At 37.5% G+C, this 64207-nt stretch overlaps 1 protein-coding gene across 1 annotated transcript; it reads left to right on the forward strand.

Annotated features, from left to right (window-relative positions):
- The first annotated feature begins 41917 nt into the window (after nucleotides 1-41917).
- Nucleotides 41918-60527, forward strand: nags (N-acetylglutamate synthase). Its single transcript, XM_061973742.2, has 8 exons — nucleotides 41918-42319; nucleotides 47391-47635; nucleotides 48550-48763; nucleotides 53218-53398; nucleotides 53500-53539; nucleotides 58088-58219; nucleotides 60052-60228; nucleotides 60289-60527. Exons 1-8 carry the CDS (start codon nucleotides 41996-41998, stop codon nucleotides 60455-60457), a joined length of 1482 nt encoding a protein of 493 aa, XP_061829726.2. The 5' UTR covers nucleotides 41918-41995; the 3' UTR covers nucleotides 60458-60527.
- The last annotated feature ends 3680 nt before the right edge of the window (nucleotides 60528-64207 follow it).

Consider the following 64207-nt stretch of genomic DNA (forward strand, 5'->3'; position numbering starts at 1 on the left):
ATACCCTCATCCGCGCTCTTTTCCTGAAAGCTGATCCGTCCAGTTTTGGAGTTGATGTCAGCATCTGCTTTGAGTGTCGCAGGATATCCACACATTCTTGCTATCTCTGTCGTAGCATAGCTTTCGTCGGTAAAGTGTGCGGAACAAACGACTGACCATTTTGTCGGCTTTCCCCACACCCTCGTATTTTGAACAAATTTCGTCCAATTTCTTGCCACTTTCGCATCTTTGGGCCACTGGTGCAACTTGAATCCGTCCCTGTTCGTGTTGTTACACCCTCCAACAACACACCAACGAAAGTGAGAAAATGGCGGATTGCTTCCCGATGTGACGTAACGTTGTGACGTCATCGCTCCGAGAGCGAATAATAGAAAGGCGTTTAATTCGCCAAAATTCACCCATTTAGAGTTCGGATATCGGTTAAAAAAATATATGGTCTTTGTTCTGCAACATCAAGGTATATATTGACGCTTACATAGGTCTGGTGATAACGTTTCCCTTTAAAAAATGTGCTGCTTTGAAAAGCAAGACTCACTTCTGCTGAATTGAGGCTGGAGCAATCGATCCTGTCTCAGAACCAGCCAATGAGGTGTCAAGTTTAAAGTCACGTGACACAGGTTTCGCAAAACAGCATAAAAAAGGCAGTTAATTGGGTTACCTGGGCATAATATAACATAATAAACACTTCAATGCGGCCCGTGGATATGGAAATGCTTCTAATTGTTGAATCTGCAATTTTTTACAATTCAGTTTTATTTTATAGTTATCCATCCATCCATTTTCCTCCGCTTATCCGAGGTCGGGTCGCGGGGGCAGCAGCCTATGCAGAGAAGCCCAGACTTCCCTCTCCCCAGCCACTTCGTCAAGCTCCTCCCTGGGGATCCCGAGGAGTTCCCAGGCCATCCGGGAGACATAGTCTTCCCAACGTGTTCTGGATCTTCCCCGTGGCCTCCTACCGGTCGGACGTGCCCCAAACACCTCCCTAGGGAGGCGTTCGAGTGGCATCCTGACCAGATGCCCGAACCACCTCATCTGGCTCCTCTCCATGTGGAGGAGCAGCGGCTTTACTTTGAGCTCCCCCCGGATGACAGAGCTTCTCACCCTATCTCTAAGGGAGAGCCCCGCCACTCGGCGGAGGAAACTCATTTCGGCCGCTTGTACCCGTGATCTTGTCCTTTCGGTCATAACCCAAAGCTCATGACCATAGGTGAGGATGGGAACGTAGATCGACCGGTAAATTGAGAGCTTTGCCTTCCGGCTCAGCTCCTTCTTCACCACAACGGATCGATACAGCGTCCGCATTACTGAAGACGCCGCACCGATCCGCCTGTCGATCTCACGATCCACTCTTCCCTCACTCGTGAACAAGACTCCTAGGTACTTGAACTCCTCCACTTGGGACAGGGTCTCGTCCCCAACTTGGAGATGGCACTGCACCCTTTTCCGGGCGAGAACCATGGACTCGGACTTGGAGGTGCTGATTCTCATCCCAGTCGCTTCACACTCGGCTGCGAACCGATCCAGTGAGAGCTGAAGATCCTGGCCAGATGAAGCCATCAGGACCACATCATCTGCAAAAAGCAGAGACCTAATCCTGCAGCCACCAAACCAGATCCCCTCAACGCCTTGACTGCGCCTAGAAATTCTGTCCATAAAAGTTATGAACAGAATCGGTGACAAAGGGCAGCCTTGGCGGAGTCCAACCCTCACTGGAAACGGGTCCGACTTACTGCCGGCAATAAATTATAATAATTTGTCAAATACATTTATAGCATAATTCGATGTAAAAAAAAATTCAGATACATAAATTCAGTGTAAAAAAAAAAATGCTTTCATAATATAGGCACAAATTAACCTTAATTGTGTTCGTGATCGGGGCTTCACGGTGGCAGAGGGGTTAGTGCATCTGCCTCACAATACGAAGGTCCTGAGTAGTCTTGGGTTCAATCCCGGGCTCGGGATCTTTCTGTGTGGAGTTTACATGTCCTCCCCGTGACTGCGTGGGTTCCCTCCGGGTACTCCGGCTTCCTCCCACCTCCAAAGACATGCACCTGGGGATAAGTTGATTGGCAACACTAAATTGGCCCTAGTGTGTGGATGTGAGTGTGAATGTTGTCTGTCTATCTGTGTTGGCCCTGCGATGAGGTGGCAACTTGTCCAGGGTGTACCCTGCCTTCCGCCCGATTGTAGCTGAGATAGGCTCCAGCGCCCCCCGCGACCCCGAAGGGAATAAGCGGTAGAAAATGGATGGATGGATGGTGTTCGTGATCCTACAATGCGGAGACAAGAGGCAGCGTGCAGGCAAAATTAGTTTGAATCCCCAAACAACTCAAAATACAAATGAGCCGTGCCACGGGGAAGAGCACGTGATTAGCATAGCGTGATTAGCGTTAAGGCTAATCCATGAATCCAGCTCCCTCCCCCCGTTCTCAGCACATTCTACAGAGGCACTATAGAGAGGCTACTGACCAACAGCATCTCTGTCTGGACTGGAGCCTGCAGTGCCTCAGACTGGAAGTCTCTCCAGAGAGTGGTGAGGATGGCGGAAAAGATCATCAGGACTCCTCTTCCTCCTATCCAGGAGATCGCAAAAAGCCGCTGCCTGACCAGGGCTCAGAAAGTCTGCAGGGACTCCTCCCACCCCCACCAAGGACTGTTTTCACTGCTGGAATCTAGAAAGAGGTTCCGCAGCCTCCGTAGCAGAACCTCCAGGTTCTGTAACAGCTTCTTCCCTCAGGCCGTAAGACTCTTGAACGCATCATAATTATCCCCTCAATCCCCCCCCCCCCCCCCCCCCCCCCAAAATGGATTAACTGGCTGTAATACAAATATAATATACATCATACTTGCCAACCCTCCCGAATTTTCCAGGAGACTCCCGAATTTCAATGCCTCTCCCGAAAATCTCCCGGGACAACCATTCTCCCGAATTTCTCCCGATTTCCAGCCGGACTTAAGGCACGCCCCCTCCAGGTCCGTGCGGACCTGAGTGAGGACAGCCTGTCGTCACGTCTGCTTGGCCAACCAAAAAGTAACCACAGAACACTATACCGTATAGTGTTCTGTGGTTACTTTTTGGTTGGCCAACGGTTTATGTTGTATTGCGCACCCTGACGGGAAGTGTGGGGGTCTTTTTTGTATTTTTTGTATTTTATTTTTTTTATAAACCTTTATTTTTATTTATTTTTATTTATATTTATACATTTCAACATTTACAAAACAGTTGAAAATAATAATCAAAGTAAATACAAAAACAGTACAAAGCATCGCCAGTAAATTCAAAGTAACTAAAATAGAATACAAAATATATATACATATAATAAACAAAGTGCAAAGCCATAGGCTCACTCAATTTCAGTAAATAACTTAAATTTGAAACACAGCATCATCGTTTTCACAGCTTTTTGGTTGTTAGAGGTAGAAAGTGTTTTAATGTAGAGTTCTAAATATTTTTTAAAGGCACAAAAAACTGGTCGGGTATTGAGAAACTTACATTTATGAATATAAAACTTAGCCAATAGTATAATGAGGTTGCAAAGGTAAAATTCATTTTCACATTTTTTTTCATACAGTGTAAATCCAAATAGCACATCTTTAATGCAAGTGTGGGAGTCGGTTCTGAAGTATGAAGTAAAGAGACGTAACTTTGTCACCTCGCCTGGTTATTGACTCCAACCCAGAATATTACACTGCCCATACCTACGCTCCTTCAAAGGCTGTGCTACTGGCTGCAAAGCATTGCACTTTCAAATACAACAATGAGTAGAGGAGTGTTATGTGTGTATATGTGCAAATAAATGAACACTGAAATTCAAGTATTTATTTTATTTATATATATATATATATATATATATATATATATATATATATATATATATATATATATATATATATATATATATACATATATATATACCGTGTATATATATATATATATATATATATATATATATATATATATATATATATATATATATATATATATATATATAGCTAGAATTCACTGAAAGTCAAGTATTTATTTTATTTATATATATATATATATACTGTATAAGAATACTTCAATTTCAGTGAATTCTAGCTATAAATATACTGTGGGGAGTGCTCAGAGAGTATGGGGTATCGGACTGTCTGATTGTGGCAGTCCGCTCCCTGTATGATCAGTGCCAGAGCTTGGTCCGCATTGCCGGTAGTAAGTCGGACACGTTTCCAGTGAGGGTTGGACTCCGCCAAGGCTGCCCTTTGTCACCGATTCTGTTCATAACTTTTATGGACAGAATTTCTAGGCGCAGTCAGGGCGTTGAGGGGATCTGGTTTGGTGGCTGCAGGATTAGGTCTCTGCTTTTTGCAGATGATGTGGTCCTGATGGCTTCATCTGGCCAGGATCTTCAGCTCTCACTGGATCGGTTCGCAGCCGAGTGTGAAGCGACTGGGATGAGAATCAGCACCTCCAAGTCAGAGTCCATGGTTCTCGCCCGGAAAAGGGTGGAGTGCCATCTCCGGGTTGGGGAGGAGATCTTGCCCCAAGTGGAGGAGTTCAAGTACCTCGGAGTCTTGTTCACGAGTGAGGGAAGAGTGAATGGTGAGATCGACAGGCGGATCGGTGCGGCGTCTTCAGTAATGCGGACGCTGTAACGGTACGTTGTGGTGAAGAAGGAGCTGAGCCGGAAGGCAAAGCTCTCAATTTACCGGTCGATCTACGTTCCCATCCTCACCTATGGTCATGAGCTTTGGGTTGTGACCGAAAGGACAAGATCACGGGTACAAGCGGCCGAAATGAGTTTCCTCCGCCGGGTGGTGGGTCTCTCCCTTAGAGATAGGGTGAGAAGCTCTGTCATCCGGGAGGAACTCAAAGTAAAGCCGCTGCTCCTCCACATCGAGAGGAGCCAGATGAGGTGGTTCGGGCATCTGGTCAGGATGCCACCCGAACGCCTCCCTAGGGAGGTGTTTAGGGCACGTCCGACCGGTAGGAGGCCGCGAGGAAGACCCAGGACACGTTGGGAAGACTATGTCTCCCGGCTGGCCTGGGAACGCCTCGGGGTCCCACAGGAAGAGCTGGACGAAGTGGCTGGGGAGAGGGAAGTCTGGGCTTCCCTGCTTAAGCTGCTGCCCCCGCGACCCGACCTCGGATAAGCGGAAGAAGATGGATGGATGGATGGAATATACTCCTCCCCCTTAACCCCACCCCCCGGACCCGCCCACCCCGACCCTGCCCACCTCAACCCCTCCCCCCACCCCAATCTCCCGAATTTGAAGGTCTCAAGGTTGGCAAGTATGACATACATCCATAAACCTGGATGCATATGCAAAAGTGCAATATATTTATCTGTACAGTAATCTATTCATTTATATCTGCACCTTATTGCTTTTTTATCCTGCACTACCGTGAGCTAATGCAACAACATTTCGTTCTTATCTGTACTGTAAAGTTCAAATTTGAATGACAATAAAAAGGAAGTCTAAGTCTAAGTCTAAGTCTAAACCTGAGCTGTAGCGTAAAGCAAACACGTGAAACGTTAACAGTAGCATAAGCCTAGCAATGCTACCATGCCGACTGGCATATAAAGGTGCTTGAGTGGGATTGGCCGCAGGTGCGTGTCCGAATCACCAAACAGAGGCAGGTGTGCACAATCAGCGCTCCTAGCAACAAGAGGTAACTAAGGGAGGAAAGGAGCGCAATAGAAACACAGGAGAACTAGAACAATTCCACTTTTGCCGGGTGGGAAACCTCAAATGATCATAACAGAAGTTTGGAATTATCATATTTTGATGAGAATGATCGTACGGACCCTAATTGGCGTTGCTCATCTGCAACAGTGACATGTACACAGCCATTGTACAGCATATCTTGATATGCACTTGTACCTTTTAAAAAGTTGGAATAAGGCTGGCGCTGGCAGAACGGACAATGCACAACATCAGGATGTCTGTGTATGCTACTAGCAATATGTCAACATTATTATACATTTTTTATCATAGAGAGGGTACAATGATTGTACAAATTGCTATATGTCTGGCAACGTTGATCAACACACACGACAGGAGACACAGCTCGTTAGCATTAAAGACACCTACACACAAAACTTTCAATCCAATCCAATCCACTTTATTTGTATAGCACATTTAAACAACAAAAATGTTTCCAAAGTGCTGCACAACAATATTAAAAACAATATTCAAATATTAAACTTAGCTCATACTTGCCAACCTTGAGACCTCCGATTTCGGGAGGTGGGGGGTGGGGGCGTGGTCGGGGGTGGGGTGGGGCGTGGCTGGGGGCGTGGTTAAGAGGGGCGGAGTATATTGACAGCTAGAATTCACCAAGTCAAGTATTTCATACATATATATATATATATATATAGATATAGATATAGATATCTACATCCTGAAAATATGCAAACAAAACTGTTTAGATAATTTATACTTCAAACTTGCATAAATAAATATTAAGGAATATAACATAACTTGGCTTCTGAGAGTTTCAAAATGTAATGAATAAAATGCTAAAGTTGTTGATAAACAAGCAATTATTTTAATAATTAAATATGGTCATTTTAAATGAATTATTATGATCATTTAAAATCAATTATTTCAAATATGTTTATTTTAATGTATAATTCTATGGCTGGATGTAATAAGGAGTCACAAAAAAATAAAAATAAAAATAAAATAAATGTTGATGTTTTTAGCAAAATATAGTAAACATATATTTAGTTTTTGTTTTTTTAAATTAATAAATATATTTATTTTTAGGTAAAATAAACATAATAATACAATTTATCTCTAGTCTGGATGATTTAGTTCTTGTCACCCTGTTGTCCTCCCGTCGTGAAAAAAGGCTGTCCTCACTCAGGTCCGCATGGAGCTGGAGGGGGCGTGGCTTCCAGCTCCGGCTGAAAATCGGGAGATTTTCGGGAGAATATTTGTCCCGGGAGGTTTTCGGGAGAGGCGCTGAATTTCGGGAGTCTCCCGGGAAATTCGGGAGGGTTGGCAAGTATGCCTTAGCTCCTCCACCAATGACTGAAAAAAATGAATGAAACCAATATAAAAATAAATGTGATTAAAAACGATTTTAAAGGGTAAAACCAATTAAAACAATAAATAGAAATCAACATTTAAAAACACAGAGGACCACACAACTCACGTAGTGTTAAAAGCCAAAGAATAAAAGTGGGTCTTAAGACTAGAGATGTCCGATAATGGCTTTTTTTTACCGATATCCCGATATTGTCCAACTCTTAATTACCGATACCGATATATACAGTTGTGGAATTAACACATTATTATGCCTAATTTTGTTGTGATGCCCTGCTGGATGCATTAAACAATGTAACAAGGTTTTCCAAAATAAATCAACTCAAGTTATGGAAAAAAAAAGTGCCAACATGGCACTGCCATATTTATTATTGAAGTCACAAAGTGCATTATTTGTTTTAACATGCCTCAAAACAGCAGCTTGGAATTTGAGACATGCTCTCCCTGAGAGAGCATGAGGAGGTTGAGGTAGGCGGGGTTGAGGTGGGAAAAATCATTGAAAAAATCCAAAGGCACACCACTAGCAGAAATCATTAAAAAATGTAACTCGATATTGACAATAAGAAGTCGTTGTTGCAATTGTTGAATATGAATTCAAGCCATAACCAACCGTGCTTCACTATACTCAAAGTACTGTCACCACCTGTCACATCACACCGTGACTTATTTTGAGTTTTGTGGGGTTTTCCTGTGTGTAGTGTTTTAGTTCTTGTCTTGCGCTCCTATTTTGGTGGATTTTCCTGTTTTGTTGGTATATTCCTGTAGCAGTTTCATGTCTTCCTTTGAGCAATATTCCCCGCACCTACTTTGTTTTAGCAATCAAGACTATTTCAGTTGTTGCTATCCTTCTTTGTGTGGACATTGTTGTCATGTACGGAAGTACTTTGTGGACGCCATCTCTGCTCCACACGCTGTAAGTCTTTGCTGTCGTCCAGCATTCTGTTTTTCTTTATTTTGTAGCCAGTTCAGTTGTAGTTTCGTTCTGCATAGCCTTCCCTAAGCTTCAATGCCTGTTTTTAGGGGCACTCACCTTTTGTTTCTTTTTGGTTTAAGCATTAGACACCTTTTTACCTGCACGCTGCCTCCCGCTGTTTCCGACATCTACAAAGCAATTAGCTACCGGCTGCCACCTACTGATATGGAAGAGTATTACACGGTTACTCAACACACTCAACAACAACACGTCATTTGCAGATTATAATTACTGGTTTGCAAAAAATATTTTTAACCCAAATAGGTGAAATTAGATAATCTCCCACGGCACACCAGACTGTATTTTACGGCACACTAGTGTGCCGCGGCACAGTGGTTGAAAAACACTGGGTTAGGGTATAGCGGGAGTTGTATATTGTAGCGTCCCAGAAGAGTTGGTGTTGCAAGGGGTTCTGGGTATTTGTTCTGTTGTGTTTATGTTGTGTTACGGTGCGGATGTTCTCCCGAAATGTGTTTGTCATTCTTGTTTGGTGTGGGTTCACAGTGTGGCGTATATTTGTAACAGTGTTAAAGTTTTGTATACGGCCACCCTCAGTGTGACCTGTATGGCTGTTGAACAAGTATGAATTGCATTCACTTGTGAATGTGAAAAGCCATAGATATTGTGTGACTGGGCCGCCACGCAAAGGCAATGCCTTTAAGGTTTATTGGCGCTCTATGAGGTGGGCGGGGTTGAGGTGGGTAGGGGGTAGCGGGGGGTGTATATTATAGCGTCCCGGAAGAGTTAGTGCTGCAAGGGGTTCTGGGTATTTGTTCTGTTGTGTTTATGTTGTGTTACGGTGCGGATGTTCTCCCGAAATGTGTTTGTCATTCTTGTTTGGTGTGGGTTCACAGCGTGGCGCATATTTGTAACAGTGTTAAAGTTGTTTATACGGCCACCCTCAGTGTGACCTGTATGGCTGTTGACTAAGTATGAATTGCATTCACTTGTGAATGTGAAAAGTCGTAGATATTATGTGACTGGGCCAACATGCAAAGGCAATGCCTTTAAGGTTTATTGGCGCTCTATGAGGTGGGCGGGGTTGAAGTGGGTAGGGGGTAGCGGGGGGTGTATATTGTAGCGTCCCGGAAGAGTTAGTGCTGCAAGGGGTTCTGGGTATTTGTTCTGTTGTGTTTATGTTGTGTTACGGTGCGGATGTTCTCCCGAAATGTGTTTGTCATTCTTGTTTGGTGTGGGTTCACAGCGTGGCGCATATTTGTAACAGTGTTAAAGTTGTTTATACGGCCACTCTCAGTGTGACCTGTATGGCTGTTGACTAAGTATGCATGGCATTCACTTGTGAATGTGAAAAGTCGTAGATATTATGTGACTGGGCCGCCACGCAAAGGCAATGCCTTTAAGGTTTATTGGCGCTCTATGAGGTGGGCGGGGTTGAGGTGGGTAGGGGGTAGCGGGGGGTGTATATTGTAGCGTCCCAGAAGAGTTAGTGCTGCAAGGGGTTCTGGGTATTTGTTCTGTTGTGTTTATATTGTGTTACGGTGCGGATGTTCTCCCGAAATGTGTTTGTCATTCTTGTTTGGTGTGGGTTCACAGTGTGGCGCATATTTGTAACAGTGTTAAAGTTTTGTATACGGCCACCCTCAGTGTGACCTGTATGGCTATTGACTATTCACTTGTGAATGTGAAAAGTCGTAGATATTATGTGACTGGGCCGACATGCAAAAGCAGTGCCTTTAAGGTTTATTGGCACTCTGTACTTCTCCCTACGTCCGTGTACACAGCGGCGTTTTAAAAAGTCATACATTTTACTTTTTGAAACCGATACTGATAATTTCCGATATTTCATTTTAAAGCATTTATCGGCCGATAATATCGGCAGTCCTACTTAAGGCGAGACTTAAAACACTCCACTGTGGGAGCAGTTGGAACATGGAGGGGCAGATCCTGGTTTTAAGTTTGGTCTTGGGCACCACGAGCTAGAGCTGGCTCTCGGACCTCGGACCGCGCGCAGGAGTGTACTTTTGGATGAGGTCCGAGATATAATGAGGTGTCAGTCCATGTAAAGCTTTAAAAGCAAACAGCCAAATTTTAAAATCAATTGTAAAATGAACAGGGAGCCAATGCAAAGTCTGAAGAATTGGGGTTATATGCTCGCGCTTCCTGGCTCCTGTTAAAAGTTCTGGACTGACTGCAACCGGGAGAGAGCTTTTTGGCTAAGGCCAGCATAAAGTGCATTGCAGTAGTCCAGGTCACTTGAAACAAAAGCATGCACGACTTGTTCAAAAAGGTTAAAAGATAAAAAACGGTTTTACCTTTGCTAAAAGACAAACTTTGAAACATTCTAAATTCCAGCATCACAGTTTGGCTTTGGACAACACTTTCAGCATTTTGGGGCCTCAGATGTGAAACGACGAGCATACAAATGCCTTTAGAGTGGTGAAAAAGTACGTGATTCTTAATATTAGACTCATGTCAGCGATCTTGCTCAACACAACCTTTCTTTGTGACTTTTGCTTTCTTTTTCAGTCGGACGGAACTTCACATCCGGCCAAAACAGTTAGCAGTGATTTCGCTTGTTTATACAAGCGCTCTGCTCTGTAAACTGAGTAATCCTGTGCACCTTCTGGATGGAATTAAGCATAAAACTGTATATACTGTACTGTGGGGTTGTCCCCATACCAATATTTTGGTACCGGTACCAAAATGTATTCCGATACTTATATATAGAGAACATACAAACACTTTATCGAATCCAAAATATTGAAATTCTACCCTGCAAAAAGTCAGTGTTCAAAAATAAGAAAAATAAAATACAAAAGTTAGGGGTATTTTACTTGAACTAAGCAAAATTATCTGCCAATAGAAGAAGAACATTTGGCTTGTCAAGACTTTCCAAAACAAGTAAAATTAACTAACCTCAATGAACCCAAAAATACCTTAAAAGAAGTATTTTCTTTAGGGATGTCTGATAATGACTTTTTGCCGATATCCGATATCAACCGATACCGATATCAACCGCAGGTAACGTGCGGTGAGGTTGATGGCTGGTGAGGCACTGACTTCATCACAGTCAGATTTACAAACATATGAACCCTAAAGAGTATCTTATTCACCATTTGATTGGCAGCAGTTAACGGGTTATGTTTAAAAGCTCATACCAGCATTCTTCCCTGCTTGGCACTCAGCATCAAGGGTTGGAATTGGGGGTTAAATCACCAACAATTATTCCCGGGCGCGGCACCGCTGCTGCCCACTGCTCCCCTCACCTCCCAGGGGGTGATCAAGGGGATGGGTCAAATGCAGAGGACAAATTTCATTACACCTAGTGTGTGTGTGACAATCATTGGTACTTTAACTTAACTTTAACTTTACACATACAAACTGTAGCACACAAAAAAGCACATTTAATTTAAAAAAAACGTTATTATGGTCTTACCTTTACTTATAAGTGCTGGAACAGTGGTGTTGGTGTTGGAGGAGTTGTGAATGAATGAAATATGAAATCCGTGCTGCAGTCTGCAGGTGTACCTAATGTTGTGTCCCTGCAGTCGTTCACGCTCCTCCGGCGCGAGCATTGTTGTTTTTGCACTTTTTGGCTTCTTGTTAAGTGACTTTTTTTGGGTGGATTCGGTCTTGCACGTGGAGGGTTTGGGTGTGGGCTTTGGTTGGTGTGGCACTCCCGTCGGGGGGTGCAGTCTGCGGCGAAGGTGCCTTAACCGGCACCAGGAGGCGGGGTTACGCGAGCCTCACACAGTGCGTCTTCGCAGCAGTTTTATGATCGCTCAGCACATGAAATACGTTACACACATACAGTTGTTGACAAAATACACTGTACATTATATACCTCAGCTAACTAAACTATGGAAATGTATAATATAATTCATATAGCCATACGGTCTCACTGCACAGCAGGCCAGCAGTTAGCCGAGTCCGCAATCCATGGTGAGGCACAACTGAGTGACGTGCCTCAACTGGCTGCTGATCACCGCACCGTCTCTTCTCAGTATTTGAACGGCAAATGTGAAAATTCAGCGATTTTGAATAAAAATAATCTAAAACTAGTGAAGTTAAATGGAAAATAACTTTATAGTATAATCACTGGATACATATAACAATTTAATTAATTTTTTTTCTTTTTACATTTTTTTTCTTTCCATGATGGCAGGTGAGGCGGGGCCTCACCTGCCTCTAGTGACCGCACGTCACTGTAATGTAGGAACCAGAATATTAATAACAGAAAGAAACAACCATTTTGTGTGAATGAGTGTAAATGTGGGAGGGAGGTTTTTTTGGGTTGGTGCACTAATTGTAAGTGTATCTTGTGTTTTTTATGTTGATTTAATGAAAAAAAAAAAAATGAAAAAAAAACGATACTGATAATTTAAAAAAACGATACCGATAATTTCCGATATTATATTTTAACGCATTTATCGGCCGATAATATCGGGAGGCCGATATTATTGGACATCTCTAATTTTCTTACTAATAACAAGTGCACTTTTCTTGATAGAAAAAACAAATATGAGACCTTTTTTCTCAATATGTTGAAAAATATTCTTAAATGAAGTAAATGCTAGTGCCAATATCTTGACATAATGATATGCGCTCGGCATTACATTTCTTGCATTTTCCCATCGATAAAATGACATCATCGCGCCAAGTGCGTGCTCTTTCAGTCAATTAGTGCGCAAGGAATATATAGATATATATATATATATATGTATGTATATATATATGTATATATATATATATATATATATATATATATATATATATATATATATATATATATATATATATATATATATATATTTACAGCCCGGCCCCCGACCACATTTTTTTTTAATTGTAATTTTGAAGAATTCATCTGAATGTGCATGAACTATTTCTGTTCAAAATAGTTTGAAATGTCACATGTTAAATGTTTAAATATTAACTGTCAGTTTACTGTACTGTGCCAACTGTACTACTATATGAGTACGTATTTTCTATTGTTTTATTGAAAATAAAACAGCAAAGTCCATTTGGCTGTCATCTGTTTTAATTATGAGACACAATTGTGTCAAAATCATATATTTTTTTTTATGCTTGAAATAAGAAATTATTACTTTAAAAAAGTAGTTTTATACTTGTGAGTGTTGATGACACAGCTTTGCAACAGTTGATATTCTAGTTTCAAGCATGTTTTACTCAATATAGGTCATCAAATCTCAGCTACAAGCTGTAATATCTTACTGAGATCATTTAGGACCAAAACACTTGAAACAAGTAAAACACTCTTAACATAAAATCTGCTTAGTGAGAAAAATTATCTTATCAGACAGAAAATAAGCAAAAATCACCCTTATTTGAGATATTTAATCTTACTTAGATTTCAGTTTTTGCAGTGTAGGACTTGGTGCATTTGCAAACAGCCAAAATTACACACAAAGCAAACTACAGCCTGCAACCTAAGAATGTACAACAATTCTTCTCAACAAAAGAGGAGATACACAACCTTGGAGACAGTTGAAAACACTTGTATGCACGTACAACACTTAAAACCTTTAGTATGACAATATGTGGAATTAAATTATGGAATGGATTAAGTAAATACATCAAACAATGTACTAATATGATTCTGTTTAAGAGACTGTTCAAACTAAAAGTCTATACAAAGTACAAGGAAGGATCATTTTAATAAACACCTTGATCTGTATTTAAAATAAGTTATTCATTTCATATGTGAATCATTGTACTTAGAATGCATTGATTTAAACTGTGTTACAATTTGAGAGCAAGGAATGAATACATGTATTAGAAATTGTTATGAAGTGGAAAGGGGTCGGATTAAATAAGCTTTGCTTTTTCCTACTCCAAAGGTGTCAAAGTCGTTTTCACTGAGGGCCACGTCGCAGTCATGTTTGGCCCCAAAGGGCCACTTCTAACTGTGAATATTATTATTACACAATTTTTCTATGCATTTTATTAGTAGATTTTTTTTAAACTCAAATGTAAAAAAAAATATGGTAAATTGCAGTAATTTCACCTAAAATGTAGTGTATATTACTGTAAATGGAAAAACAATACTGCTGTTATTATGGTGGGAGAAAAAAGGCAGCTCAGTTGCCAGAATTTTATTGTAAAATTAAAAAACAATTTGTTTACTGTAAATTAAAAAAACTGCAATTTTACAGTAAAATTTTGGCACCTGAGCTGCAAGTTTTTTTTTACCACAAATCAGCAACTGTAGATTTTTGGGTGTATTACTGTAAATGCCAAAACGGCACCACAGTCTATTACAGTAAAAAAAAAAAAGTACTGTTTTTTTCATTTAGAGGAAAATGCTGTAAAAGCCACAGTAAATTTCACAATTTTACCATGAAATCTATTGCTACTTTGACATTGCACAATTTGATGGATAACTTGCTTTGAAATCATTATTATTAGTGTTTATTTATATTAAATCAATGGTTTGAATCTTTGATAATATATTTTTGCATCATTAGACAATATTTAAGTTAACATAATTTGCGATTACATGGAGTACTTTTTTTTTTTCTTACAAAATAGACAGAAATAATACATTTGGTAAGAAAAGTTACAGTACTTTATTGATACATATTATTTCCAGGCTTTCGAGGGCCGAATAAAATGACGTGGCGAGCCACATCTGGCCCCCGGGCCTTGAGTTTGACACCTGTGACATAGAGGATAATACTTGCACAATTCAATACACAGCTTATTTTAAGCATATCTATTCTTCATGACTCAGCAATGTATGCTATTTTCATGGTTATTGTTGCGTCTGACCAGTCTACCTCTCAGGGAATTTTAATCACCGGTCAATCCCAAATTCTTTCAATGACATATATGCTGAGTAAGAAGGACCATCAAGACAGAATAGAAATATTATCAAGTTTTACTGAAGCTTTAGGAGACCAGTCCCCCGGGCCTTGAGTTTGACACCTGTGTCCTACTCCTTTTTGGACATGTTGTATTAAGAAATGAAAATGTGTAACATGTGATGTAACATGCTGAAATTGTATAAATGTTCCAAATATACAGAAAAAGAAAACAGAGGGAAAAAAACATCTTGAAAGGACGTACAAACCGTGCAGAAGAAGGCAATTACGTGGCAGTTAAGTTTGTTAACATAAAAAAAAAATGGACATATCTATTCAGTAATGTAATTTTAACATTTAATAGCTGCTGAATGATTTATGGGGTGGATTACAACAAATTAATGCCCTTTGGTAGTCTCGTTTTTTTGGTTTTTTTTGGATGGTGTTCGATTTTTCATACAGAAGATGTAGTATTAACATATCTCCTAAAAAACGCATTGCAAAATGCATTTTTTTGCATGCTAAAATAAGCAAGTTCAATTGTAGATGCACTGCAGGACTGCTTCTTACAAACCCCGTTTCCATATGAGTTGAGAAATTGTGTTAGAGGTAAATATAAACGGAATACAATGCTTTGCAAATCCTTTTCAACCCATATTCAATTGAATGCTCTACAAAGACAATATATTTGATGTTCAAACTCATAAACTTTATTTTTTTTTGCAAATAATAATTAACTTACAATTTCATGGCTGCAACACGTGCCAAAGTAGTTAGGAAAGGGCATGTTCACCACTGTGTTACATGGCCTTTCCTTTTAACAACACTCAGTAAAGGTTTGGGAACTGAGGAGACACATTTTTGAAGCTTCTCAGGTGGAATTCTTTCCCATTCTTGCTTGATGTACAGCTTAAGTTGTTCAACAGTCCGGGGGTCTCCGTTGTGCTATTTTAGGCTTCATAATGCGCCACACATTTTCAATGGGAGACAGGTCTGGACTACAGGCAGGCCAGTCTAGTACCCGCACTCTTTTACTATGAAGCCACGTTGATGTAACACGTGGCTTGGCATTGTCTTGCTAAAATAAGCAGGGGCGTCCATGGTAACGTTGCTTGGATGGCAACATATGTTGCTCCAAAACCTGTATGTACCTTTCAGCATTAATGGCGCCTTCACAGATGTGTAAGTTACCCATGTCTTGGGCACTAATACACCCCCATACCATCACAGATGCTGGCTTTTCAACTTTGCGCCTATAACAATCCGGATGGTTCTTTTCCTCTTTGGTCCGGAGGACACGACGTCCACAGTTTCCAAAAACAATTTGAAATGTGGACTCGTCAGACCACAGAACACTTTTCCACTTTGTATCAGTCCATCTTAGATGAGCTCAGGTCCAGCGAAGCTGACGGCGTTTCTGGGTGTTGTTGATAAACGGTTTTCGCCTTGCATAGGAGAGTTTTCACTTGCACTTACAGATGTAGCGACCAACTGTAGTTACTGACAGTGGGTTTCTGAAGTTTTCCTGAGCCCATGTGGTGATATCCTTTACACACTGATGTCGCTTGTTGATGCAGTACAGCCTGAGGGATCGAAGGTCACGGGCTTAGCTGCTTACGTGCAGTGATTTCTCCAGATTCTCTGAACTCTTTGATGATATTACGGACCGTAGATGGTGAAATCCCTAAATTCCTTGCAATAGCTGGTTGAGAAAGGTTTTTCTTAAACTGTTCAAAAATTTGCTCACACATTTGTTGACAAAGTGGTGACCCTCGCCCCATCCTTGTTTGTGAATGACTGAGCATTTCATGGAATCTACTTTTATACCCAATCATGGCACCCACCTGTTCCCAATTTGCCTGTTCACCTGTGGGATGTTCCAAATAAGTGTTTGATGAGCATTCCTCAACTTTATCAGTATTTATTGCCACCTTTCCCAACTTCTTTGTCACGTGTTGCTGGCATCAAATTCTAAAGTTAATGATTATTTGCAAAAAAAATAAAATAATGTTTATCAGTTTGAACATCAAATATGTTGTCTTTGTAGTGCATTCAACTGAATATGGGTTGAAAAGGATTTGCAAATCATTGTATTCCGTCTATATTTACATCTAACACAATTTCCCAACTCATATGGAAACGGGGTTTGTAAAAGTCCAGAAAAAAAAACTGGTACATAATGGTCATGTTTCAAAACGTAGCAAAACACCACAGGTAGGACCATGATGACATGAATAAATAAATGACACTAATAAATGAATGTGTCCGTGGTGAAATGAGGCAAAAAACCTCATTTAAAAAGGGCGATCTGTACCACTTTTCAATTGTTGACGTGGTCTTGGTAGATCACACGCAACACGCCCACGAATGGCACGTGCGATGTCATAGTTTGCACATGCTGCTTATCAGATAATAGATCTAACTGCACGATTCAATCACAGCACAATTAAGTGTGGACAGGTTGCATGCTTATCATCTAAACGAAACTATCGAAACTATTCAAATGTGATACAATCTTCCACTGGTGGGTGTCAGTCAGTTAATAATTACACATGACACCCACCTGTGGCATTTTCAGCAACTGTACAGTGACGGGTTTGAAACAGGTTAACACATACTTGCCAACCTTGAGACCTCCAATTTCGTGAGGTGGGGGGGTGGGGGTGGGGTGGGGCGTGGTTAAGAGGGGAGGAGTATATTGACAGCTAGAATTCACCAAGTCAAGTATTTCATACATATATATATATATATATATATATATATATATATATATATATATATATATATATATATATATACTGTATATATATATATATATATATATATATATATATATATATATATATACACATATATTTTTATATATATGTATATATATATATATATATATATATATATATATATATATATATATATATATATATATATATATATATCCTGAAAATATGCAAACAAAACTGTGTTTAGATAATTGATACCTCAAACTTGCATAAATAAATATTAAGGAATATAACATAACTTGGCTTCTGAGAGTTTCAAAATGTAATGAATAAAATGCTAAAGTTGTTGATAAACAAGATATTATTTTAGTAACTAAATATGGTCATTTTTAATGAATTATTATGATAATTTAAAATTAATTATTTCAAATATGTTTATTTTAATGTATAATTCTATGGCTGGATGTAATAAGGAGTCAGAAAAACTACAAATAAAAATACATTTAATTTTGATGTTTTTAGCAAATTATAGTAAACATTTATTTATGTGGTTTTCTTTAAATTAATAAAAGTATTTATTTTTAGGTAAGATAAACATAATAATACAATTTATCTCTAGTCTGGATGATTTAGTTCTTGTCACCCTGTTGTCCTCCCGTCGTGAAAAAAGGCTGTCCTCACTCAGGTCCGCATGGAGCTGGAGGGGGCGTGGCCTCCAGCTCCGGCTGAAAATCGGGAGATTTTCGGGAGAATATTTGTCCCGGGAGGTTTTCGGGAGAGGCGCTGAGTTTCGGGAGTCTCCCGGAAAATTCGGGAGGGTTGGCAAGTATGGATTAACATAACAGATTCACTTTAAAGAAGAACAGCACTTTTTTTTTTTTTTTTTTGGAATTTTCCCCATCTTTCACAATCCCAATTTTAAACAAGCAGGCGTTTTTTGTTGTTTTTAATACAATTTAAAGGGGAACCGCATTTTTGTGGGGAATTTGCCTATCGTTCACAATCATTATGAAAGACGTAATGACGGATGTATTTTCTTTTCAATGCATTCTAAATATCAAATAAATGCGATTAAAAGTCCGCTTACAATGTATAGGAGCCACTCTATTCTGCATATAAAGTTTTTCTTTATTTTAATAGTATTTTTAGAATGTGCCGTGGGCCTTTAAAATACCCCAAATGTTAAAAAATATATAAAAACAAAAAATCTGCGTCCTTTCTGATTTCAATGCGTTAAAAATACACAAAAAGTGTGTTAACGCCAACACTGCTTGACAATATAACAAAATAAGTCACACTAATATTCTGTAACATTCACAGTTTTGGAAAAAAAGTGCAGAGGTAGAAATATTCAAAATAACCTCTTGTATATGATCTAAACATAAAACAAGTTAATTCAAGTTAAACAAAAAAACAGCAGACGAGCTCTCGCCCTGCACAGCTGTTTTTTTGCTTTGTAGTGTCCATATGGGCTTGTAGATCTTTATTTGCCACAGATATATACCTTCCTGCTTTGCACACAATGCATTCTGCTTCCCATGTGTCACGGCCAAGACCAAAACACACATACTTTTACCGCAAATCATCCGTGAAGTTGCATTTACGTTTCGGCTTCTCTCTTGTGTCCTGTCTGTCTCTCCACTGTCTCGCTCTCTGTCTCTGCCCCTCCCTCAAGAATGTTGCTGCGTGCGCACACCTTCACAATTTGTTTTGTTTTTAACCCCTTCTTAACCCTGAACGTACATTGAAAATGCACGCAACCCTAACTCAAACTGCCGGACATTTGAGGCATTTAAGAAACCCCGCCCGGACAGCCCCGCAAAAGAGGACATGTCCAGGGAAAAGAGGACGTATGATCAGTCTACAACTGTGGTCATATTTTTTGCACTTAAGAACCCTCTCTATGACTTTAGCTCCATTCTTCTTCTGTTTGTTTGCTATTGTCATTACTGCCACAAGTGGTGGAAAAGTGTATTACAACTGAGAAACAGCTCTTTTTGGCCGGCCCAACAATGGGTTTAGATTAAGAAAGAGTGATTAAACATACTTACTGTAATTAAACACAAACATCATACTCAAATGTTGTTATCATCAAGTATTTTTAAGTGCAACTACAAACCCCGTTTCCATATGAGTTGGGAAATTGTGTTAGATGTAAATATAAACGGAATGCAATGATTTGCAAATCATTTTCAACCCATATTCAATTGAATGCACTACAAAGACAACATATTTGATGTTCAAACTCATAAACTTTTTTTTTTTGCAAATAATAATTAACTTAGAATTTCATGGCTGCAACAAGTGCCAAAGTAGTTGGGAAAGGGCATGTTCACCACTGTGTTACATGGCCTTTCCTTTTAACAACACTCAGTAAACGTTTGGGAACTAAGGAGACACATTTTTGAAGCTTCTCAGGTGGAATTCTTTCCCATTCTTGCTTGATGTACAGCTTAAGTTGTTCAACAGTCCGGGGGTCTACCTGTGGTATTTTAGGCTTCATAATGCGCCACACATTTTCAATGGGAGACAGGTCTGGACTACAGGCAGGCCAGTCTAGTACCCGCACTCTTTTACTATGAAGCCACGTTGATGTAGCACGTAGCTTGGCATTGTCTTGCTGAAATAAGCAGGGGCGTCCATGGTAACGTTGCTTGGATGGCAACATATGTTGCTCCAAAACCTGTATGTACCTTTCAGCATTAATGGCACCTTCACAGATGTGTAAGTTACCCATGTCTTGGGCACTAATACACCCCCATACCATCACAAATGCTGGCTTTTCAACTTTGTGCCTATAACAATCCGGATGGTTCTTTTCCTCTTTGGTCCGGAGGACACGACGTCCACAGTTTCCAAAAACAATTTGAAATGTGGACTCGTCAGACCACAGAACGCTTTTCCACTTTGTATCAGTCCATCTTAGATGAGCTCTGGCCCAGCGAAGCCGATGGCGTTTCTGGGTGTTGTTGATAAACGGTTTTCGCCTTGCATAGGAGAGTTTTAACTTGCACTTACAGATGTAGCGACCAACTGTAGTTACTGACAGTGGGTTTCTGAAGTGTTCCTGAGCCCATGTGGTGATATCCTTTACACACTGATGTCGCTTGTTGATGCAGTACAGCCTGAGGGATCGAAGGTCACGGGCTTAGCTGCTTACGTGCAGTGATTTCTCCAGATTCTCTGAACCCTTTGATGATATTACGGACCGTAGATGGTGAAATCCCTCAATTCCTTGCAATAGCTGGTTGAGAAAGGTTTTTCTTAAACTGTTCAACAATTTGCTCACGCATTTGTTGACAAAGTGGTGACCTTTGCCCCATCCTTGTTTGTGAATGACTGAGCATTTCATGGAATCTACTTTTATACCCAATCATGGCACCCACCTGTTCCCAATTTGCCTGTTCACCTGTGGGATGTTCCAAATAAGTGTTTGATGAGCATTCCTCAACTTTATCAGTATTTATTGCCACCTTTCCCAACTTCTTTGTCACGTGTTGCTGGCATCAAATTCTAAAGTTAATGATTATTTGCAAAACAAAAATGTTTATCAGTTTGAACATCAAATATGTTGTCTTTGTAGCATATTCAACTGAATATGGGTTGAAAATGATTTGCAAATCATTGTATTCTGTTTATATTTACATCTAACACAATTTCCCAACTCATATGGAAACAGGGTTTGTACTAGTACGGGAACATGCTGTAAAGTGTTTCAAGGAACTTTAGTTGAGTGTCTTGAAACTGACTATGTAAACATCCAGTTTAACGAGGGTAAAACAATATTGTTCAGTTTTCACTCAGCTGAAAAGCGTCGTCTTTCCTCTGCATCTTGGCAAGGGTTGCTTGTTTAAAGACTAAATATGGTCATTTTGCCCAAGAGCAGCATGACTCACAGATGTCACTCTTCCTGTTGTCACACTCGTTAAAGTAAGTCGTTGCCACTGGCACACCTTTCATGCGTGTACGTTATGAACCATTTTGATCACAAAGCATTCAACTGTCTTGCGTTGTACAAAACCCGAAAGCAGTGAAGTTGGCACGTTTGTGTAAATGGTAAATACATATAGAATGCAATGATTTGCAAATCCTTTTCAACTTATATTCAATTGAATAGACTGCAAAGACAAGATACTTATAGTTCGAACTGAGAAACTTCATTATAATCATTAACTTGGAATTTAATGGCAGCAACACATCGCAAAAAAGTTGGCACAGGGGCATTTTTACCACTGTGTTACATGGCCTTTCCTTTTAACAATACTCAGTAAATCATTTAGGAACTGAGGAGACACATTTTTGAAGCTTTTCAGGTGGAATTATTCCCCAGTCTTGCTTGATGTACAGCTTAAATTGTTCAACAGTTCGGGGTCTCAGTTTTGGTATTTTAGGCTTCATAATGCGCCACACATTTTCAATGGGAGACAGGTCTGGACTACAGGCAGGCCAGTCTAGTCTTTTACTATGAAGTCACGCTCTTGTAACAGGTGCAGAATGTGGCTTGGCATTGTCTTGCTGAAATAAGCAGGGGCTTCCATGGTAACGTTGCTTGGATGGCAACATATGTTGCTCCAAAACCTGTATGTACCTTTCAGCATTAATGGTGCCTTCACAGATGTGTAAATTACCCATGTCTTGGGCACTAATACACCCCCATACCATCACAGATGCTGGCTTTTCAACTTTGCGTCTATAACAATCCGGATGGTTCTTTTCCTCTTTGGTCCGGAGGACACGACGTCCACAGTTTCCAAAAACAATTTGAAATGTGTACTCGTCAGACCACAGAACACTTTTCCACTTTGTATCAGTCCATCTTAGATGAGCTCGGGCCCAGCGAAGCCGGCGGCGTTTCTGGGTGTTGTTGATAAATGACTTTGGCTTTGCATAGTAGAGTTTTAACTTGCACTTACAGATGTAGCGACCAACTGTAGTTACTGACAGTGGGTTTCTGAAGTGTTCCTGAGCCCATGTGGTGATATCCTTTACACACTGATGTCGCTTTATGATGCAGTACCGCCTGAGGCATTCAATGTTGGTTTTCAGCCTTGCTGCTTACGTGCAGTGATTTCTCCAGTTTCTCTGAACCTTTTGATGATATTACAGAGCGTAGATGGTGAAATCCCTAAATTCCTTGCACTAGCTCGTTGAGAAATCTTGTTCTTAAACTGTTCAACAATTTGCTCACGCATTTGTTCACAAAGTGGTGACCCTCGCCCCATCCTTGTTTGTGAATGACTGAGCATTTCATGGAATCTGCTTTTATACCCAATCATGGCACCCACCTGTTCCCAATTAGCCTCTTCACCTGTGGGCATACTTGCCAACCCTCCCGATTATCACGGGGGGCTCCCGAATTTCAGTGCCCCTTCCGAAAAAAACCCGGGGCAACCATTCTCCCGAATTTCTCCCGATTTCCAACCTGTCGTCACATAATATATGCGGCTTTTACCCAAACACAAGTGAATGCAAGGCATACTTGGTCAACAGCCATACAGGTCACACTGAGGGTGGCCGTATAAACAACTTTAACACTGTTGCAAATATGCGCCACACTGTGAACCCACACCAAACCACACAACATAAACACAACAGGACAAATACCCAGAATACCTTGCAGCACTAATTCTTCCAGGACGCTACAATATACACCCCCGCTACCACCAAAACCCCCCATCCCATCTCCCGAATTTGGAGGTCTCAAGGTTGGCAAGTATGCCTGTGGGATGTTCCAAATAAGTAAAAGACTTTCTCAGTTTTTTTTTGCCACTTGTGCCAGCTTTTTTGAAACATGTTGCAGGCATCAAATTCCAAATGAGCTAATATTTGCAAAAAATAACAAAGTTTTCCAGTTCGAACGTTAAGTATCTTGTCTTTGCAGTCTATTCAATTGAATATAAGTTGAAAAGGATTTGCAAATCATTGTATTCTGTTCTTATTCACCATTTACACAACGTGCCAACTATGCAGGTTTTGGGTTTTGTATTTATCACTTTAACCTCTGTTGGATGTAAATAAAGGAGATTTGCATCTTTTTGCAATTCGGCATTCGCTATTTTCGGCTTTAAATTGTGAATCATTTGGATGTTTTTAAATATAGTAATAATAGTATAGCGGCAACTGCAGGGGGGAAAGAGTGCCAGTAAGGCAGGACTATTCAACTGGCGGGCCGCGGGCCACATCCGGCCCGCCAAAGCTTTTAATAACAGTGGAAGAGAAAGTCAAACACAAATACAAATAGACGGAATAGAAATTGAAAGAGTAAATGAAACCAAATTTCTAGGTATAATGATTGATGATAAATTGAACTGGAAATCTCACGTAAAAAATATACAACATAAAGTAGCAAGAAACACGTCAATAATGAATAAAGCAAAACATGTTCTAGACCAGGGGTCGGCAACCCGCGGCTCTTTGATCACTCTGATGCGGCTCAGCAGCTTACTTGCCGACCCCCCCGATTTTCCCGGGAGACTTCCGGATTTCAGTGCCTCTAGCAGACAACTCTCGGGATTAATATTCTCCGATTTTCACTCTTACAATAATAATAAGGGCGTATCATGATGGTACAGCATTTACCACCCTCTACAATTTGTATTAACAGCGTGCCAGCCCAATCTCTTGATATATGCAACTCCTACTTGCATACGCAAGTGACAGCAAGGCATACTTGGTCAACAGCCACACAAGTTACACTGACGGTGACCATATAAAACAACCTTAACACTCTTACTAATAATGCGCCACACTTTGAACCAAAACCAAACAAGAATGACAACCACATTTCGGGAGAACAACATAAACACAACAGAACAAATACCCAGAATCCCATGCAGCCCTGACTCTTCCGGGCTACATTATACACCCCTCCTCTATACGTCGGTTGAGGTGGGCGGGGTTTGGTAGCGGGGTGTATAATGTAGCCCGGAAGAGTTAGGGCTGCATGGGATTCTGGGTATTTGTCCTGTTGTGTTTATGTTGTGTTACGGTGCAGATGTTCTCCCGAAATGTGTTTGTCATTCTTGTTTGGTGTGGGTTCACAGTGTGGCGCATTATTAGTAAGAGTGTTAAAGTTGGTTTTTTTTATACCGACACCGTCAGTGTAACCTGTGTGGTTGTTGACCAAGTATGCCTTGCTGTCACCTACGTGAGCAAGCGGAAGTCCCAAACAACATGTGGCTGATCAGGCACGCTGGTTGTAGTGGGTGCTATATGCTGTACTATCACGGCACGCATGACGTTGACAAGCGCCATTCATATAAAATCCGCGTGCCGCACCAGCATTCAAATTCCATTTTAAGGTAGTTTATACATAGCACAAAGCAAAAAAAATACTTATTATGCAGTGTTGTTTCATTTTAGATTTAAAAATTTTTTTGTGGCTCCCATTGTTATCTTTAATTTGCGAAACTGGTCAAAATGGCTCTTTGACTGGTAAAGGTTGCCGACCCCTGGTCTAGACCAAAAATCACTTCATATTCTCTACTGCTCGCTAGTGTTACCATATCTGAGTTATTGTGTAGAAAAATGGGGAAATAACTACAAAAGTACACTTCATTCACTAACGGTGTTACAAAAAAGATCAATTATAATAACACATAATGTTGGATATAGAGCAGTGATTTTCAACCTTTTTTGAGCCAAGGCACATTTTTTGTGTTGACAAAATCCGGAGGCCCACCACCAGCAGAAATCATTAAACAACGAAACTCAGTTGACTGTAAAAAGTCGTCGTCGCAATTGTTGGATATGACTTTAAAGCATAACCAACCATGCATCACTATAGCTCTTGTCTCAAAGTAGGTGTACTGTCACCACCTGTCACATCACGCCGTGACTTATTTGGAGTTGTTTGCTGTTTTCCTGTGTGTAGTGTTTTATTTCTTGTCTTGCGCTTCAATTTTGGTGGCTTTTTCTTTTTTTTTTTGATATTTTCCTGGAGCAGTTTCAGGTCTTCCTTTGAGCGATATTTCCCGAATCTACTATGTTTTTATCCTTCTTCGTGGGGACTTTGTCGATTGTCACGTCATGTTCGGATGTTACATTGTGGACGCCATCTTTGCTCCACAGTAAGTCTTTGCTGTCGTCCAGCATTCTGTTTTTGTTTACTTTGTAGCCAGTTCAGTTTTAGTTTCGTTCTGCATAGCCTTCCCTAAGCTTCAATGCCTTTTCTTAGGGGCACTCACCTTTTGTTTATTTTTGGTTTAAGTATTAGACACCCTTTTACCTCCACGCTGCCTCCCGCTGTTTCCGAAAACTACAAAGCAATTAGCTACCTGCTGCCACCTACTGATATGGAAGAGTATTACACGGTTACTCTGCCGAGCTCTGGACAGCACCGACACTCAACAACAACACATCATTTACAGACTATAATTACTGGTTTGCAAAAAATATTTTTTACCCCAAATCGGTGAAATTAGATAATCTCCCACGGCACACTAGACTGCATCTCACGGCCGCGGCACAGTGGTTGAAAAACACTGATGTAGAGAACATACAAACCCTTCATTTATTGAAACAAAAATACTGAAATTCCACGACATAGTGAATTTGCAAACAGCTAAAATTAAACACAAAGCAAACTATAATCTGCTACCCAAGAATATACAACAATTCTTCTCAACAAAAGAGGAGAAATATAATCTTAGAGAAAAATGTAATTTAAAACAGTTGTATGCACGTACAACACTTAAGACCTTCAGTACATCAGTATGTGGAATTAAATGATGGAATGGATTAAGCAAAGAAATCAACAATGTACTAATTTAATCCACTTTAAGAAACTCTTCAAACTTAAAGTGTTTACAAAGTACAAAGAAGAAGAACCATGATAAACATTCTGAGTTCATTCATCCATCCATTCTTTCATTCCCAAAATAATCTTACTTATCTCATCATATGAAATATGACTTAATTCACCAATTATTACTTATTTTTAGTGTGATTACTTATGGAGTATATTGTGAATAAATTGAGAACAGGAAGTGAACAAAAGTTTTAGCAACAGTTATGTAAAAGAAAAGGGGTAGGATTAAATTAGCTCTGCTTCTTCCTACTCCTTTTCGAACGTGTTGAATAGAGAAACTGCAAATTGAGATGCATCATGTTGTATGTTTGCATGTTCCAAATAAACTCAAACTCAATTTGGCCCGCCGAACATCACCCAAATAGGCTTGATGAAACCATTCAAAACACACGTATGCAGTACTCCCGCCACACCGCGGGGGGTATATGTGTCACAGTGAAGTGACAGTGGGTGAGTCAAAGAAGATGGCACTATCGACAAAATAAATCGCGAAAATCTGACTTTTAACAGCGACTGGACAACAAAGTATGAATGTATTGCTTTCGTATTCTTGGTCGTGGTTGAATACTTTTAGTGCTGAATTTGACCAGTAGAGGGCGATAAAGCTACACCTTAGGTTTAATTGGGTGTAATAATTGCTGTGCGTATTAACGCTAAACCTTCTATTTAATTCATGTAACATACACAATGGACGTTATACTTTTGCCATGTTTATATGTTCAGTCTTAAAGGGGAACATTATCACCAGACCTATGTAAGCGTCAATATATACCTTGATGTTGCAGAAAAAAGACCATATATTTTTTTAACCGATTTCCGAACTCGAAATGGGTGAATTTTGGCGAATTAAACGCCTTTCTATTATTCGCTCTCGGAGCAACATCGGGAAGCAATCCGCCATTTTCTCACTTTCGTCGGTGTGTTGTCGGAGGGTGTAACAACACGAACAGGGACGGATTCAAGTTGCACCAGTGGCCCAAAGATGCGAAAGTGGCAAGAAATTGGACGCAATTTGTTCAAAATACGAGGATGTGGGGAAAGCCGACGAAATGGTCAGTCGTTTGTTCCGCACACTTTACCGACGAAAGCTATGCTACGACAGAGATGGCAAGAATGTGTGGATATCCTGCGACACTCAAAGCAGATGCTGACATCAACTCCAAAACTGGACGGATCAGCTTTCAGGAAAAGAGAGCGGATGAGGGTATGTCTACAGAATATATTAATTGATGAAAACTTTATTCATTACTCGCGGTTTTACGTAAATTATTATACATAAACTGTGTTTACCAATAATTTAGCTTAAAAACATTTATTTTTTTCAATCATTCAAGTACATTCGGGTAGTCTTGTGTAATGCAGTATTTTGTGTCTATTTAGGTATGGTTAACCTGAGTGCTGAAATCGTGGAAAAATATATGTTCTTAGCGCGCCTGAAATGGGCTGTCTGCACTCTCAAAGTGCATGTTGTTGCCAAATGTATTTCATATGCTGTAAACCTAGTTCATAGTTGTTAGTTTCCTTTAATGCCAAACAAACACATACCAATCGTTGGTTAGAAGGCAATCGCCGAATTCGTCCTCGCTTTCTCCCGTGTCGCTGGCTGTTGTGTCGTTTTCGTCGGTTTTGCTTGCATACGGTTCAAACCGATATGGCTCAATAGCTTCAGTTTCTTCTTCAATTTCGTTTTCGCTACCTGCCTCCACACTACAACCATCCGTTTCAATACATGCGTAATCTGTTGAATCGCTAAAGCCGCTGAAATCCGAGTCTGAATCCGAGCTAATGAATGAATGAATGAATGAATGAATGATCTTTATTGTCATTGTGCATGTACAGGTACAGGTCCAACGAAATTTAGGTTGCTTCCCTGAGGTGCTTTGCTTTTAAAAAAAAAGAAGAAACCACACAATATACAGAAACAACACAATATACACAATATGCAATATACAATATGGCCTAAGACCACTCTAAGAGGCAATGTAAAAAAAAAAAAAAACGAGACAATAAAAAGTATAAAGTGACTAGTAAACTGACTAGAGAGGAGTAATGCTGGTTCCCAGTGTGCTGGGGTCGTTTTCCTACCTCCTATGCTGTGCAGGCTTTTATTTTGGATTAAATATGTAAATAAATATGGCAAATATTGTCCAGTTGGCGTGTAATCGCTGATTGCACAGTCCCGGATCGTGATTGACCGGTGGCTTCCTCATGTTGCACATGAGGGAGTTTTTATTTTTTAATTTTTTTTATTTTTATTTTTGTCGCTATAGCTTGCTGTTCTATGCGCCATGTTTGTTTGTGTTGGCATCACTATGTGACGTCACAGGAAAATGGACGGGTGTTTATAACGATGGTTAAAATCAGGCACTTTGAAGCTTTTTTTAGGGATATTGCGTGATGGGTAAAATTTTGAAAAAAACTTCGAAAAATAAAATAAGCCACTGGGAACTGATTTTTAATGGTTTTAACCATTCTGAAATTGTGATAATGTTCCCCTTTAATAACCTAAATAAAGGACAGCAAGTATTTCATGTGATTAGACTTATTTGTGCTGAACATGTTGTCAGTTTGGGGCTGCACAAAAAACCACAATGTTTGTTGTGTATTATTATGTACTGACATCCAAGGTACTTCCCTTTAATTGTGTGTTACACTAGAATACCAACAATGTCCAATCTTGTACCTTGCCAAGAACACATTTTTGCTTTCATTTTGTGCCTACCTTACTTATTGAGTCCCACAAAGCATATTCGAACCCCAAAATCTATCCTTGATGCTGGAATTTAGACGTGAACATGACTTGTTGTGTGTCTGTCGCTTTAACAGCTGTGTTTTGTTCACCACTACTTGGCTCGAAGAAGCACTACTGCATACTTGCCAACCTTGAGACCTCCGATTTCGGGAGGTGAGGGGGTGGGGGCGTGGTCTGGGGTGGGACGGGGCGTGGTTGGGGGCGTGGTTAAGAGGGGAGGAGTATATTGACAGCTAGAATTCACCAAGTCAAGTATTTCATACATATATATATATATATATATATATATATATATATATATATATATATATCCTGAAAATATGCAAACAAAACTGTGTTTGGATAATTGATACTTCAAACTTGCATAAATAAATATAACATGAATATAACATAACTTGGCTTCTGAGAGCTTCAAAATGTAGTGAATAAAATACTGAAGTTGTTGATAAACAGGAAATTATTTTAATTATTAAATATGGTCATTTTAAATGAATTATTATGATAATTTAAAATTAATTATTTCAAATATGTTTATTTTAATGTAAAATTCTATGGCTGGATGTAATAAGGAGTCAGAAAAAATTAAAATTAAAATACAATTAATTTTGATGTTTTTAGCAAAATATAGTAAAAATGTATTTAGTTTTTTGTTTTGTTTTAAATTAATAAATGTATTTATTTTTAGGTAAGATAAACATAATAATACAATGTATCTCTAGTCTGGATGATTTAGTTCTTGTCACCCTGTTGTCCTCCTGTAGTGAAAAAAGGCTGTCCTCACTCAGGTCCGCATGGAGCTGGAGGGGGCGTGGCCTCCAGCGCCGGCTGAAAATCGGGAGATTTTCGGGAGAATATTTGTCCCGGTAGGTTTTCGGGAGAGGCGCTGAATTTCGGGAGTCTCCCGGAAAATTCGGGAGGGTTGGCAAGTATGCACTACTGTGCACTTCATCAACTTTCTACATTTTTTTGTAAGATAGCACCTTGAGATTTAGCATGGCATTTTGGAGCGAGTCACAAACACTTTTCAGTCCGTGCGTTTACATTCACTAAATTAGTCTGATTGCTCAAATATTTTTGTCCATTGTTTCCCAGTTCAGTTTCTCCAATGTGACTGTTTTAGATCAGGGGCCACATGGAGATGAATCTACTCCCAAGTGGGTCGGACTGGTAAAATCACGGCACGATCACTTAAAAATAAAGACAACTTCAGATTGTTTTCTTTGTTTAAAAATAGAAAAAACACATTCTGAAAATGTACAAACCCCGTTTCCATATGAGTTGGGAAATTGTGTTAGATGTAAATATAAACGGAATACAATGATTTGCAAATCCTTTTCAACCCATATTAAATTGAATGCACTACAAAGACAACATATTTGATGTTCAAACTCATAAACTTTATTTTTTTGCAAATAATAATTAACTTAGAATTTCATGGCTGCAACACGTGCCAAAGTAGTTGGGAAAGGGCTGTGTTACATGGCCTTTCCTTTTAACAACACTCAGTAAACGTTTGGGAACTGAGGAGACACATTTTTGAAGCTTCTCAGGTGGAATTCTTTCCCATTCTTGCTTGATGTACAGCTTAAGTTGTTCAACAGTCCGGGGGTCTCCGTTGTGGTATTTTAGGCTTCATAATGCGCCACACATTTTCAATGGGAGACAGGTCTGTACTACAGGCAGGCCAGTCTAGTACCCGCACTCTTTTACTATGAAGCCACGTTGATGTAACACGTGGCTTGGCATTGGCTTGCTGAAATAAGCAGGGGCGTCCATGGTAACGTTGTTTGGATGGCAACATATGTTGCTCCAAAACCTGTATGTACCTTTCAGCATTAATGGCGCCTTCACAGATATGTAAGTTACCCATGTCTTGGGCACTAATACACCCCAATACCATCACAGATGCTGGCTTTTCAACTTTGCGCCTATAACAATCCGGATGGTTCTTTTCCTCTTTGGTCCGGAGGACACGACGTCCACAGTTTCCAAAAACAATTTGAAATGTGGACTCGTCAGACCACAGAACACTTTTCCACTTTGTATCAGTCCATCTTGGATGAGCTCAGGCCCAGCGAAGCCGACGGCGTTTCTGGGTGTTGTTGCATAGGAGAGTTTTAACTTGCACTTACAGATGTAGCGACCAACTGTAGTTACTGACAGTGGGTTTCTGAAGTGTTCCTGAGCCCATGTGGTGATATCCTTTACACAGTGATGTCGCTTGTTGATGCAGTACAGCCTGAGGGATCGAAGGTCACGGGCTTAGCTGCTTACGTGCAGTGATTTCTCCAGATTCTCTGAACCCTTTGATGATATTACGGACCGTAGATGGTGAAATCCATAAATTCCTTGCAATAGCTGGTTGAGAAAGGTTTTTCTTAAACTGTTCAACAATTTGCTCACGCATTTGTTGACAAAGTGGTGACCCTCGCCCCATCCTTGTTTGTGAATGACTGAGCATTTCATGGAATCTACTTTTATACTCAATCATGGCACCCACCTGTTCCCAATTTGCCTGCACACCTGTGGGATGTTCCAAATAAGTGTTTGATGATCATTCCTCAACTTTATCAGTATTTATTGCCTCCTTTCCCAACTTCTTTGTCACGTGTTGCTGGCATCAAATTCTAAAGTTAATGATTATTTGCAAAAAAAAAAAGTTTATGAGTTTGAACATCAAATATGTTGTCTTTGTAGCATATTCAACTGAATATGGGTTGAAAATGATTTGCAAATCATTGTATTCCATTTATATTTACATCTAACACAATTTCCCAACTCATATGGAAAAAGGGTTTGTACAAATCATAATGTTGTTGGGTTTTTCTTTACACTTAAAGTTAAAGTTAAAGTACCAATGATTGTCACACACACACTAGGTGTGGCGAAATTATTCTCTGCATTTAACCCATCACCCTTGATCACCCCCTGGGAGGTGAGGGGAGCAGTGGGCAGCAGCGGTGGCCGCGCCCGGGAATCATTTTTGGTGATTTAACCCCCAATTCTAACCCTTGATACTGAGTGCCAAGCAGGGAGGTAATGGGTCCCATTTTTTTATAGTCTTTGGTATGACTCGGCCGGGGTTTGAACCCACAACCTACCGATCTCAGGGCGGACACTCTAACCACTAGGCCACTGAGTAGGTGGCCTAGTGCGGTTGCGGTTAATAGTATTCTATCTTTATTTGTCGTTATTTATACTTTCTGAATAAATGATGTGATGACGTTCATCGGTCAACTCATTGGTGTTAATTTTCAATTTATTAAGATAAAAAAAATAATATCAAAATCCAATTACAGGATGTTATTTATGTAGTTTGATCATTTGGTGCACTAACATCATGTGGTTTATTTTTTTACATATGTAGCATAATTAGAGATGTCCGATAATGGCTTTTTTGCCGATATCCAATATTCCAATATTGTCCAACTCTTAATTACCGATACCGATATCAACCGATACCGATATATACAGTCGTGGAATTAACACATTATTATGCCTAATTTTGTTGTGATGCCCCGCTGGATGCATTAAACAATGTAACAAGGTTTTCCAAAATAAATCAACTCAACTCATGAAAATGTATAAACACATATAAATATGACATCAATTATATTAATAAACAATAATACAGTATTTTACAGTATTGTATAATCTTTTTGGAGCTGTGTTGTTATTGTAGTGTCACAGTTAGTTGTACTATGGCGGTGAGGATTAAATCAAGTTAAGAGCGGTAGAATGGAAAGGAAAATCTTTGCCTTTTGGTAAAAAAAAAAAAAAAAAAAACTTTGATGACTAATTACTTCCTGTGAGTGTGTGTGTGTGTGTGTGTGTGTGTGTGTGTGTGTGTGTGTGTGTGTGTGTGTGTGTGTGTGTGTGTGCAGCCAGATGTCTGAGCAGATGTGTCCACAATGATGACAGACATTGATAGCAAACAAGTAAGAGTAAGAGTTTTTTGCACCCAAAGTTCCTGAATTTGTAAACGATATACAAATATATGATCAACAATGCAACAATATGCACAACACAAAAAAACAAAAACCTGGTATTTGTGAAAATAAATATAGAGAAAAACTGAAAAATATCCATCATAGTTCGCCAGTTACTTCTCTCTCTATGTATTAATATAAGCAATATGTTTTTTAAATATAAATACCCTACACAAAATGTTTGCAATCAGCTAAAATTCAGTATAACTCGATACAAAAAATAGACAATATTTGTGTGTATTTACATATATATATATATATATATATATATATATATATATATATATATATATATATATATATATATATATATATATAGTATATATTTATATATACAATATTGTCTATATATACAGCAATATTATATTTATGTATATATATATATATATATATATATATATATATATATATATATATATATATATATATATATATATATATATATATATATATACACACACACATATATATATATATATACACACACACATATATATATATATATATATATATATATATATATATATACACACACATATATATATATCAGGGGCGCCGAAAAGGGGGGGTAAAGGAGACGGATTCTAGGGGCCCATGATGGAGGTAATGATGATGAAATTATAATACAGAAAAAATAATGACACTGTGTTGGGAGCCCTGTAAAGATTCTTTTCATGGGGCCCAAAATCCCTAGCGGCCCCCCTGATATATATATATATATATATATATATATATATATATATATATATATATATATATATATATATATATATATATATATATATATATATATATATATATTAAAAAAATGCAGAGGATAATCTCACCACACCGAGTGTGTGTGTGACAATCATTGGTACTTTTCCATCCATCCATTTTCTACCGCTTGTCCCTTTTGGGGTCGCGGGGGGTGCTGGATCCTATCGTAGCTGCATTCGGGCGGAAGGCGGGTACAAGTCGCCACCTCATCACAGAACCATCATTGGTACTATATCTATAAATATATAAACACACACAATGTGTGTGTGTATATGTGGGTATGTATATATATATATATATATATTTTTTTTTTTTTTTTTCTTCTTTTTTTTTTTTTTTCTTTTTTTCTCGGATAAGCGGAAGAAGATGGATGGATGGATATATATATATGTGTATACATATATACATGCATATAAATATATACAATATTGTAATATATATAAATACACAATATTTGTGTATATGTATATACATACATATATATGCAATATTGTTCTATATACATATACATATATATATACATATACATATATATATATATATATATATATGTCTTAATAAGGTTATCCAAAAAATAGTGCTCGATACCGTAGTAGAGCGCAATATATGTATGTATGGGAAAAAAAATCACAAGACTATTTCATCTCTACAGGCCTGTTTCATGAGGGGGGGTACCCTCAATCATCAGGAGACATCTCCTGATGATTGAGGGTACCCCCCCTCATGAAACAGGCCTGTAGATATGAAATAGTCTTGTGATTTTTTTCCCACACATACATACATATATATATATATATATATATATATATATATATATATATATATATATATATATATATATATATATATATATATATATATATATATATATATATATTATATATACATATACATATATATTTACATATATATTTTACATACATATATTTTTTCTATATTATTATTACCGTATTTTTCGGACTATAAGTCGCAGTTTTTTTCATAGTTTGGCCGGGCTCCAGTGCGATTTATATGTTTTTTTCCTTCTTTATTATGCATTTTCGGCAGGTGCGACATATACTCCGGTGCGACTTATACTCCGAAAAATACGGTATTAATATATTGCAGCTGTCCTATAAATATTGTAAATGTTATATAAATGTTACATCTTTTAGGTGATTTCAGTCCACTGTGCAGGAAAGCCTCAAGTCTATCACACCACAAAAGAAAAATGTTTTTCCAAAAAAATAAAATCACTACTATCACTACTAATCATTAATGCTAAATAGCATTTCATACATAGCTTTTACCCACATGTGTGGTTGTAAAAATATTACGAGTGTTTGTTCTCGTTCTAGTTATTTCATGCTAAAATAAAACATTTTAAAAATGTCGCAATAGCTGAACAATTTTAACTCTTATAAATTACATTGTATTCTTTTAAAAAAGGACAACAATGAACATTTGCTAGATCTACAAGATGTTGTAAAACCAACTTGCGAAAACTAAATGGGAAAAAAAAAAAAAGATACTCGCAGTCTGGAGATGTTCACATGCAAACCAGCAGGTGGCACTAAAGGACTTTCACCAAGCGAGACAGTCTGACAATATAATTGCATTTGCGTCCAAATATTGTTTTTTTTCTGTAGTTGATTTTATGCAAGCAAGAAAGTTTTTGTAAATAATAATGATCAATAAAAAAAAATAAGAGTGATTAATCTGAATGAAATAATAAATCACATGACCGCAAGATGGCTTTTAGGCTAGTTATCATTCAGGTAATGATCATTTCCTTCAATCTACATTTGATAAACACTTACGTTATATTCATTTACTTAAATGTATATTTTCATCCATCACTTACTCTAGTCATAAGTCATTTCTAAAATATTAGAAATATATAGGAATATTAAGAAACAAAAAAATGCAATTGCTATTGATTACATTTGCTTATATAATTAGTATATATATATATATATATATATATATATATATATATATATATATATATATATATATATATATATATATATATATATATATATATATATGTATATAATTTAAGACAAAAATTACACTGTTTTTGTCTTTAATTATATATATGCTAATGATATACTATTAATTAGATTGCGATATTATACTGACTTAGAAAGCAACAAAACAACAAAAGTGCTGACGAGGCATCTACATTATTATTAAGGGCCTTTATTGGACAAAGCCTATGTGAGCCCTGCCCTATGTCCAGGCTTGATGATCGAGGTGGGCAATATTGCCAGCCCAAAGTTGCAGTATTAATACTACGATTAAGTAATTTTACTTGCATTCGATCCAACAAATAAATACAGGTCGGTATCACCGATACTGACATCGACATATTGGGACATTTTTCATTTTGTCTTTAATTTGTTGATCATGATTATAATCGTACTAAAATTAATATAATATAATATATTAATATAATATTATATACATATATTATATATGTATATTATATATATATATAATATTAATATAATATAAAATAAATATTTGAAGCAAATAAAAAAAAATATGCTAACAGTGAGAAATAAGTAAACAAAAACAACTTTTGGGGCTTATTAAAAGAATTTGGCTTTTTCTGGAGGTTAATTTGTGTTCTATACACTGAATTTATGTCAATGATTTTTTTTTTAATTTATTTTGTGAACTATATTTTTTACATCAAATCATGCTGATAGTTTCATTGGATAACATTTTGTTAAAAAATTCAATTCGTCAAAATTCAGTGTGTATAAAAATTCAGTGTGAAAAAAAAATCAGTGCAGAAATATTGGTTGCTTTAAAACTCAAGACTCACTTCCGGTAAACGAAGATTAATTGTCTCGGAACCAGCCAATGAGGTGTCAGGTTTGAAGTCACGTGACGTTTTGAAGCAACACACTTTCCTGCACTGAATTTTTAAACACATTTGAACACATTCAAACAAAATAAATGGACTTACACAAATTCAGTGTCCAAAACAAGATTTCATATTTAAGACACAAATTCATAGTCTTTGCCCCCAAAGCCTTCCATGGATATATTGTGTCTTTGTTACAAAAGCTTTTTTGACAGTGAATTTCCATCCATCCATCCATTTCCTACCGCTTGTCCCTTTTGGGGTCGCGGGGGGTGCTGCCTGACTTTTTTAAGGGACAAGCGATAGATAAATTAATGGATGGACTTCTTTTTTTTTTTTTTTTTTTTTACATCATATTATGCTGACAATTTCATTGAAAAAATGTTGCGAGCAAAATGCGTTAAAAAATAAGTTTGTTAAAACACAGTGTTGGTGTGTAAATATTCAGTGCAGAAAAAAAATCATTGCAGGAATGTTTGTTTGTTTCAAAACGTCACATGACTTCAAACTTGACACCTCATTGGCTGGATTGATTGCTTCAGTCTTAAATTTCCGGAAGTGAGTCTCGCTTTTTTGAAGCAGCAAATTTTTCTGCACTGAATCTTTTCACACTGAATTTTAAAACACTGAATTTATAAACACTGACTTTAAAACACTGATTTTTAAAACACATAGTTTTTTAAACACTGATTTTTTTTAGTACTGACTTTTTTCAAATAATTTTTAAACATTGCATTTTTAAACAGTACATTTTATACACGGAATGTTTAAACACTGAATTTTTATACACTGATTTTTTCAAACGCCACATTTTTATACACAATTTTTTTAAACACTGAATTTTATTAAACTGAATTTTTACAAACTACATTTTTATACACTGAAATTTAAAACACTGATGTTTAAAACACATAATTTTTTAAACACTGACTTTTTTTAGTACTGACTTTTTTCACAGAATTTTTAAACACTGAATTATTAAACAGTACATTTCATACACGAAATGTTTAAACACTGAATTTTTATACACTGATTTTTTTAAACACCGCATTTTTATACACATTTTTTAAACACTTAATTTTATTCAACTGAATTTTTACAAACTCAATTTTTATACACTGAAATTTAAAACACTGATTTTTAAAACACAATTTTTTAAACACTGACTTTTTTTTAGTACTGACTTTTTTCACAGAATTTTTAAACACAGAATTATTAAACAGTACATTTCATATACGGAATGTTTAAACACTGAATTTGTATACATTGATTTTTTTAAACACCACATTTTTATACACTGAAATGTATTTTTTACAAACTAAATTTTTATGCACTGAAATTTAAAACATCATTTTTTTAAACACTGACTTTTTTTTTAGTACTGACTTTTTTCACAGAATTTTTTAAACACTGAATTTTTTAACAGTACATTTTATACAGGGATATTTGAACACTGAATTTTCATACATTGATTTTTTTAAACACAACATTTTTATACACTAAATTTTTCAATTCTGAATTTTAAAACACTGAATTTTATTCAACTGAATTTTTACAAACATTTTTATACACTCAAATTTAAAACACTGATTTTTAAAACACATCATTTTTCAAACACTGATTTTTTTTTCTAATGACTTTTTTCAAATAATTTTTAAACACTGCATTTTTAAACAGTACATTTTATACACGGAATGTTTAAACACTGAATTTTTATACACTGATTTTTTCAAACACCACATTTTTATACACATATTTTTTAAACACTGAATTTTATTAAACTGAATTTTTACAAACTCAATTTTTATACACTGAAATTTAAAATACTGATTTTTAAAACACATAATTTTTTAAACACTGATTTTTTTTACTACTGACTTTTTTCAAATAATTTTTAAACATTGCATTTTTAAACAGTACATTCTACACACGGAATGTTTAAACACTGAATTTTTATACACTGATTTTTTTAAACACCAAATTTTTATACACATATTTTTTAAACACTGAATTTTATTAAACTGAATTTTTACAAACTCAATTTTTATACACTGAAATTTAAAATACTGATTTTTAAAACACATAATTTTTTAAACACAGACTTTTTTTTAGTACTGACTTTTTTCATAGAATTTTTAAACACTAAATCTTTAAACAGTACATTTTATACACTGAATGTTTAAACACTGCATTTTTAAACAGTACATTTTATACACGGAATGTTTAAACACTGAATTTTTATACACTGATTTTTTTAAACACCACATTTTTATACACTAAATTTTTAAACACTGAATTTTATTCAACTGAATTTTTACAAACTAAATTCTTATACGCTGAAATTTAAAACACTGATTTTTAAAACACATCATTTTTTTTAAACACTGACTTTTTTTAGTACTGACTTAGGAGGCCGCGGGAAAGACCCAGGACACGTTGGGAAGACTATGTCTCCCGGCTGGCCTGGGAACGCCTCGGGGTCCCACAGGAAGAGCTGGACGAAGTGGCTGGGGAGAGGAAAGTCTGGGCTTCCCTGCGTAGGCTGCTGCCCTCGCGACCCGACCTCGGATAAGCGGAAGAAGATGGATGGATGGATGGATGGATGTTTAAACACTGAATTTTTATACACTGATTTTTTTAAACACCACATTTTTATACACACATTTTTTAAACACTGAATTTTATTCAACTGAATTTTTACAAACTAAATTTTTATACACTGAAATTTAAAACACTGATTTTTAAAACACATCATTTTTTAAACACTGATTTTTTTAGTACTGACTTTTTTCACAGAATTTTTAAACAGTACATTTCATATATACGGAATGTTTAAACACTGAATTTCTATACACTAAATTATTAAACAGTACATTTTATACACGGAATTTTTATACACTGATTTTTTTTAAACACCACATTTTTATACACTACATTTTTAATTCTGAATTTTAAAACACTGAATTTTATTCAACTGAATTTTTACAAACAAATGTTTTATACACTGAAATTTAAAACACTGATTTTTAAAACACATCATTTTTTAAACAGTGATTTTTTTTAGTACTGACTTTTTTCAAATAATTTTTAAATATTGCATTTTTAAACAATACATTTTATACACGGAATGTTTAAACACTGAATTTTTATACACTGATATTTTAAACGCCACATTTTTATACACACATTTTTTTGAACACAGAATGTTATTAAACTGAATTTTTACAAACTAAATTTTTATACACTGAAATTTAAAACACTGATTATTAAAACACATCATTTTTTAAACACTGATTTTTTTTTTAGTACTGACTTTTTTTTTAAACGCCACATTTTTATACACTGAATTTTAATAAATGGAAGTTTTACACACTCGATGTTTGAACACTGAATTTTTAAACAGTACATTTAATACACGGAATGTTTAGACACTGAATTTTTATACACTGATTTTTTTAAACACCACATTTTTATACACTGATTTTTTAAACACTGAATTCAACTGAATTTCTACAAACTAAATTTTTATACACTGATTTTTAAAACACATAATTTTATAAACACAGATTTTTTTTAGTACTGACTTTTTTTTAAAACGCCACATTTTATACACTGAATTTTAATAAATAGAATTTTACACACTGAATTTTTAAACAGTACATTTTATACACGGAATGTTTAAACACTGAATTTTTATACACTGATTTTTTTTAAACGCCACATTTTTATACACACATTTTTTTAAACACTGAATTTTAAAACACTGAATTTTATTAAACTGAATTTTTACAAACAATTTTTTTATACACTGAAATTTAAAACACAGATTTTTAAAACACATAATTTTTTAAACACTGATTTTTTTAGTACTGACTTTTTTCACAGAATATTTAAACACTGAATTATTCAACAGTACATTTCATACACGGAATGTTTAAACACTGAATTTTTATACACAGATTTTTTTAAACACTGATTTTTTTTAGCACTGGCTTTTTTCCACCGATTTTTTAAGCACTGAATTTTTAAACAGTACATTTTATACACGGAATGTTTAAACACTGAATTTTTATACACTGAAATTTAAAACTCTGATTTTTAAAACACAATTTTTTAACACAAATTTTTTTTTTTAGAACTGATTTTTTTTTTAAACGCCACATTTTTATACACTGAATTTTAATAAATGGAAGTTTTACACACTCAATTTTTGAACACTGAATTTTTAAACAGTACATTTAATACACGGAATGTTTAGACACTGAATTTTTATACACTGATTTTTTTTAAACACCACATTTTTATACACTGATTTTTTAAACACTGAATTTTATTCAACTGAATTTCTACAAACTAAATTTTTATACACTGATTTTTAAAACACATCATTTTATAAACACAGATTTTTTTTAGTACTGACTTTTTTTTTTAAAACGCCACAATTTTATACACTGAATTTTAATAAATTGAATTTTTACACACTAAATTTTTGAACACTGAATTTTTAAACAGTACATTTTATAAACGGAATGTTTAAACACTGAATTTTTATACACTGATTTTTTTAAACGCCACATTTTTATACACACATTTTTTAAACACTGAATTTTATTAAACTGAATTTTTACAAGCAAATTTTTTATACCCTGAAATTTAAAAAACTGATTTTTAAAACACATTATTTTTTAAACACATTTTTTTCACAGAATATTTAAACACTGAATTATTAAACAGTACATTTCATACACAGAATGTTTAAACACTGAATTTTTATACACTGATTTTTTTAAACACTGACTTTTTTTAGTACTGCCTTTTTTCCACCGATTTTTTAAACACTGAATTTTTAAACAGTACATTTTATACACGGAATTTTTAAACACTGAATTTTTATACACTGAAATTTAAAACTCTGATTTTTAAAACACATAATTTTTTAACACTAATTTTTTTTTTAGTACTGATTTTTTTTTTAAACGCCACATTTTTTTTTTCAATGAAAGTGTAAGAATAATTTGATATAAGAAAAAAAATCAGTTCCCAAAATTGAAATGCAAAAAATTCCGTTATATAAATTCGATGTCCAAAAAATAATAATAAAGACGCACATTGACCTCCAAACCTTCCTGTGTCCAAGAACGTGATTTTGTAGACAATATGTAAACCATATTTGCAACATATCAGATATAATTGAAAAATATCGATCTTACCACTCTAGTATCAAAGTGTTATCGACACTGTTGACATTTGTGTCGACCCTCCCCCTCCACTAGATGCCAGCGAGGGGTCTGGAGGTGAGTCCCAGCGGGAAACAACATGGCCAACAGGGGACCCTCCAGATGCCGGGCGTTGGTAACGGCGGGTAAATACTTGTCCAAAACGTCACACCAGACAAAAGTCGGCCCCTCGGTACGTTTATTGAACACCGACGCCTCTGGGGTGGGAGGAAAGGCGGCGGTTTGTGGTCCACCGGAGCTCGGCGGTGCCTGGTCCGCCTCAGCCCCGACCCAAGCCAACATGATATACCGAGATGTGAAGGCTTTTCTCAGCGACGTTGGCGGGGACCCCCGGGAAGCTCGATACTGGCTCACACACTTCCTGAGAGCAACTTCCACAAAGTCCCCCTTTGCCGTGCTTGAGGTATGTTTTAGTAATTGTTCCTGTATGCTTATTAACTCAGGTTTGTATCATTTATAGGTAATGTTTGAAATGTGTTCACAATAGTATACAAGAAGAACACCAGCTGCTAGCTTATGGTACCATTAGTTAAACAATGTACAGCACATATACTGTCGGGGTCTATATTTTTCACAATTATTAAATATATTTAATGAAAATTGCTGGTCCGATTAATTAGTTTGGCGTTTAAACAGCTGTGTAGCACCGAATTCTCCCCATCCACGCCCAGCGTTGTTGCCCCATTCCATCCACTTTCTACCGCTTATTCCTTTCGGGGTCGTGTGGGGTGCTGGAGCCTATCCCAGCTACAATCGGGCGGAAGGCGGGGTACACCCTGGACAAGTCGCCACCTCATCGCAGGGCCAACACAGATAGACAGACAACATTCACACTCACATTCACACACTAGGGACCATTTAGTGTTGCCAATCAACCTATCCCCAGGTGCATGTCTTTGGAGGTGGGAGGAAGCCGGAGTACCCGGTGGGAACCCACGCAGTCACGGGGAGAACATGCAAACTCCACACAGAAAGATCCCGAGCCCTTCGCATTGTGAGGCACATGTACTAATTAACCCCTGTTACACCGTGCTGCCCGCTGCCCCATACCCTAACTAATTATTGCATGGATTTAGTTTTAAAACGTACAAATCTTAATCAGGTTTCCCACTTTGTAAACTATATAATTTATTTTTGGAAATATATACACACACACACGCACATATATATATATATATATATATATATATATATATATATATATATATATATATATATATATATATATTAGGGCTGCAACTAACGATTAATTTGATAATCGATTAATCTGTCGATTATTACTTCGATTAATCGATTGATAATCGGATAAAAGAGACCAACTACATTTCTATCCTTTCCAGTATTTTATTGGGGGGAAAACAGCATACTGGCACCATACTTATTTTGATTATTGTTTCTCAGCTGTTAGTACATGTTGCAGTTTCTAAATAAAGGTTTATAAAAAAAAATTAATTAAAAGAAAAAAAAAAAGCCTCTGCACATGCATAGATCCAACGAATCGATGACTAAATTAATCGCCATCTATTTTTATAATCGATTTTAATCGATTAGTTGTTGCAGCCCTAATATATATATATATATATATATATACATATATATATATATATATATATATGTATGTATGTATGTGTGTGTGTGTGTGTGTGTGTGTGTGTGTGTGTGTGTATATTAGGGATGTCCCGATCCGATATTTGGATCGGATTGGCCGCCGATATTGGCCTATCCGAGCATGTATTAAAGTTTAAAGTTATTTAGCCTACTTAGTTGTCAGAATCATGTTGAAAAGGGTTTTAGTACTCTTGATAACAACTACCCAGCTGAATTAGGGGAGTTTGAATAATACACAATGGTTGGTAACAAGAAACTGACCTGTTTATTCAAGGATAAACACAAAATAGACAAAATTATACATGACAAACAGAAATGGCATCATTGAACTAGGGCTGGGCGATATGGCCTTTTTTTAATATTGCGATATTTTAAGGCCATATTGCGATACACAATATATATCTCGATTTTTTGTCTTAGCCTTGAATGAACACTTGATGCATATAATCACAGCAGTATGATGATTCTATGTGTTTTGATTGATTGATTGAGACTTTTATTAGTAGGTTGCACAGTGAAGTACATATTCCGTACAATTGACCACTAAATGGTAACACCCCAATAAGTTTTTCAACTTGTTTAAGTCGGGGTCCACTTAAATTGATTCATGATACAGATATATACTATCAGATATATACTATCATCATAATACAGTCATCACACAAGATAATCACATTGAATTATTTACATTATTTATAATCCAGGGTGTGGAGGGGGGAGCCGGATGTAAGTGTCAAAAAGACAGCCAAAAGAGTTTGATATGAGAATAAATCTAAAGTTAAAATATAGGGTAGAAATCACCCATTTGCAGGAAATGTAGTCTTGATTTTCAAAATGTTCTTTCAAGGCTTGCATGTCTACATTAAAACATTCTTCTTCATACTGCATTAATATATGCTACTTTTAAACTTTCATGCAGAGAAGGAAATCACAACTAAAAAAATCACTAATTTTTTCATACGGTGTTGATCTGGAAATTTTTGCCTCAGCATTTTGATGGTGTGGACGTGTGGCACCGAATGGAGATAAGCGTCTAGACAGACGTCACAATATTTGAACAATGATGACGAAAACTGTTTTCTCTGTCGTGTCCGTGTGTCGAAAATTGTTATGCGCTTATTTTTTTATTAGATTTTGTGGGTGGCATAGATTTGCTATGCGCAGAGGACGTTTAAACAGTGCGCAATTGCACAGGCGAGCACCTTAGAGGGAGCGTTGCTCGCACGGCTGCGCTAGCATTACAGCTATCGTTAGCCATGCTGCTACCTCTTTGCTCGGGGAGGACGTATACGTATGTGACGTATGACGTGACAGTATGTGACGTATGACGTGACAGTATGTGACGTGTGTAAGAAGGTGCGCTTGCTGTCTGTGAGAGGGAGACACAGGACAGAGTGAGAAGAGCCTGTCGTGTAATGCCAGCAGCTAAAAGCAACTGCGTGCCTGTGGATGTGTTGAAGGTGTGCTGGAAAGTGCGGAACGGAAATTATGGAGCAGCAGAAAAGTGGAATGTATTATTTCAATCGGTGCGTTGGAAAACACGGACCGGAGGTTTTTTTTTAAACTGGATCTGGATCGGCATTTTCCCATGCCTTGCCGATACACAATTTTTGGCAAATATCGGCAGCCGATCCGATCCAAATATCGGATCGGGACATCCCTAGTACGTATATATGTATATGTATGTGTATATATGTATATGTATATATACATGTATATATACGTATATATGTATATGTATGTGTATATATATACACACACACACATATATATACACATGTACATACATACATATATATATATATGTATGTACATGTGTGTATATATATATGTGTATATATATATATATATATATATATATATATATATATATATATATATATATATATAATGTATATATGACATCAAACAATGTACTAAAATGATCCACTTTAAGAAACTGTTGAAACTCAAGAGTGTTTACAAAGTACAAGGAAGAAGAATCCTGATAAACATCTTGAACCTTTTTTTTTTTTTAAAAAGGGGGGAAATGATATTAATCTCATAAGGACATCAATGACTTTTCCTATTTTATTTTGATCAGCCATTTTACTGCTGTTTAGAAACAGGTACAGTAAGTAAATAAACATTTACAAAATATTTCTATGTAAATATCTCATTTCACAACGTATGGCTTATAGTGTGGCTAATATGGAACGGCGTGGCGCAGTGGAAGAATGGCCGTGCGCAACCCGAGGGTCCCTGGTTCAATCCCCACCTAGTACCAACCTCGTCATGTCCGTTGTGTCCTGAGCAAGACACTTCACCCTTGCTCCTGATGGGTGCTGGTTAGCGCCTTGCATGGCAGCTCCCTCCATCAGTGTGTGAATGTGTGTGTGAATGGGTAAATGTGGAAATAGTGTCAAAGTACCTTGAAGGTAGAAAAGCGCTATACAAGTACAACCCATTTATCATTTATTTATTTATAATATATGAAAACATATATTTTTCTTCTAAAATTTAGTGGGTGCTGCTTATATACCGGTGCGGTTTATAGTCCGAAAAATACAGTATTATTTTTACTGTACTACATTTAAAAATGAAACTACTGCTCTAAATACCTGTAACTCCAGCCTACAGTATAGCCTATTCAGAGCAATTTCGTTTAATTTGGAGCTGTTAATAGACACAGTTTGTTAAATATGTATAATTGTATCCTGTCATTTATATTTCTATTAGTAGTAATACATATTTTAGATATAGTTAAAAATGGTGATTAATCATAATAGATTGTGTTAAATTGCGCTTGATCATAATTTGACAACCCAACAACACATGTGTTTTATACTGTAGGCATGATCAACAAATTAAAGGTCAAAGTTAACGTGTTAATGCATGCGATTAATCACACATAATTATCGTATTAATCATGTATAAACGTCTATTAATCACAATTTATTTTGAGCGCTCCTTTACCATAACCGCAGATGGCTACCTGAAAGACGGTGAAGGTTGTTACTCCAATCACTGTTGCCAAGTTTTGAGCAAATAAATGACGTGCAGTCTCGTAAAAAAAAATGTGTATGACATTTAAACAATAAAATTGCATTTGTGTCGAATATTGGGGTGTTTTTTAAAGTTACCGTATTTTTCGGACTATAAGTCGCAGTTTTTTTCTTAGTTTGGCCGGGGGTGCGACTTATACTCAGGAGCGACTTATGTGTGAAATTATTAACACATTAAAGTAAAATATCAAATAATATTATTTAGCTCATTCACGTAAGAGACTAGACGTATAAGATTTCATGGGATTTAGCGATTAGGAGTGACAGATTGTTTGGTAAACGTATAGCATGTTCTATATGTTATAGTTATTTGAATGACTCTTACCATAATATGTTACGTTAACATACCAGGCACGTTCTCAGTTGGTTATTTATGCCTCATATAACGTACACTTATTCAGCCTGTTGTTCACTATTCTTTATTTATTTTAAATTGCCTTTCAAATGTCTATTCTTGATGTTGGCTTTTATCAAATAAATTTCCCCCAAAAAATGCGACTTATACTCCAGTGCGACTTATATGTTTTTTCCCTTCTTTATTATGCATTTTCGGCAGGTGCGACTTATACTCCGGTGCGACTTATACTCCGAAAAATACGGTAATATGAATTATGCAAGCAAGTAATTTATTGTGATTATTCAAAATGAATCATAACGTAAAAGTGTAATTAATCTGATTTAAAAAAAAAATTAAAATAGTTTGACAGCACTAAAAATAAATCATGAGCAGTATTGTCCACCCCTAATCTATTCCTCTCTGTGTATAATATTTATCCTAAGTCTATCATCAGTCATTCATATCCATCGTGGTCTCTCTCCCAGGTGGACAGTTCCGTGTTTGACAGCAGGGAAATGGTTCAGAGCCTGGCCTTTGGACTCTCGTTCCTACAGCGGATGGACATGAAGCCTCTAGTGGTGATGGGCACGTCGGGTTCCCAGAGTGCCGAGGGGCTGGTGGAGCGATGCCAGCAGCTGACCGAAGTCCTGCAGCAGCAGTCTGCTACTGTTCTGCCCTTCTTCTCTGCTGAGGCCTTCCTGATGTTGCATGAAGCTCCACGTGGGAGTAGGTGAGGAACAAGATGAGTTGAGTTTTGTACTTTGTGTCAGATGAACGATCAGAATAAGGTAATATCTTGAATTTGTATGTCCCTCCGGCGGTTTCTGATAACACAATGTAGAGTTACGTTACATCCCGAGGCCACATTTATTATTTACCCTTATATAAACAGCAGGGTTTCCCCTCGACTGCCAAGATACTTGTGGCGATGCGGGCGTGATTAGGGGTGTGGTCAAATAACATCATCATATAATTGGCATAATTTGCTATAATGATATGATTTTCTTTAAAAAGGCTAAAAAAAAAATTATACATGCATTTAAAACACATCTGTTATTAATTAGGATTAACATATATATTTTTTATATTATTTGGTTTTGCCATATTTTCAATTGTTGCTACTTATTGTACAATGTACAATAAAGTTACCGTATTGTTCGGAAATTATTAACACATTACCGTAAAATATCAAATAATATTATTTAGCTCATTCACGTAAGAGACTAGACGTATAAGATTTCATGGGATTTAGCGATTAGGAGTGACAGATTGTTTGGTAAACGTATAGCATGTTCTATATGTTATAGTTATTTGAATGACTCTTACCATAATATGTTACGTTAACATACCAGTTGGTTATTTATGCCTCATATAACGTACACTTATTCAGCCTGTTGTTCACTATTCTTTATTTATTTTAAATTGCCTTTCAAATGGGTTTTATCAAATAAATTTCCCCCAAAAATGCGACTTGTACTCCAGTGCGACTTATATATGATTTTTTCCTTCTTTATTATGCATTTTCGGCCGTTGCGACTTATACTCCGAAAAATACGGTAATCATTCCACCATGGACAAAGAATTGTATAAATTCTTTATTGTTCTTCTTTCTCACTTTCTAACATTTTCTTCTCTTCTTCCTAGCGCTCTACCATCTGTAACCGTTGATACCAGCCTTCTCCAATGGAGTCTAAACTGCGGGATGATTCCTTTGGTTTGCCCTGTTGAGAAGAATAAGCAAGGTTGCTCACTAGTTCTGGACCCAATGGAGGTTACGGCAGCAATTTCTCGTGCCTTGCAGCCACACAAAGTCATATTCTTGACCAACTCTGGAGGTCTGCGGAACCAGGAGAACAAGGCATGAACGTTCACTATTACTTAATGGTGTTCTGTAACTAATCAAATCAGGTGTTATTCATGCATAAACAGTAGATCCCCGCCTATTCGCAGTTCAGTATTCAGTAAAACGATACTACAAACTTCCTGCTTGTCAAGACCGATAACGAATAACTAATTTACTGTACATATGTATTTTTTTAAGTTAAAAATATCTTTAGATTTGTCCGGACAAAAGTCAGTATCTTCAACAATGGTCGTCCATGGCCATCATTTCCATGATGAAATCACAGATCGCTCTGTCGTCTCTGGCAAATGTTTTTTTTCAAACGCCTCGGCAATAGAAACGAGCCCTGGGCCTTTCTTAGCGGCTGGCTTCGGGGCAGTTACTTCAGCAGCGCAGGTGCATTCACGGGTGTTTCAGGCGGCTGAGAGGGTCTGATGTGTTGAAGCTGGCGGTATTTTTTGCAAAATGCCTTCCTCTGAAACAGTGAAGACATCCCACATGATCAACACCATGTTTGTTTATATTGGGCTCAGGCAGGGGGGATCAAACTTGTTTTCATTGAGGACCACACCGCAGTCATGGATGCCATTAGAGGGCCGCTTGTAACAGTAAATAGTTAATGAATTTGCCTATAATCTTAAATATTAAAAAAATAAAATTTACGTAAAGAGTTGAAAAAAATCTGTGGATTTTAGCACTGTTTTTTACAGAAAAAAACTGGCAGCTTAGTTGTCAGACTTCTACTGTAAAATATATGGTGTTTATTTTTTTATTATTATTATTTTTACAACGTAAATACACTACCACTGTTTAATTTGATTTTGGCAACTCAGCTGACAGTTTTTTTACCATAATAAAATGTTGTACCATAAAATCATCAACCGTGGATTTTACAGTAAAAAAAAACAAAAAACTGAAAGCTCTGTCGACAGAATTTTACTGTAAAACAACAAACATTGGTCGTTTTTTTTTCAACTTACGCTGTAAACAACTCCATACATTTTACAGTAAAATTTATTGGTCATTTTTATAGAGTACAATTTGATGGATAACTTGCTTCGAAATCATAAGTTAAACAGATATTTAAGTACCGTATTTTTCGGAGTATAAGTCGCTCCGGAAAAGGGTGGAGTGCCATCTCCGGGTTGGGGAGGAGATCTTGCCCCAAGTGGAGGAGTTCAAGTACCTCAGAGTCTTGTTCACGAGTGAGGGAAGAGTGGATCGTGAGATCGACAGGCGGATCGGTGCGGCGTCTTCAGTAATGCGGACGCTGTATCGATCCGTTGTGGTGAAGAAGGAGCTGAGCCGGAAGGCAAAGCTCTCAATTTACCGGTCGATCTACGTTCCCATCCTCACCTATGGTCATGAGCTTTGGGTTATGACCGAAAGGACAAGATCACGGGTACAAGCGGCCGAAATGAGTTTCCTCCGCCGGGTGGCGGGGCTCTCCCTTAGAGATAGGGTGAGAAGCTCTGTCATCCGGGGGGAGCTCAAAGTAAAGCCGCTGCTCCTCCACATCGAGAGGAGCCAGATGAGGTGGTTCGGGCATCTAGTCAGGATGCAACCCGAGCGCCTCCCTAGGGAGTTGTTTAGGGCACGAGGAAGACCCAGGACACGTTGGGAAGACTATGTCTCCCGGCTGGCCTGGGAACGCCTCGGGATCCCCCGGGAGGAGCTGGACGAAGTGGCTGGGGAGAGGGAAGTCTGGGCTTCCCTGCTTAGGCTGCTGCCCCCGCGACCCGACCTCGGATAAGCGGAAGAAGATGGATGGATGGATGGATGGAAGTCGCTCCGGAGTATAAGTCGCACCGGCCGAAAATGCATAATAAAGAAGGAAAAAAACATATAAGTCGCACTGGAGTATAAGTCGCATTTTTGGGGGAAATGTATTTGATAAAACCCAACACCAAGAATAGACATTTGAAAGGCAATTTAAAATAAATAAAGAATAGTGAACTTTATTCACTCTAAATAATGTATCTCGGTCCATTTACATATCTATTCCAACAATGCATATTGAGAAGCAAAATGATTAAATACTCTTTGCAGGAGATACTTAATACTAGGGCTGCACAACTTTGACCCGATTTTTACCTCCAAAATTGCGATTTTTATACTTTGTACCGTATTTTTCGGAGTATAAGTCGTTCCGGAGTATAAGTCGCACCGGCCGAAAATGCATAATAAAGAAGGAAAAAAAACATATATAAGTCGCTTTTTTTGTGGAAATTTATTTGATAAAAGCCAACACCAAGAATAGACATTTGAAAGGCAATTTAAAATAGATAAAGAATAGTGAACAACAGGCTGAATAAGTGTACGTTATATGAGGCATAAATAACCAACTGAGAACGTGCCTGGTATGTTAACGTAACATATTATGGTAAGAGTCATTCAAATAACTATAACATATAGAACATGCTATACGTTTACCAAACAATCTGTCACTCCTAATCGCTAAATCCCATGAAATCTTATACGTCTAGTCTCTTACGTGAATGAGATAAATAATATTATTTGATATTTTACGGTAATGTGTTGATAATTTCACACATAAGTCGCTCCTGAGTATAAGTCGCACCCCCGGCCAAACTATGAAAAAAACTGCAACTTATAGTCCGAAAAATACGGTATTTATTTGGATTTTGACCAAAAAAGTTAGATAATATAATATTTGTTGCAATATTGGACACTATATTATCCCTGTCAAACTAGAAAAAATCCTAATATTCTGAGTAAGAAAGTAACGAAAGAAAATATAAGGTATTTTATCGACACATATTTCCAAGCTTTTGCGGGCTATATAAAATGACCTGGAGGGCCAGATTTGGCCCATGGGCCTTGAGTTTGACACCTGTGGGCTCAGGGGTAGTTTGCAGCAGTTTGCTCAACCTAACCCACCTACAGTACAGTAATCTTGCCTCGTGTCTTTTTTATTGGGTTATCAGAGCACCTTTATAGGTCAGATTTCAGTATCAAAGTTAGGGATTTCTTTTGTCCATGATTCATGTTTTCTACCATTCATTAGGACTTTGGAACATACCACTATTTGTGAGAATCTACTGTAATGTGGACTTTTACCTTAAAATTGTCATGAAGTCTTTATATTTCATGGTATTTTTATATTGAAATATGCTGATTTGTGTAGTCGATCAATTTCTAGTTCTCCTTCAACCAAATCCATTGCAATTTTGCCACATTTTTAATTGTTGTAGGTGTAACGTGTCCACATGTGTATGTTTTACACTTGGTACGAGTCAACTTTATTGTTATTGTGTCTTGTACAGATACACAGCCAATGAAATGCAGTGTAGATGTATTGATGGTTGTCAGGTTCAAACACTGATGACATCTATTAATCAGACAAGAAGCAAGAAATCATGCAGAGACAGAGTTCAATTTAGCTCATGAGGAGAACGCATGGAGCTGCACACTTAGTCACAGTCTCGCCCTACGCTCCAAGGCAGTGGTTCTCAACCTTTTTTCAGTGATGTACCCCCTGTGAACATTTTTTTAATTCAAGTACCCCCTAATCAGAGCAAAGCATTTTTGGTTGAAAAAAAGAGATAAAGAAGTAAAATACAGCACTATGTCATCAGTTTCTGATTTACTAAATTGTATAACAGTGCAAAATATTGCTCATTTGTTGTGGTCTTTCTCGAACTATTTGGAAAAAAATATATAAGAATATCTAAAAACTTGTTGAAAAATAAACAAGTGATTCAATTATAATTAAAGATTTATCCACATAGAAGTAATCATCAACTTAAAGTGCCCTCTTTGGGGATTGCAATAGAGATCCATCTGGATTCATGAACTTAATTCTAAACATTTCTTCACAAAAAAATAAATCTTTAACATCAATATTTATGGAACATGTCCACAAAAAATCTAGCTGTCAACACTGAATATTGCATTGTTGCATTTCTTTTCACAGTTCTTTTTTACAAAATTAAAAAAAAAATCTCACGTACCCCTTGGCATACCTTCAAGTACCCCCAGGGGTACACGTACCCCCATTTGAGAACCACAGCTCTAAAGTACAGCTCCCGCGTCCCTCTATTTATTCAGGAGTTCCCTAGTCAACATCACTGAGGCCGCCTCTAAAAGGAGTGGTCACATACATCATGCAAAGCAGGTCCAGTACGCACAATACGTGACGGAATGTGCTGGGGCCTTGTGATTTCGCCTTGTCTCTGCTTCGTCTGCGTGCTGTCGTCTTATCTTCGTTGAGGTCTTTGAAGTCCTTGGCTGTTAGCGGGCTAAAACAAAGATAACATCTGCGGCTGAGGCCACCCCTCAGACAAGAAGTTTTGTCCTTGCACAGATAGGAAAAATACAGCCTGAGCACAATAGCTAATAACTATAGCAACGGACTTTAAGCATACTAAAGTTGTGTGATAATATATATACATGATTATTCTAACAATGGTACTACATGACGTCACGGTAGCCTGCTTGTGTTACAGGTGCTGGATACGGTGTCGCTGCCTGGTGACCTCCCTCGCCTGTCTGCAGCACCGTGGCTAAGTGCTGCGGAGCGTCACAGAGTGGTCGGTATTGCCAGACTGCTCAACCATCTGCCTACTGAGTCCTCCGCAGTCATCACCTCTGCTGACACACTGCTGACAGAGCTATTCAGCCACAAAGGTGCACTCTGATTCACTGTTGATCTTTTAAACAGACTTTTTTGTTTTACTACTTCCTGTCATTCTATGCTGTTTCTTTGTCTGTCTTTCCTTCTATTTTAGGGTCTGGATCACTCTTTAAAAACAGAGACCCCATACATCGGTAAAAAGCTTATAGGATCCAGTGGGGGAAATATTTATTTGAGCCTCTGCTGATTATGTGGATTGACCCCCTTACAAAGATATGAACAGTCCGACTAGCGCGCTCAACTGTCAATATACAAAACCTCTTTCGATCCCTGGCCAGTGTGAAGTGCGTACAGTAGAATTTGGATGTGAAACTCTTAGTCCTCAGTGAGAATACTGATGGTCATGAATGGTTCTTCCAGCATAAAAAAATGACCCAAACCATAGGAGGAGTATCTCAAGAAGAAGCACATTTAAAGCCTAACAAAGTTTGGAGTTGCCAAGTGAAAACCTCAATTTATTCCGGATTGGAGGAATATCTCTTAAAGGGGAACATTATCACAATTTCAGAATGGTTAAAACCATTAAAAATCAGTTCCCAGTGGCTTATTATATTTTTCGAAGATTTTTTCAAAATTTTTCCCATCACGCAATATCCCTAAAAAAAGCTTCAAAGTGCCTGATTTTAACCATCGTTATAAACACCCGTCCATTTTCCTGTGACGTCACATAGTGAAGCCAACACAAACAAACATAGCAGAAAGAACAGCAAGCTATAGCGACATTAGCTCGGATTCAGACTCGGATTTCAGCGGCTTAAGCGATTCAACAGATTAAGCATGTATTGAAACGGAATGGTTGTAGTGTGGAGGCAGGTAGCGAAATCGAAATTGAAGAAGAAACTGAAGCTATTGAGCCATATCGGTTTGAACCGTATGCAAGCAAAACCGACAAAAACGACACGACAGCCAGCGACACAGGAGAAAGCGAGGATGAATTTGGCGATCGCCTTCTAACCAACGATTGGTATGTGTTTGTTTGGCATTAAAGGAAACTAACAACTATGAACTAGGTTTACAGCATATGAAATACATTTGGCAACAACATGCACTTTGAGAGTGCAGACAGCCCAATTTTCATCAATTAATATATTCTGTAGACATACCCTCATCCGCGCTCTTTTCCTGAAAGCTGATCTGTCCAGTTTTGGAGTTGATGTCAGCAGGCCAGGGTCGATAGGGGGTTTAGCTCGCTCGTCTGCGGGAACAAACTGCCGCCATTGCTTGCCGTGCTACCGAGGTCCTTTGTCCCTGAATTGCTCACACACTCCGGCAGATTCAATGGGGGTCTGGCGGCAGATTTCTTTGACTTTATCGTTGGAAATGCATCTGCTTTGAGTTTCGCAGGATATCCACACATTCTTGCCATCTCTGTCGTAGCATAGCTTTCGTCGGTAAAGTGTGCGGAACAAACGTCCAATTTCTTGCCATTTTCGCATCTTTAGGCCACTGGTGCAACTTGAATCCGTCCCTGTTCGTGTTGTTACACCCTCCGACAACACACCGACGAGGCATGATGTCTCCAAGGTACGGAAAACAGTCGAAAAAACGGAAAATAACAGAGCTGATTTGACTCGGTGTTTGAGAAAATGGCGGATTGCTTCCCGATGTGACGCCACGTTGTGACGTCATCGCTCCGAGAGCGAATATTAGAAAGGCGTTTAATTCGCCAAAATTCACCCATTTAGAGTTCGGAAATCGGTTAAAAAAATATATGGTCTTTTTTCTGCAACTTTTTTGACGCTTACATAGCTCTGGTGATGATGTTACCCTTTAAAAGGAGGCCACCGGAATCCCTTCTGGCGGCTGACTTTAGGAATCTGTGCTTACCAACAGGGGAGGGGGTTCTGCACCAAGTACTAAGTCACATTTTGCTTGGAGAGCCAACACTTTTGTCACTCAATCAAATACTAAGGGTGTAACGGTGCGTGTATTTGTGTTGAACCGTTTCGGTACGGGGGTTCTGGTTCGGTTCGGAGGTGTACCGAACGGGTTTCCACACGGACATATTAAGTAGCGTACCGCACGTTGTGTAAACAATGCACACTAAGGCACAACACACAGCATGCTAACAGCGACCGGGCTACTACAACATGCAAAAGCCAGAGCTAGAAGACCCTCTTGCCTCGTTAAGATCTCCTGTTTGGGAACATTCCGGCTTTGCGGTGCGATACAACAATGGAGGACGAAGGTTTGCCGACATTGTTCAGCAGCACTAGGGTATGCTTCTGACAACACGTCAAACATGCTAACCCATTTGAAGCGTCACCACCCCCAAGTGAACATCGCTTCAACGAAGATAAAGACGAGCGTTGTGCAAACACCGCATTCAAGCAGCCTCTCCTCGGCGAGTCAGACAGGGCTAAAGCAATAACAAATGTTTTTATAGCAGCAGATTTAAGACCATATTGCATTAAAAACTAGATTTTGACCCAATGAGATATTGTAACTGCAAGCAGGTCTGCTCTTTCTGCAGACAATGTGGATAAACTGATTTTTCTGTCAAAAAACATGAAGATTGAGTGAAAGTCACCAGGGTTAAAGGCTGGGGGGGAAGAAAAGTTAATCTGAGGCTAAGTTGACTTGAAACTGTTTAATGTTGCACTTTTTATGTGTAGAAGAAAAGTTTTGTCATTTTATTTAATCTGAGCAACAACTTGAGGCAGTTTAATGTTGACTAACGTGGACCCCGACTTAAACAAGTTGAAAAACTTAATCAGGTGTTACCATTTAGTGGTCAATTGTACGGAATATGTACTGTACTGTGCAATCTACTAATAAAAGTCTCAATTAATCAATCAAGAAAAGCACTTTATATGTAGAAAGGTTTTGTTAAAGGGGAACATTATCACAATTTCAGAAGGGTTAAAACCATTAAAAATCAGTTCCCAGTGGCTTATTTTATTTTTCAAAGTTTTTTTCAAAATTTTACCCATTACGCAAATCCCTAAAAAAAAGCTTCAAAGTGCCTGATTTTAACCATCGTTATATACACCCGTCCATTTTCCTGTGACGTCACACAGTGATGCCAACACAAACAAACATGGCGGATAGAACAGCAAGGTATAGCGACATTAGCTCGGATTCAGACTCGGATTTCAGCGGCTTAAGCGATTCAACAGATTACGCATGTATTGAAACGGATGGTTGTAGTGTGGAGGCAGGTAGCGAAAACGAAATTGAAGAAGAAACTGAAGCTATTGAGCCATATCGGTTTGAACCGTATGCAAGCAAAACCAACGAAAACGACACGACAGCCAGCGACACGGGAGAAAGCGAGGACGAATTCGGCGATCGCCTTCTAACCAACGATTGGTATGTGTTTGTTTGGCATTAAAGGAAACTAACAACTATGAACTAGGTTTACAGCATATGAAATACATTTGGCAACAACATGCACTTTGAGAGTGCAGACAGCCCATTTCAGGCGCGCTAAGAACATATATTTTTCCAAGATTTCAGCACTCAGGTTAACCATACCTAAATAGACACAAAATACTGCATTACACAAGACTACCCGAATGTACTCGAATGATTGAAAAAAATAAATGTTTTTAAGCTAAATTATTGGTAAACACAGTTTATGTATAATAATTTACGTAAAACCGCGAGTAATGAATAAGGTTTTCATCAATTAATATATTCTGTAGACATACCCTCATCCGCTCTCTTTTCCTGAAAGCTGATCTGTCCAGTTTTGGAGTTGATGTCAGCATCTGCTTTGAGTGTCGCAGGATATCCACACATTCTTGCCATCTCTGTCGTAGCATAGCTTTCGTCGGTAAAGTGTGCGGAACAAACGACTGACCATTTGGTCGGCTTTCCCCACACCTTCGTATTTTGAACAAATTTCGTCCAATTTCTTGCCACTTTCGCATCTTTGGGCCACTGGTGCAACTTGAATCCGTCCCTGTTCGTGTTGTTACACCCTCCGACCGACAACACACCGACGAAAGTGAGAAAATGGCGGATTGCTTCCCGATGAGCGAATAATAGAAAGGCGTTTAATTCGCCAAAATTCACCCATTTAGAGTTTGGAAATTGGTTAAAAAAATATATGGTCTTTTTTCTGCAACATCAAGGTATATATTCACGCTTACATAGGTCTGGTGATAATGTTCCCCTTTAAGAAACCAATCTGAGCCTTATCTTATTTAGTTTTTATTTTATATATGTTGACCACTGGACATGGACCCTGGCAATGGACCCTGTGTGTGTATGTATGTTATTGTTATGCTTAGCATTCATGACTGCCTGCTGTTGCACTGATCAGCCTAGTGGTGGCTCACATCCATCACACACACAGCTATTTTAAAGCAATGTTAAAAGAATAAAGCCATCGTTTACAAATTTGGTAAATAAATAACCAAAAAATTTATATTTTGTTGTTTTCTTACTGTACCGAAAATGAACCGAACCGTGACCTCTAAACCGAGGTACGTACCGAACCGAAATTTTTGTGTATCGTTACACCCTTATCAAATACCAATTCATTTAATGCCTTTTTCAGGATTTTTTGAGTTGCTATTTTTCTCTGTGTTAAAATAAAACTACCAAAAATGTTCATATCTTTGCAAGTGGGTAAACTTCCACAGTTATCAGGGGATCAACAAAATATCATCGCCACTGTACCTGTGTCTAAGTTGTACAAATCTCAAGTTCCATGTCTCTTTTGCTGTGTATAGGTACAACTCCTTCGATGGGATTGATGTGGACCGTCTTTTGGCTCTCATCAACAAGACATTTGACAAAACTCTGCAGAAGGACTACATCGACTCCCTAAAAGGGCGACTACATTCTGTCTACCTCTCTGAAGGGTATGTGTTACTATCACGCTGTTCATACTATGAATGTCTCTTACAGTATCTGACGCTAGCTCTCCAATCAGCTAAACAGACTCAATAACGCCACGGTGAAGTATTGGTGAATTTACTGAGGAATTTGTGAAACTGAAACAATAAAAAAATAATGCCGTATTAAGTTAATAATACTAACATGTTAGGAAATAAGCTAATGCTAACATTACATTACTTTACAAATAAGCATGAAAACACTCCTACAGACATCACACATGGGACTGTTTAGTAAGTATAAAGAGTTTTAGTTTGACTGTAAAACTTACAAACGTTGCTTGGAGTGATGAATGAAGAATCCATACGGGTAAAAACGCTACGGATGGCTGGCTATAAGACTGAAGAGCACTCCGGTTGAAAAAATAATAACTAGAGATGTCCGATAATGGCTTTTTTGCCGATATCCGATATTGTCCAACCCGATACCGATATATACAGTTGTGGAATTAACACATTATTATGCCTAATTTTGTTGTGTTACATTGTTTAATGCTGGATGCATTAAACAATGTAACAAAGTTTTCCAAAATAAATCAACTCAAGTTATGGAAAAAAGTGCCAACATGGCACTGCCATATTTATTATTGAAGTCACAAAGTGCATTTTTTTTTTTTTTTTAAATGCCTCAAAACAGCAGCTTGGAATTTGGGACATGCTCTCCCTGAGAGAGCATTAGGAGGTTGAGGTGGGCGGGGTTGTAGCGTCCCGGAAGAGTTAGTGTTGCAAGGGGTTCCGGGTATTTGTTCTGTTGTGTGTATGTTGTGTTACGGTGCGGATGTTCCCCCGAAATGTGTTTGTCGTTCTTGTTTGGTGTGGGTTCACAGTGTGGCGCGTATTTGTAACAGTGTTAAACTTGTTTATACGGCGACCCTCAGTGTGACCTGTATGGCTGTTGACCAAGTATGCATGGATTCACTTGCGAGTGTGTCAAAAGCCGTAGATATTGTGTGACTGGCCCGGCACGAAAAGGCAGTGCCTTCAAGGTTTATTGGCGCTCTGTACTTCTCCCTACGTCCGTGTACACAGCGGCATTTTAAAAAGACAAACATTTTAGTTTTTGAAACCGATACCGATAATTTTGAAACCGATACCGATCATTTCCGATATTACATTTTAAAGCATATATTACCGTATTTTTCGGAGTATAAGTCGCACCGGAGTATAAGTCGCACCTGCCGAAAATGCATAATAAAAAAGGAAAAAAACATATATAAGTCGCACTGGAGCCCGGCCAAACTATGAAAAAAACTGTGACTTATAGTCCGAAAAATACGGTATATATATTATTATCCCTAATAACTGATTATTGAAATGACACGGCAGCACCTGCAGTGATTGAATTCGTCCAAAAGATAGCACCATAGCACAAACAATCAAACACCCTGTCAGTGTCTGTGCTTGTTTGTTTTTTTTATATACAATTATTGTTATTATTGCCGTCAGCCAAGAAAAATCCATAAATTAGCTGCTCCATGTAATAAACCGCAGGGTTCAAAGTGTAGGAAAAAGTAGCAACTTACAGTGTGGAATTTACAGTAATTGTCTTTCTTTTTGTACAATAGTAATAATTTATGGAAGTTCTGTACGGAATTACAAAACGCCTTAACACGTGGACTACTCGTGCTCTGTGCAACACAATTATAGAAGTCCTTCAGTTGGTTAGATGTGCTACTTTGAAACAATGTCAACACCAAGTGCTGTACCTCCATATTTAATGAGGTGTGTGGACAGATTGAGGTGTACAACCGGAGCAAAACTGGACCTTTTAAAGACAGAAAATCCCATATTTTGTTTAGCTACTCAGCGGCCGCCATTGTCACCATGGAGGTGGTGAACACGCCCTACCTTGATAAGTTGGTGGTGAGCAGCACTGAGCAGGGCCAGGGCACGGGTCACATCATGTTGGAGTGTATCAGGCAAGATCTGGGTAAACTCTTCTGGAGGTCCAGAACCACCAACAAGGTTAATCCCTGGTAAGGCAACACAAATGTGTACAGTTCTCTGTCAGAATATCACGGTGTTATTTTCTCTAGGTACTTCAAGCATTGTGATGGCAGCTTTGCAAAAGGGGAATGGATCGTGTTTTGGTGCGGTCTGACGGACATCCGAGAGTCATACGAGCTTGTGGAGTATGCGAAGAATCTCCGTGACTCCTTCCATGCCCCCACTCTCACGCCGGCCCAAAACTTGAAAGCATCCTAAAACTGCTGCTTAGTTTCCCACAAGTAAGAATGAATTATTTTATTCACATTAAACCTCAGTCTATTTTTAAGGTTCTTTGGTGTTGTTCATGAAGCACCCTGAAACACGAACTTCCCCCGGTGTACTATCTTGAGAATTTGAACAGCTATAAATGATTCTCTATTTTTAGAGCTCAACATTCTACTTTTATCACGAGCTTAGTTCTGGCGGTCCTCACGTTTCTGACGGGTTACTTGTAATTTTATTTTTCGTAGTTAGGAATGGGTATCAAAGCCCAGTTCTATAATAGGACCAGTACAAACGTAAACAGTTGTAACCAGACTGAAACAAGAAGGAGGTAACGGTGCCTCATTTCAGTGCTAGATGACTGCAACCTGCCACAAAAAACATCTTTTAATTAATGTAATGTCCTGACAGAACCACACAGTCCGACGCTCTTTTTAAACGTTATTGTCAACCTTAACATGTAAACAGTAGCCCTCATAACACCGTTAGCCAACGACGACACATCACTTCCTCGTTATGCACCAATGACAGTTACCGTACATGGCAAGCAAGGTGCATTTACCTACCAAAATTACAACACAAGCAAATCGCTCTTTTATACGTTTTTTATTTATTTTTTGTAGTGCTTTTATATAACTAAGTATTTCAATTACCGTATTTTTCGGACTATAAGTCGCAGTTTTTTTCATAGTTTGGCCGGGGGTGCGACTTATACTCAGGAGCGACTTATGTGTGAAATTATTAACACATTACCATAAAATATCAAATAATATTATTTATCTCATTCACGTAAGAGACTAGACGTATAAGATTTCATGGGATTTAGCGATTAGGAGTGACAGATTGTTTGGTAAACGTATAGCATGTTCTATATGTTATAGTTATTTGAATGACTCTTACCATAATATGTTACGTTAACATACCAGGCACGTTCTCAGTTGGTTATTTATGCCTCATATAACGTACACTTATTCAGCCTGTTGTTCACTATTCTTTATTTATTTTAAATTGCCTTTCAAATGTCTATTCTTGGTGTTGGCTTTTATCAAATACATTTCCCCAAAAAAATGCGACTTATACTCCAGTGCGACTTATATGTTTTTTTTCCTTCGTTATTACCGGTATGCATTTTCGGCCAATGCGACTTATACTCGGAAAAATACGGTATGAGTTTGTGCAATTTGAATGTCACAAAGTTCCAAAACAAAAAGGCATTGTTTTTTTACAGAAATTTGCAGGTTTTTCATTTTTTTTAAATATCGGAACTCAGGGTGCTGAAAAAAATGTATTCACATTAATGTATTTTTTTTTTTTTTTTTTTAAGAATCAATTTTTAAAAAGGCCATCTCTATGTTTACTCGCTGCGCATATACGTCATACCTCAGTAGCCAAGAGGTGCTTGTGTAACCTGTTTTAAAAGGATGTATCCTCATTTTTATACCAAATAATTAGTGCTGTCAAATTATTGTTTTTTAACTCAGATTAGTCACTCTTTTAAATTTGGATTAATCATGATGAGTCACAAAATATTACTTGCCTGCATGATTTGAATTGACTTAAAAAAAAGACCCCAACATTTGGACAGAAATGCAATTTCATTGTCAAAACTTGAACGCACGCCATTTATCTGCTCAAAACTTGGTAACAGTTTTATAGAAAGTCTCGGAAATTTGCCAGTGAGCACACCAGTCGTAGTCTCCTCGCTCATCTTTGCAATGATCTGCTCACTGAGCGTATGACAACCTGCCTCGTCTTTCAGGTTATCCACAATAAAAGGGGAACTGCACTTGTTTTGGAATTGTGCCTATCATTCACAATCCTTATGTAAGACAAGAACACATGTTTTTCTTTTTTTAATGTATTCTAATTTGTAATATATGGCAAGTAAGAGGTGGCTAACAATGCAGCAAAAACGCATCAAATTAATGCACCCACTAAAAACATCCAAAAACAACCAACAATACTCTTTCCATGTCGTAACCTGCATATTAACCAAGTATTAGCGATATTGGTATTATAAGTGCTAACGCCGAGGAACTACTTTTAGCTGTGCTGTAATCACAGAGAGCTAACTATCTTAATATGCTGCTATATTGACATACTGAGCTGGTAAGATACTGCATAGCCTCTGAGTTGTTAAAAGTAAATTGTAGATTTACAATGCCAACGAGGACACTGCAATGGCAGGGGTGTCCAAAGTCAGGCCGCAGCCCCAGTTTTGTTGGCACGAATAAACATTAAAAATGTAAGAAAAAAGAGCAAAAAGACGTACAGTAATTTTCGGAGTATAAGTCGCTCCGGAGTATAAGTCGCACCGGCTGAAAATGCATAATAAAGAAGGAAAAAAACATATATAAGTCGCACTGGAGTATAAGTCTCATTTTTTGGGAAAATTTATTTGATAAAAACCAACACCAAGAACAGACATTTGAAAGGCAATTTAAAATAAATAAAGAATAGTGAACAACAGGCTGAATAAGTGTACGTTGTATGAGGCATAAATAACCAACTGGTATGTTAACGTAACATATTATGGTAAGCAGGCCCGGCCCTAACCAATCTGGCGCCCTAGGCAAGATTTTAGGTGGCGCCCCCCCACATCGGCAGTGAAGTGTATATACTCACAAGAAACCGAATAGCTTTGTCTTTGACCTTTTTTTTTTTACTTACAACTATACCTAATATATAAAGGGGTGGAAAAGTGACTATTACCTGCAGGGCAAACATTAGCTTGCAGAAGGCAATAATAATGTAAACAAAAAACACCTGCTTAAAAGATCTAATACAAATGTCCCTGAGGAATGTAAGGTGGGAGTACTGTAATTACCTAACGTTACATTATTATTTCCCATAACAATTTAGCCCCCTCCACAATATTAACCCGACGTTAAAACAGAACTAGCTATTTATTGATTAGCAATTGCCGAATCATGTAACATTAGCTTAATGCTAAAATCTTGTAACAAAAAATATTTCTATTAAATAGGCTTTACTTTGCATTTTAATTAACGTGGGATTATTTTTTGTATTTAGAAATAATAATACCAACTTTTTTTTTTTCTTTTTTTTTTTTTTCCCTCCAACATTTGTGGCACTGGCGTGGCGCCCCCTGATGGACGGCGCCCTTAGCATTTGCCTATACGGCCTATGCCAAGGGCCGGCCCTGATGGTAAGAGTCATTCAAATAACTATAACATATAGAACATGCTATACGTTTACCAAACAATCTGTCATAATATTATTTGATATTTTATGGTAATGTGTTAATAATTTCGCACATAAGTCGCTCCTGAGTATAAGTCACACCCCCGGCCAAACTATGAAAAAAAACTGCGACTTATAGTCCGAAAAATACGTTAATGTAATTAGAAAAAAGAAAAGAAAACGTAAGACAAATAACTCAAGGATGTTCAAACTTTTAAAAGTCCAAGTATACAGAGGCCATTTTGGTATTTTTTTTATTAAAATAAAAAAACATAATAAATACCATAAACAGACATTATACATCAAAACTTGATGTCAGATTTGTTTTAATTGATAAATTGTATTATTAGTTATTAGGATCAAAGTGTCAGCTTTTTCTCTTTACATTACGTCGGTTTGCCCTTTTTTCTTACATTTTTACTTTTTTTTGCTATCAAAACTTGAGCTGCAGGTGGCAAATGTAAAAAAAATATTTATATCGTTGACTCAATTTAACACAGTCAGGTAAGAGGCATTTAAACCATGCCTCTCTGTTAGGTT

This window comes from Nerophis lumbriciformis, linkage group LG22 (assembly GCF_033978685.3).
Source record: "Nerophis lumbriciformis linkage group LG22, RoL_Nlum_v2.1, whole genome shotgun sequence".
NCBI lineage: Eukaryota > Metazoa > Chordata > Actinopteri > Syngnathiformes > Syngnathidae > Nerophis > Nerophis lumbriciformis.

Bases quoted from the DNA above. Each gene is read 5' to 3' on its own strand.
- nags (XM_061973742.2), top strand. From the start codon at position 41,996: ATGGCCAACAGGGGACCCTCCAGATGCCGGGCGTTGGTAACGGCGGGT. The intron at 48,764-53,217 runs GCATGAACGTTC...CTTGTGTTACAG, and splicing joins TGCGGAACCAGGAGAACAAG to GTGCTGGATACGGTGTCGCT. The intron at 60,229-60,288 runs GTAAGGCAACAC...TATTTTCTCTAG, and splicing joins ACCAACAAGGTTAATCCCTG to GTACTTCAAGCATTGTGATG.